Source organism: Daucus carota, chromosome 3, assembly GCF_001625215.2.
Source record: "Daucus carota subsp. sativus chromosome 3, DH1 v3.0, whole genome shotgun sequence".
Classification (NCBI taxonomy): domain Eukaryota; kingdom Viridiplantae; phylum Streptophyta; class Magnoliopsida; order Apiales; family Apiaceae; genus Daucus; species Daucus carota.
In genome coordinates, this window is record NC_030383.2 from 42,270,280 (window position 1) to 42,326,399 (window position 56,120).

Here is a 56,120-nt window from a genome sequence, read left to right on the forward strand (position 1 = left end):
TATGTCGAAAGAGAGATGTTTGAGACTATCTCAACAGAAAATATAATCAAGCAATTTCAGAAAATGAAGTCTAGGAGAATCTGCCTATAATTGTGTATATACCAGGCCAGGTTTTAATAAACATGTCTACTCTCTAGTATGTTTCAGTATATATGTGTATAGCTATATAATTTTTATTTAATTAATGCTAAGAGTGCTTATGTGTGTGATTTCAGGGGCAAGAGTTGTTGGCAGACACTCATTTTTGTCGCAAAATACTATACTTTTGGCTTTGCTGTGACTTGTGAGACTGTGGTTGCTGCCTTGCTGGTTCTTGACTATAGCATGCAGGTACATTTATTAATCTGTTATGACTTATGAGTTAAGAAAATATTTTGGTGTCCCCTCTAAGATTAGATCCTAGATCCGCCCCTGTTCACGATGTCAATAGATTGAATCGAAATTTAATACTCTGTTTGTCTTTTAGTATTAGGTTTTATTTTAATATGTCGAGATTGTTCTTAATATGGGACAAATTACTAACTTATGTTGAATCTATAAGATTATAAATACTAACTTTTAACCCGTGCAAAGCACGGGCGAATATATAATTCATAATTTATTATTTATAAATTTATATTTTAATATCATTTTATTATTATTTTAATATTAATGGATGGAATTTTAATTAAAATATATTATTCAACTGACTATATTTTCTCCCGATTACTTGAAAATACCCTTATATATATATATATATATATATATATATATATATATATATATATATATAGAGTTAAGTTCTATGGAGTACATAAAAACATTGGAGTATTGGAGTACAAATCATAATTTTTTAGTTTGATCCTATATAATATCTTTGATTATCCAAATTTTGATATAATCTATCATTTATAAGTTGTCTTGCACATAATTGTCAATTAATCATTAATATGTTTCAATTTTAACAAGTATTAAGATTATTTTCTGCTTATTAGTTATATTGCAGAACATAGAATCCTATGATTTATAAAAGTAATTATTCTACCATTCGATCACGATGTTTATGTTGCAGAACATAATATGCAGGTTGTCAAATATTTACAAATATTACTGGACAAAAAAAATTGAAATTTAGATGACTAGATTACATTTTATCAAACTTTGTACTCCAATACTCCAATTTTTTTTGTACTCCATAGAACTTAAGTATCATGATCAAATAGAAACCAATCTTAAAATAAAAACTAAAAACCAATATAAATTAGTGATATTCTCAGTACAATTTAGTGATATTCTCTTTAGGATTTAGTGATCTGTGTTGCACGAATTAGTGAAAACTTAATCTCCAGATATGTTCCAGCTTAGAATCTCCAGATCTATTCACGTTTTCGATTCAGATGGTGGTGATAGTGGTGGAAATGGTGGAGGTGAAGGTGGAGATGAAGGAAAGATGATTATAGCGGAGGTTTAGGCGGCTTGAAGTAGGGGGTTGGAGCGTTGCCGGAATAGTGGCGGCTCCGCATTTGAAGTTGAGTCGAGGTGGAGAAAGAAGTATGAACGGGGCTGAAGGAGGTTGAAACAACGATTAAGATGGGGCTGGTGAAGATGGAGGTGGAGGTTGTGTTGTTTGAGAAATAATGGAGGTGGAGGTGGAGATGGAGGTGGTGGTTATGGAGGGGGCGGGCGGCATAGAGGTGGTAGTGGTTATGAAGGAGGCGACGACGGAGGTGGTGGCGGTGGAGATGGGATTGGTGAAGATGGAGGTGGGTTTGGTGAAGATGAAGATGGAGATGGAGTTGTTTAAGAATTTAGTGGTATTTGTTTTAGGATTTAGTGATATTTCAGTTTGGTTTTTAGTTTCTAGGATAAAGAGGTTTCTATTGGAGTAAGACTCTATATATATATATATATATATATATATATATATATATATATATATATATATATATATATATATATATATATATATATATATCAGGATCTTAGTACATTTAATCCGCATTTAGTACACGTAGATTTAAAAATAAAAAAAATCAAAAAATTCAAATCTTTACCAAACATAGACGATCATGTAATACCTTTGAAAGATTCGATTCAGTATTCTAATCAATCGAATTTTAACGTAATTTTGTAATCTTGATTTTTTTGACAACAAAAACTTTCAAGATTAAAGTTAGAAAGGGTTATGTAATGATTCGTGTTTATATTGAAATAGAACACGTTATATTTAAAAAAAGTTATATAAAGGTTCTTGTTAAATAAAGATATTCAAATTATATATTTATAATTTTATTTATAATATCATTATAATTTTTTAAACTGTTTAACAATGCAAGACTAATAGATAGACTCCACATTTGTAGACTTGTAGTACCAAAAGGAGAGTACCAAACCAAAAAATATAACTAAAATTTTAGACTACAAATTATACCCATGTTGGCTTATTATAGTATAGTATAGATTGTCAGTGATCTTTTTGGATACGTATGCATGAGTACTTTACTATGAATTTTTTTCAAATTTAACAATAATATGAAATTAAAGATATTAACGAATAAAAATGTGTGTTTGACAAACATGATCCTAAGTTTTACTCTTTCATTTGTAATTTAGAAAAACAGAGGAAAAGACTGGCCAAATTATTGCTATTTTGAAAAACAAGCCAACAATTTGTGAAAATCTTAAAACTTTAGCCACCACCCTAAGTTTTACTCTTTCATTTGTAATTTAATTTTAGAGAAACATTTGAATCTAGTCTTTATTGGTCGATCTTTCTTTTCTGGAAAAAACATATTTGCAAAACCTTAATACATACCAGGGCCCTGCTTTGGAGCCTATCAATTATATAAGCAATTTGTGTTGCAGTCTTGCTTATGGGTCTAATATTTCTACAAGTAGTGATTTTAACCAATGTAGGAATGATTACTGCTTAGTGAAATATTTTAGTCTCAAGTCTTCCCCGTAAACTCTTACATTACTAATCCTCCTTGTCTTTTTCGTGATAATTGTTAATGTTGTGGTAGGCAGAACTGCAAAACGATGTGTGATCTTGGCAGCACCCAAGACAAGCTAGCATTAGAAAGTAGGCGTATGTAATATCTATCTAGCATGATCGATGAATTTGTAATCGGTACGAAAAGATAAACATACCAAAGAAAGAAGTGAACTCCAATTTTAATAGAAAGAGAGTGATCAAAGGAATCAGCCACCTCCTGGAGAGCAAAGCGTCTAAGCTGAGACGGAGGCGAAGAATACGTCAGATAGCCCTTAAACACCCCGCACTCAGCCAAATACTCAATTCTCTTCATCGTCATCACTCTCTGCTGCTCCTTGGATTGATTATAATCCGGGCCCACAAACACCTTCCCTCCTCTGTCTCTGGGATTAAACAAGTTGCTTTGAATGATGAGGCCGTAGAGCCAGTCTCGGTCCTCTAAATTGTGATCGTCCATCAGCTTCCGCATCGCTTTCGTGTCGAAAGCGATGCTTTCGTGTCCATCGCTTTCGTGTCGAAAGCGATGCTTTCGCTTCCGCATCGCTTTCGTGTCCATCGCTTTCGTGGATGGAGGGTATTCCAGACAGGCACGGGGTTCTAGAAGACATGGAGAAGAGGAGGAGGATGGAGATGGATGGAGATGTCTGGAGAGCACTTGGGCACGGAAAGCAACGCGCTCTGTTGAAGAAGTAGAAGAAGAAGACATGGTTGACTGACCGGTGAGTTAGAATTAGGTCGGTAGATTTGGGAAGAAGGAACAGAGGACTACAAGGAACAGGGAGATTGTATATACGCGCGTCTTCCGGCATTTATTATTACAACAATATAGCGGTGAAGAAATTGAAAACGTGACGGAACAGGGAGACTGCCAGACCATTAATCATCAGCATATCAACATGTCTGGGGGACTGTGCCACTGCTTTTATCCTCATTCGGTTTTATTTTATCTATATTATTTTGTTTTATTACGAAGAAAATTACATTCACGATGTAAATGGATAATCCAAGTTTGATACTCCCTCCATCCTCTTTTACATGTCCATATTCAAAATAAATTTTGTCTCTATTTACATATCTATTTATTCTTTCAAAACAAATTTAATGATAGTTTTTCAAATTTATCCTCATAATTTCTACTCCCAATGCTTGACTTATTTAAAATTTAGTTGAATTCACGTTTTCAAGACATTAATTAGGGGTATTCCATCATTTTCAAGACATTATTGAGAGATATTCAAGAACAAAGTTCATAGACTTAATTATTCCTTGGTATGTGTTTTTTTTTCTAAATGGACATGTAAAAGGGGACGGAGGGAGTACTCTGGTTCGTCTTTTATTACTCCCTCCGTATCACAATATAAGTCTCCTTCAAGAAATTTTTGTTGAATAATATTTGTCTACTTTTAATTTCCAATACAAATATATTATCAATATTTCAAAATTACCATTCTTGAAAGTTGTATAACAATTAATAACGGTTGAATTAGGTGAATGCTTTTTATAACCACTTTGCACAGAACATTGTCCGAAATGATCATGTGCAGGAACGATGCCCTAAATGACCACTCAAACACACATTTACTATCGACGTGTATGGAAAACAAAAAAAAAACAAAGAATACGCATTCCTCGTGTGCGTGTCCTGATGTCTGATATTCAATAAGCACATTCACGCATTCTCCACATGCGTATGCCACCACTCATGTCACCAACCTGTCATTCTACAGTACTTGCATGCCTTCTCATTCGGTCAACTGCTACATGTCTTTGCTTAAAATAATTATGGCAGCTAAGCAGTCAATGCACATTTTCTCTATGCGTCTTCTTTACATTTTCTAAAAAAAGTACATACGCATATATGAGATGGTGTTTGAGCGGGTAAAATGGACACTTTTTCCGCATATGATTATTTTGGGCACATGACCCCGGGAGAAGAATTATTTTTGGCATTTTCTCGGTTGAATAAGAGTTTACAATTTTTTTTGTCAGGATATAAGAGTCTACATTTATTAAAGGTACAAGTGAGAAAATGTTATCTAATTAATGCTTTCTTAATATGCGTGATTTTTTCAAAAGAGATATGTGTTGTGGGACGGAGGGAGTATTGTTTGATATGTCCGGATTGTCCACAATATGAGTCAAATTATTAATATCGATATGTTTAGCTCGGTTTGATTATAAGCGCGGTACGCGGTGCTTAAGCAACCGCTTAAACGGAATTGGTGTCTAAAACGCTTAATCTGCTTACTGACCCGCTTAAAATTAAGAAAAGTATAATATCACTAGATATTATTAATATCTTAATAATATAACTAAATATTTAAGTATATATTATTAATCTACATACTGACCCGCTTAAAATTTTACTTAAGCGGTAAAAGTTCATCTCCCAGCTTAAAATTGATTTGCGCTTTTTTATAACACTGACTAATCTTATATAGGATATTATATGTTTAAATTATAATATAATTTATTAAAAAAAATATTAATATACCCTCTTAGAATTGATTTTTCCAAGTAGTATTCGTAATATACTTTTGACCAACGGAGCTCAATGACAAAGGTATAATATGTAATGACCTAATAGTTGGAATGATATCAGTCGAAGGACAAAATTATTTTGGATATCATTTAGAAAAGTCGATCTTGAGAGGGGGTTACTGAGAATTTCTCAAAATTTTATGACCGAAAAGAGATAATTTTAGGAGATTGAAAAGCATAATAGCAAGAGGATTCATCATTTATTCGTTTAGTAACATTTTATTTTTCACTAATGTATCTCTGTTTCATACTCCTTGTATTTTAATTTAATGGATGGTTTAGAAAAATTTATTTGTATTTTTGTAACCGTCGTTCTCATTTTCGAATAGTAGTACATAACTTTACATAACTAGGAATCGGAAGGATGACACCTCAGGATATAATAGTAATATCGTAATTCCAAAAACATGAATTCACTCTATGACTTGCTATTTTGTCATTGTACTAATCAATTCGTCAATTACGGATGTTCAGTGTCTTTCTACGTACTACGTAGAGACGAACATAGAAATTATTTTAAATGGGGTCATTTTATTTAGAGGAATTGTATGAAAAACGACTTATGAACTCAAATTACGCAGTCATGCAATCATATTTCATTCAGTGATCTTCAAATATATGTTGTATTGATTAGTTGATTCCTCATTCTTTAATTTCTCAAATGATTGGATTGTTAATGTTAATGAAAACACATCCTGTTAGGTCCAATCAGACGTAGAAGGGGGGGGGGGGTTGAATACGTCGTACCAATTTCTTCGATTTAATTTAATTGCAGATAATCTTGTTTCAGTCCATGTTAAATCAATCGTAAATAACTAACTCCAGCAAGTCGGGGAATATTCTTATATTAGAAATAATCCTCGGGTGCTACAAATTCCAACACACGTGCCGGCTGCAGAGACTACAATCACTCTATTACAAACTCTCGATAAAAACAATATTCTAATTTTAACTCTCGAGAATGTGTATAGTGTGTGCACTTACAAAGTGTGTAGTTAGTTTCAAATGAAACTACAAAGCTCTATTTATAGGCTTTCCAACAACTAACCATGGTTAACGAGTTCGTCCTGGACGACTTGAGTTCGTCCTGGACGGATTCGATTGTTCAAAATAAATCTAACTCCAAAGATCATGAAGTGGCGCCAGTTCTGTATACACACATATATATATCACAAAGTTGCGCTTGGAGATATATATATATATATGTACATATAAGTAAACTGGTCAAAGGTGGCGCCAGTCAAAGGTTGTTCCTCTCCATTGCATTCTAGTGTATGTTACTTAGATGATTTCTAAGTTTGCAAAAGTTGCGCCAATGGATGTTGGTTTGAGGCGCAACATTTGACCAAGTCAAATGTTGCGCTTGACCAATGTTGCGCTAGCAGTGCTGTGGAGTTCTACTTAGAAAATTCTTCTAAGTAAAAAGTCAAGGATTGCGCCTTCGATGGTCAAACCTTGCGCTGGAAGAGGAGAATTGACCTTTGGTCAATTGTTGCGCCATATACATCTACTCTTCTTCACTGATGCTGTTGGATTCTAAGTTAGAAAATCTTCAAGTGCTTTTCTCCTTGAGGAGGTCAAAGGCGCCAACTTTGACTTAGTCAAAGATTGCGCTTTGACCTCCACTGTTCTTCAGTATGCAGGTTAGTACTTAGAAGAAAGTCTAAGTACTTGTGCTTCACTTGTTTAGAATGATACATATATATATATATATATATATATATATAATTAATTGTGTAAATAATTACTTGAATTTATTTGTATTCAAGTAATTCACAATTAATGATATACATATATATCTATATCAATTGATTTCTCCACAGATGACTTTTCCTGAATCATTTAATTGACTTGATCAATTAATTCGTTGATCGAATCCACTGAATAATTTCGTACGTCCTGACGTCCTGTGCACTGGTCTGGTTCACGAACGACTTGAACTGAAATAATCCCTTGAATTCTTTTGCTTGATAATATACTTGATCAGTCATTCCGGGTTAGATGTTGCTTCGATAAATTTGAATATAAATAATCAAATTAAATATACTGAAATCTTCCGGTCTTTGATACTTGATCTTCAGGCAATCTTGATAACAGACACTCACTGAACTTTATTCTTCACTGAGGCTTGAACATGTTAATGAACTTCTTCCAGTGGACTGATGCTCGTCTCAGATATCTTGATTGTCTTTGTCTGTTCGTATCGAATCTCCAACCTGTAGATTCCTGTATTATACTTACGTATTGTTTCCTGTCTTTTGTTGTGTTGAGTTATCGTAATTACATTTACGTTACATTATGCTTTACAATCTCCCCCTATTTGTATGTTAGAGTTCGACAAGCAAATCCTTTAAGAGGATAACTCAACTGACACAATGAAAAAGCATACTATTTTAAACAGGAAATAATACTAAGTACAGTCTGGATTATATCTTACAATTTCCAGAAATCAAAAGTAAATACAAGCAGCCATTGTTCCTCTAGCCTGAACTAATCTCTCCTTGGTTTCTTGGCTCTTGCATTAATCAGCTTTTGCTCAGCTCTTCTCTTTGCAGCTTCTTCCTCCTTCTTCTGAGTGAGCTTGTTTTCAATCTCTTCAATCCTTGCTATAATGGTACTCAGTGCCACTTGCTCCAGTGTGTTCTCAGGTGGAGGTTGCTCTAGATTCTTCTTCATCTTCTCTAATGTTTGGACATGAACCATTTTCTTCAACTTCTTAAAGGTGACATTCATCTCCATTCCTTCAATTTTCATGATGATTCTTGATGGATGAGCACGAACCCTAGAAGTGTTATGAACAGTCTCTACAGCTTTTCTTATCTCTAGAAGATCAATCAAATCTTTGAGCACACTCTTGTCTTCTTTCACAACTGATAACTTGACAGCAGCAACAGCACGAATGATTCTTTTGTAAGAGAATTTTCCAATCTCTGTGAGTGGTATAGCAGTGGCCTCAGAGTCTTTCTTCTTTTTGAATATCACAGAAGTAGGATTGTAAGTGACAACAGGTGCTTTTGGATTTTCAGGAATTTCAGGATTGAGTGGAGGCAGTGGATATGGTGGTTGACGATTGATTGTTGATAAGTCTAAGTCTCTCAGAGCAGCAAAGTTCAGACGATAGGCATATAGCAGTTCTGCAGTTAGTCTTCCCTTGCTAGTCCTTGAGCACTTCTCCCTGACTTGAGTTTCCAGATATTTCAGTATACGAGGATTGTATGTTGACAATGCTTCATCAGTGAGTCCAATACTCTGAATCATACCATCCTTGAAATACTTGATAACTGAAGGTTTGTCATGAATTTCAACTCCAATATCAGTGATCCATTCTTCCACCATATCTCTGAATACTTCATTATGCTTTCTGCCGGTTGAGATGATCTTATTTCTTACCACAAACAGCTCAGTTAAAGATAGATCTCTGAGAAACTGACTTGACACATGCTTGAGTCCATGGCCTTCTCTTTGTAGCTCAAATGACATGTTTACCATCCATCCTCTTCTGGGAAGCAAAACAACAGACACAGTAGAAATGATATCATTTAACACCTCGTGATAATCATGTAAATCCTTGTAATTGTTCCTGAAGGAGTCAAAGATATCTTTCACTTCGTCATCATTGTTTTCTTGAGTGACCTCTGGAAAATCAAACACAGATCTAGCAATGTCCCATTCAGCTCCATCTTTATGTAAGTTGGCAAGTCTCCTTTCCCTTCGAATTCGTCTTTGATTTTCTAACTTCTCCCTTGCTCTCCTTTGCTCAGCATAATCCTTAGAAACATCAGCAATGTCTTGTGGATTTGCAATTTCAAATTCTTGAGGAGGGAAGATGTCATTGTGATATGCAAGTTCATCGGCAAAGACTTCATTGTCTGGGATTTCTCCTTCTTCCAGATCATCATTCTCAGCACCAACCATCCTTATAATTCTATCATCCACAAACTCAGGGATGTATTCATCATGACTGTAACTGAATTGATGTTTAAGAGCAGAATCAATCAGTTCTTCAGACACCCCTGTGATCACCCTTTTTCCCTTTGCTTTTTCTGCTGCTCTCTCCCCCTCAGTTGAGTAATCCTCTCTGGAAGTTTGAGATGCCATCAATTTAGCTTCAAGGGCAGCCAACCTTTGTTCCATAGTTGATCTTATTTCCACTAACTCCTCCCGTAGAACAAGATTCTCAGCTTCTAGATGTTGAACTTTGAACTTCAGAGCTTCAAATTCTGTCACAGATACAGTTGGAATAGCAGATTCAATTGTAGGTGGGGCTGTTGGGTTCTCACTTGTTCGTTCTGTAGGTGTTTCTCTCGTTTCACTCATAGCTAGAACACTCAGTGGGTCAGAGGGTTTCTGTATATCAAATTCTGTTGGTGTTTCCCTCTCACACAAAGAAGATCCAGCAGCCTTAGATGTACCTGCAGAAGAAATCTTCTTAGCCTCTTCTAGAGAGGTCACAGAAGGTGCAATGAAGGTTCGTGAGCCTTCGTCCTCAGTTTCCTCGTCAGATGAATCTGAGTCATTAGAAACAAGTTGCCAACTACTTGAATGTAGTGAGTCCTTTGATGGATCCTGAGTTGGAATCTCAGGGTGGGTAGACACAGGGCTCGAAGGATGTGATCCTTGAATAGGCGAAGCACCCTGGTTTCCCACAACTGCCTTTGACGGCGAATGACTTTGTGACAAGTCCTCTATAACTGGCACACTTCCTGATATGAAGGGCTCAGAAACAGATTGCCGTTCACCTTCGAGAGGTGAAGAGTCCCTTAAGGGATCTGGGAATGTTCCTCCCAGGGGGGTAGACAAGGATGGAGAATTTGGCAATTCATCCAAGTTTCCCCCAGAAGCCTGTGAAGGCACTTGACCCTGAATAGGATCAGAAACAACAGTGTCTATCCCTGACATGGACGACAAAGTGTTAGCAACCGTCAATTCTTCAACTGTGTGTGCAACCTCACTGTGCATTGGAGTATCATTTGGTTGAGGTTGTGAAGAAATAGACATATCTGCAGTTGTCTCAGGTTCCATTCTCCTTTCCTGACTAGGAGACAGAGCTGCAGTTACAGAAACAGACTCCTTATGTGGTGCACTTAAGGCACTTTCTCCCTCTTTCTCAGAAATAATAATTGGTTGGTTGAGGGGTTGAGTAGTTTCTGCTACAGGTGTTTGTGAAGTGGTGCCTTGGTTATGAATTTGGGGGATTTCAAATTCATTGGCACTTGTGATAGGTGGTGAAAGCTGATTGGAATCCAAAAGATTCTGAACCCAATCAGGTGCACTGAAAGACAGGTTGTCAGAGTCAGAAGGGATACCTGACTGTAGCAGTGGATTGTAAGTGTTGGTGAAGAGTTCATCAATATCCATCATCACATCAGCTGCAGTGGTTTGAACATGAGTATTCACTTCATCCTCAGAATCAGTAGAATTATCCTGTAATGAATCCTCTCCTTCAGATTGAGCATTGTCATCTGAGGATGTCTGTGCATCTTCCACTATCACTTCCTCTTCTATTTGAGAAGTTTGAGTCTCAGGGATATTAGCTTGATGAGATGACTCAGTGACTTCTTCAGCTTGTGTTTCAGGGGCCTCCTCTTCCTAAACCACTGGATCAGCAACATTTTGAATGTGTGGTGGAGGCAAGTTCTGGTTGTTTAAGAATTCTTGCATTGCCTCCGGAAGAACCACATCCTCATTGTTGGTGTAGTTCTGATGGTTTTCCAGCATAGAAATGACCCTGGTAGTCATGAAAGAGCAGATAACATTGTCTATATTAGGATAGACAGCTCTTTCAGCAGGAGTCAGTAGCTGGTTCAGCACTATCTGGAAGAACCGAGGATAAAGAAGTACATTCCTGTTCTTCCTTAAGGAGTCCTGAAAAGCTCCCATTATCAGATGTCCCAGATTTATTCTTGTGTTCTGTGCTATTGCAATTCCAATTTCTTGATTGAAAGTAGTGATGCCATGGAACCCTCCAGTCTTTGGTGCAAATACATGAGAGATGGAATTAAAGAAGAAATTCCATTCTCGAGGTAAATGCTTGACGTACATTTTTCCTGGAAGATCACCATTCTCCCTCTGGCAATGAATAACAAAGAAGAAGTTTATCCTTTCAGCCCTGTCTGGAACAGCTTCAAAATTGTCAGTTGGCAGATGGAGTGCATTGTTCAGAGTTTGTTCAGTTATCATCAGTGTTCGTCCCTGAATAACACACTTGAGTCCAAATACCTGTCCTTCATTTACAACAGAAACAGAAGACAAGAAATCTCGTAGAAGAGATTTGTTAAGATAAACAGATTCGGTCATAGCAAATCTAGCATACGAGAATTCAGACATATAACGTACCCAGCGTCGATAATTCGCTTGCGTAATTAAATTATTATTTTCAACAATTGTGAAATTTGTTTTCGGAATCTCAAAATTTGCAGCCATTTTTAATTAGAATTAAAAATGATTATAAATTTCGTTTCACGAATAAACACGAACAAATATTCACTTATGTCACGAAAATAATTAATTAATAACGCTCCGTAAAACCCTAATTCCGAGAATTTCAGATTTCGATGAAATTAAAGTATGTTGTACTTCTTGAAATTCTAAGAATAATGGTATCGGTTTCGCAAATTATTGATGCTAAAATCACGAACAAAACTAGCCTAGAAGTCCAAGAGGTTCGAAAAACCCTTACGAAAAACGATCACGGATCGTAAAAAGGTTCGGATCAAATGAAAGCCCTCGTCTCAAGGAATCTAAAACAGGTCTTGAAATCAAAAATGGGCAAGGATTCAGGAGTGTTTTGTTCGATTAAGAACTCTCGACTCCGTGAAATTGAGAGAGGCAGTGGTGGTTTCTCGACTGTGTATATATGTGTATGTATTAGAATTAACGAGAAAAAGCCTAAGTGTTCCATATATATGGTCAGGAGAAGGGGAGGCGCAACTTGGTTATTTACCAAGTTGCCCTCCATACTGAATACAGGGAAACAGTCCTGGCGCACGTATGGAAAGGACGAGATTACCCTCCATACATGAATGTATGAGGCGCAAACTCACACTTAGAATAAATTCTGAGAACTATAAACACATATACATATCTACAGCGCATAGGCGCAACTTTTGACCGAGTCAAAAGTTGCGCCCCCCTCATTACAACTAGACTTAGAGAAATTTTAGAGAATTTCTCATACAGGCACAGCTATATGAATAGTGGCGCAACTTTTGACTAAGTCAAAGGTTGCGCTACAGTTCAATATAGACTCGAAAACAAATTGAGTTTGATAATTTGACATATTTGTTTCGATATAAAACAATTTTGTAAATTATCAAACGGAAATCACAATAACTTAAATAAAATTTAACCGAATAAGATTCAGTTAGACAAATTTAAGTAATTATGCTGCAAGTAATTTAATTAAAATTTAATTAATGGTCAACTTAAAATAATTTGAATTGCTTCAAATCCATTAATCAAATATAATTAAAATATGAATTAAATAAACACTGATATTCATTAATTGAATATAAGCACTTAAATAATTCAAGACAATTAATTCTAAATATCTACCATTTAGCAATTAATCACATAATCATATAAAGTCATGCAGATCATATAAGTCATGGCAAATAATTAAAACTAATTAACAAATAATTATGTGAGATACTGGATGCACTTTGTAAATTCACAAGTCCTGAAAATATGTACATTTTAAAACTTGTGAACTTACGAACAAATTGCAGTTAATTCTTGTCTAATTAATTAGACATATTTAACATCCCAAGTTCACCAACCAGTCTAGAGAAAGTGGATTCGTCTAGTGGTTTAGTGAAGATGTCTGCAATTTGTTGATCAGTAGGTACAAAGTGTAACTCTACTGTTCCATTCATGACATGCTCGCGAAGAAAATGATACCTGATATCAATATGCTTTGTCCTGGAGTGTTGAACAGGATTGTTGGCAATGGCAATGGCACTCGTGTTATCACACAGAATCGAAATTTAACCAACATGAGTCCATAATCTTGTAGTTGATTCCTCATCCACAAGATTTGAGCACAGCAACTCCCAGCAGCTATGTATTCAGCTTCAGCTGTAGACGTAGATACGGAGTGTTGCTTCTTGCTGTACCATGACACCAATCTTCGTCCAAGAAACTGACAGCTTCCTGAAGTACTTTTCCTATCAATCTTACATCCTGCAAAGTCAGAATCTGTATAGCCAATCAGATTAAAACCTGTATCTTTAGGGTACCAAATTCCCAGATTGGGAGTTCCCTTAAGATACCTAAAAATACGCTTAATAGCTATAAGATGTGACTCTTTAGGATCAGCCTGGAATCTAGCACATAAACAAGTTGAGAACATGATATCTGGTCTACTAGCAGTTAAGTATAAGAGTGAGCCAATCATACCTCGATACTTCGTGATGTCAACTGACTTACCAGATTTGTCCTGATCAAGTTTGACAGCAGTTGGCATAGGAGTTTTGGCAGGAGATGCTTCTTCCATTCCATATTTCTTCAGAAGATCCTTGATGTATTTAGATTGGCAGATAAAAATACCGTCAGGCTTCTGAATGACTTGAAGTCCTAGGAAGAAGGACAATTCTCCCATCATGCTCATCTCATACTTGCTCTGCATTAGCAAATCTCTCGCACAAAAGATCATTAGTAGAACCAAATATAATGTCATCGACATATACTTGTACAAGAATTATATCATCCTTATGCTTTTTATGGAAAAGAGTTTTATCGATGATACCTCTGGTGAAACCATTTTCAAGTAAGAACTTAGAAAGAGTGTCATACCAGGTTCGAGGGGCTTGCTTAAGGCCATAGAGTGCTTTGAAGAGAAAGTATACGAAGTCTTCAAATTCTTTGTCTTCAAACCCAGGGGGTTGTTCAACATAGACTTCCTCTTCCAGATCACCATTCAGGAATGCACTTTTCACATCCATCTAATATACTTTGAAGTTGGAGTGTGCAGCAAATGCTAAGAACATCCTGATTGCTTCAAGCCTAGCAACTGGAGCATAGGTTTCATCATAATCAATTCCTTCTTCTTGTGAATAACCCTTTGCAACCAGTCTTGCCTTATTCCTCGTAACAATACCATCTTCATCCAGTTTGTTTCTAAAAACCCATCTAGTGCCAACTATAGATTTTCCTTTAGGTCTTGGCACCAGCTTCCAAACTTTCTGCCTTTCGAATTGATTGAGTTCTTCCTGCATTGCAGATACCCAATCTGGATCACTTAGAGCCTCTTAAACTTTCTTTGGTTCTGTCTGAGACAGGAAACCAGCAAAGTTGCATTCATTCTGAGTTGCTCTTCTAGTCTGCACTCCTGTGTCTGGATCACCAATGATTTGTTCAACAAGATGGTCTCTACTCCATACCCTTTGTCTTGGCAGATTCAATCTTGATGATTCACCAAAATCATAGTTGTGTTGAGTGTGATGACTAGTAGATCCACTTTGACTTACTCCCCCTGAGCTGATGTAGATTCTATTTGATGATCCTCCACTTTGACCATTGTGACCATGATGATCATTTGTATTGTTGTCAATACTTCCTCCAGATGGTTCAGGATCAGCATTTCCTTCATTTGTATTAGGTTCCCTTATATCAGCTTCAGGTTTATCTTCTCCTAAATAGATGTCTTCTAAATTCTCAAACTCCAGAGAATCAGATTCATTTTCCTTTTGGAGACTTGGGAGTTTGGTATCATCAAATCTTACATTGATGCTTTCAATCAGCTTATCGTCATTGATCAGATAAACCCTGTAGGCCTTAGACTCCAAAGAATAACCCAGAAATATGCCTTCTTCAGCTTTGGCATCAAACTTTCCCAAATGCTCTTCTTTTAACACAAAGCATTTTGCACCAAACACATGAAAGTAACTCAGTGATGGTTTTCTGTTGGCCATTACTTCATAAGGAGTCTTATCCAAATCCTTGTTAATCAGGGTACGATTTTGAGTGTAGCAAGCAGTGCTTACAGCTTCAGCCCAGAAATAGATTGGAAGTCTTGATTGACTAATCATAGTCCTTGCTGCTTCAATCAAGGTTCTGTTCTTCCTTTCTACGACACCATTTTGTTGTGGAGTCCTTGGAGCTGAATACTGACGAGAGATGCCCTTATCAGTACAGAAGTCATTAAGAACAGCATTACGAAATTCTGTTCCATTATCTGATCTGATTGCCCTTACTGGCAGATTTGCTTCCTTTTCAATCTTCTTGATATGATCAATGATGACAAGTGCTGCTTCATCCTTTGAATGTAAGAATAATACCCATGTGTATTTTGAGTAGTCATCGACGATCACAAGAGCATATCTTTTCCTTGATATAGAAGGGATGTTGACTGGTCCAAACAGATCCATATGAATAAGTTGAAGGGGTGAACCAATGTCAGTCATGCCTTTGCTCCTGTGTGATGCTTTCTTTGACTTCCCTTTTTCACATGCATCACAGAGTCCTTCTTGACAGAATTCTTTCTGTGGCATTCCTCTCACAAGTTCTCTTTTGACTAAAGAGTTCATAGTCTTAAAGTTCAAGTGTGAGAGCTTCCGATGCCATAACCAACTATCATCAGCAGAGGCCTTGCTGTAGAAACACTTGACCTCCCCCTTACTTGCTGTGTCTATGTCGGCTATAAACAAACTTGATTTTCTTACACCACGGAGTGTAAGATCCTTGTTCTTCTGGTTCTGGATTAAGCAAACTTCCTTCTGAAAGATTACGTCGTATCCTTTGTCACAGAACTGACTGATACTCAGTAAGTTGTGCTTGAGTCCTTCTACCAGAGAGATATCTTCAATGATGACATTTCCAACTTTCAGCTTACCATATCCCGTTGTAAATCCTTTGCTGTCATCTCCAAAGATTACAATTGGGCCGGTTCTCATCACCACATCTGTGAGCAGGGACTTTTCTCCAGTCATGTGTCTTGAACAACCACTATCAAGAACCCACACAACTTTACTTTTCCTTCCTGTGCCCTGCATTCACAAATGGATTAAACTTTCTTTGGTACCCAGACGTTCTTGGGTCCAGGTGATTTAGTAGAAACATGATTATCAACAGAAACTGGTTTAACATGTGCTTGTTCAGGGGTGACTGGACTCTTCTCCTTTTTAGTCTTAGCAGAAGTGCTTTTAGACTTGGAGTTGGGAGTTTCCTTCTTCTTAGAAGGACTAGCAGTCTTTGCCACAGGGGCAACAGAAGGTGCAGGCATATTCATATTCATGGCAGATGGTGCAGAAAAAGATGCATTCAACATGGTAAAACATGCAGACATCATATTCATAGCACATAGCATGCAACCTACTCTACCACATGGCAAATGAACAGCATTCATGTTAACAGTATTAGGCATGCTAGAAACAGAATTGTCTACTTTAATCACTTTACATGCATGAGTAAGATGATTAGTAGAATTGCAGTTATTACAAACCTTTCTAGCATAAGAATTCCTAGAGTTGGTGTTCTTAGGATCTATCTTTCCATTCCTGTTGTTCTTCTTTTTGTTGGAACTAGTACTTCCTAATCCAGTTTTATCTGAGTCATCTCTGACTTGGGAATTAGAAGGTACATCATGTGATTCCTGTTTTACTTGAGGCTTAACAACTTCCTCATTTTTCAACTCTTCCTTGATGACAAGGTCTTCTTCTATCAGAGGTTCTGTTTGTGCCTTTCTAAAGATAGGGGTCTTGGTGTTCTTCAGAATTTTAGGTACATTTGTTCCTTCAGGAGCATTCTCAGTTCCTGCTGAAACAAATATGCCTTCATTCTCTTTTCTCTTCTTTCTTTTAGAACTTTCCAAAGAACTATAGTCAAGGCCAATAGCAATCTTCTTATCAACCCTTTGACTATCCAAGATCTCTTTCTGTAGAAAAGCAGAATTCTGATAGGCCCTAAGCTTAGTTTCCAGGTCAGCAATCTGAGACCTAAGGGACTCCTCAATTTCTGCACTACACTTCTCCTTATTCTCTAGATATTCAATTCTATCTTTAAGGTTAGTGTTCATGAGTTTCTCTAAAGCTATTTCATCTACTCTTTCTTCAAGTTTAGCTATCTTTAGAGAAAGACTACAGTTGTCTGATTCTGAAGCTAATAAACTAGTGTGCAAGTTATACATCTCTTGACCTAGTTCATTTATAGTCTTTTTATAATCAGCAGTAGTCATGTCATCAACAGAAATTTCAGGAGATACCTGAGATGGAGATTCCTCGACAGTGTCAGCCATTAATGCAAATGCATAATTGCTCTGAACAGGTTCATCATCAGAATCTGTGTCATCCCAGCTTTTTCCCTCAGCAATGTAAGCCCTTCCTTTGTGCTTGGCCACCATTGCTTCCAACTTAGCTTTTAGCTTCTCATTCTCTTTCTTCAGATCCTCATAAGAATTCTTCTTATCATATGAGTTGCTTCTGACAGGAGCCGCTTTGGGTTTCCTGCACTCTGTTGCAAAGTGCCCTAAGTCATTGCAGTTGTAGCATCTGACCTTGCTCTTGTCATACATGTTTGGTTTGAAACTGCCAGTACTCTTTGACCCTGACCCTGAGTATCCTCCTTTACCCTGAAACTTGTTCCCTGAAGCTTTCTTGTACCGGGGGTTCTTCCTGAACTTGATATGCTTGAACCTTGCAGCCATATAAGCCATTGACTTATCTTCCAGCTGCTCCAGCTCTTCCTGAGTGTAGAACTCATCCTCCGGTTCTCCAGAAACTTCATCAATTTTAGCTTCTACAATCTCAGTATTGGTAGAAGGATAGTCAGCTTTGATGGATGAACAATCACTCTGAGCAACAGTGTGATCATTGATACCATATTCAACTAATTGTTGATAACCAAAGTATGGTTGATCAGCAATAAGTGCAGTGGTCTTCTGTAAGGCTATACTCTTGGATTCTGTTGATCCACCACCATATATAATCTTTCTTTGTTCAAGTTCCATCTCAAACGTCTTCAGTTTTCCAAATAGCTTTTCCAAAGTCATAGTTCTGAAGTCGCTTCTTTCCCGGATGGTCTCTGTCTTTACAACTAGATGGGGTGTCATCACAAATGAGAACTTTCTGTTAATCTCTTTCTGTGGATAAGTCTTTCCATGCAGGGTGAGTTCATTCAACAACAGCATGAACCTTTCATAGATTTGAGAAATGTTCTCTCCAGGTATTGCCTGAAATGCTTCATATCTGGCAATTAGCATATCGTATCTATTTTCCCTGACTTCTTCAGATCCCTCCATCAATGCCTCAATAGTGTCCCACATCTGCTTTGAAGTTTTCAGACTTAGTATCAGATGTGTCATTGTCTTGGTCATTGATTCAACAATTATGAGTTGCAGATTATGGTCATGTGCAACATATTCCTTATCAGTGTCAGTGTATTCACTTTTCTCTTTGGGAACAGACTTCTGTGGAATACGAACACCATTTTCAACAGATTCAGGAATAATCTTCATAGGCACAAACGGACCATTTTCCAGAATCCCAATGAACATGGGATTAGCAACTCTGATGTACAGCAACATCTTCATCTTCCAGTTGTTGTAGTCATCCTTGTCAAATGGAGGTACTTTGATTCCTAACTTGTGTGTCGACATTGTTATCAGATAAAATTACGATTGTACGGACAGCTAGCTTTTCAGATTGGTTACGGATCTCAGATCTGTATATCGATCAGCTAAGCTCTGATACCAATTGTTAGGTCCAATCAGACGTAGAAGGGGGGGGGGGGGTTGAATACGTCGTACCAATTTCTTCGATTTAATTTAATTGCGGATAATCTTGTTTCAGTCCATGTTAAATCAATCGTAAATAACTAACTCCAGCAAGTCGGGGAATATTCTTATATTAGAAATAATCCTCGGGTGCTACAAATTCCAACACACGTGTCGGCTGCAGAGACTACAATCACTCTATTACAAACTCTCGATAAAAACAATATTCTAATTTTAACTCTCGAGAATGTGTATAGTGTGTGCACTTACAAAGTGTGTAGTTAGTTTCAAATGAAACTACAAAGCTCTATTTATAGGCTTTCCAACAACTAACCATGGTTAACGAGTTCGTCCTGGACGACTTGAGTTCGTCCTGGACGGATTCGATTGTTCAAAATAAATCTAACTCCAAAGATCATGAAGTGGCGCCAGTTCTGTATACACACATATATATATCACAAAGTTGCGCTTGAAGATATATATATATGTACATATAAGTAAACTGGTCAAAGGTGGCTCCAGTCAAAGGTTGTTCCTCTCCATTGCATTCTAGTGTATGTTACTTAGATGATTTCTAAGTTTGCAAAAGTTGCGCCAATGGATGTTGGTTTGAGGCGCAACATTTGACCAAGTCAAATGTTGCGCTTGACCAATGTTGCGCTAGCAGTGCTGTGGAGTTCTACTTAGAAAATTCTTCTAAGTAAAAAGTCAAGGATTGCGCCTTCGATGGTCAAACCTTGCGCTGGAAGAGGAGAATTGACCTTTGGTCAATTGTTGCGCCATATACATCTACTCTTCTTCACTGATGCTGTTGGATTCTAAGTTAGAAAATCTTCAAGTGCTTTTCTCCTTGAGGAGGTCAAAGGCGCCAACTTTGACTTAGTCAAAGATTGCGCTTTGACCTCCACTGTTCTTCAGTATGCAGGTTAGTACTTAGAAGAAAGTCTAAGTACTTGTGCTTCACTTGTTTAGAATGATACATATATATATATATATAATTAATTGTGTAAATAATTACTTGAATTTATTTGTATTCAAGTAATTCACAATTAATGATATACATATATATCTATATCAATTGATTTCTCCACAGATGACTTTTCCTGAATCATTTAATTGACTTGATCAATTAATTCGTTGATCGAATCCACTGAATAATTTCGTACGTCCTGACGTCCTGTGCACTGGTCTGGTTCACGAACGACTTGAACTGAAATAATCCCTTGAATTCTTTTGCTTGATAATATACTTGATCAGTCATTCCGGGTTAGATGTTGCTTCGATAAATTTGAATATAAATAATCAAATTAAATATACTGAAATCTTCTGGTCTTTGATACTTGATCTTCAGGCAATCTTGATAACAGACACTCACTGAACTTTATTCTTCACTGAGGCTTGAACATGTTAATGAACTTCTTCCAGTGGACTGATGCTCGTCTCAGATATCTTGATTGTCTTTGTCTGTTCGTATCGAATCTCCAACCGGTAGATTCCTGTATTATACTTACGTATTGTTTCCTGTCTTTTGTTGTGTTGAGTTATCGTAATTACATTTACGTTACATTATGCTTTACACATCCAAAAGGACTAAATTTACTAAATTATATTCACGATATATGATATACAAATCATTAAAATTATGAGGGGCATGTAAAAACACTTATGTAATCTTACTATACTACAGTAAAGTCGAAAATCGAGTGTGGCGCCTCCCCTAGTATTCAACACATAAGTCCGCCTATATTTCTATCTGACATCATAAAAAATTTTGTCACTTGTTCACTCGTTGGGTGGTCAGTAATTTAAAGGAGCCGTCTTGGCTCCTTCAAATTACTAACCACCTTCAACACAATCTTTACAAAACTAACCACCCAAATTTTCAATTCACAAAACTAACCCCCTAATTCATTTACACCTCGGGCGAACATAGCTAGCTGAAAAAGAATTTGGTAAGCCCCTAGCTCGGGCGAACATAACACAAAAACCCTTATATGTTCGGCCCCCCCTCGGGCGAACATATAATGAGTTTAATAAAAAAAAATTGTTGAAATAATTCGTAACATTGAATGTGAAGCCAATATTATCATTTAATTCATATAATGTGAAGCAAATGTTATAATATTTAAAAAATTCATTTATTTCATTTATAAAAAATTCAAAAAAACTAAAAATTGTGATTAATTTATTTATAAAAAATCAGAAACACTATAAATTAAATGTGTTGTTTCGTAAATATTGAATTGATATTATTTTATTGATTAAAAATGTCATGATTTGAAGTGTTTTTAAAATCCAAACACTTCGTTTATTTCATTTATAAAAAATTCGAAAAAAACTGAAAATTGTGATTAATTTATTTATAAAAAATCAGAAACACTATAAATTAAATGTGTTGTTTCGTAAATATTGAATTGATATTATTTTATTGATTAAAAATGTCATGATTTGAAGTGATAATTGAGTAATTTTTTTAGTTTAATAAAAGTCATGTATTATGTTATGTCATTTGTTATGTTATCATGTAAATGGGTCGTGCTAACATTATACAACAATATGAGAGAACATAGTACATAATACATGAGCATAATCAAAGTGCATAAACCGTTCTACTCGAATAAAAGTACATAAAGATAAACAAAATGCATAATCAAATGCATAATAAAAGTACATAAACATAAGGAAAGTACATATGAGGAAAAACCTACTTTTTCTTATGCCCGAAGAAGTGGCTTCCAGTATGGCATCTTCGACCCTTCCCCTTCACAGCTCTAGGTGGCTGCTGTCTCTGCTCATGCTCAGATGGATCCTCGGGCTCAGACACCTACTCAACCTCCGACGGCTGAGCGGCTGCTCTCGGTGGACGCATAGGTGCGTACGCTCAGGGGCTAGTATCCCCAGCATATGAAGCAAAAGCGGGTAAAGGTGTGGTAAAACCCTCGCCGGTGGTGGACATCATCGGAGTGAACGTGACAGCTGGACTCTCAAATCTGTATGTAGGGCTCCCAAAGGACGGCACCTGGGTGAATGGAGGAGGTGTGTGCTGCTGGTCCTCTAAGAACGACATGTCAGGACGATATACATATGACTTTGCCAAGTGATCCTGTGACGGACCCTCATCATCCTGTGCCTCGTCATACCCATGGCTACCCGTATAACCAGCCTCAGATGTACCCGCTGCTGCATATATAGGGACCTGAACCCACTGGGGCCATGCACCCCCCTCAGAAGTGAAAGGCACATGTTTAGCCTATTTGTATTTAAGAGGTATCAACTCAACTCTGATAAGAAAGCAAGTAAATAGCAAGTACTGTTAACCGGAATCCGTACGAATAACGTCAAATGATTTATTGAAGATTTTATGTCAAAAGAATTTCAGGATGCTGCTGCAAACCACTGGAAGAAGTTCATTAATATGATCAAGCCTCAGTGTACAAATAATCTTTTGTAGCACGTCCAGAAGATCAGAAGGTATAAAGTTTAAATACTTTATTTATTCAGAAGATTCCATATTGTGTCAACAAATGAAGAAGAACTTAAAGAATACGAAGAATCGACAAACAAGCCACCGCCTAATTTTTTATTTGACAAGGAATATTTGATTCAGCTAGTTACAGATGAACCAGACAGTACATATGTGTATCAGCTCATCAGATTAAATATTCTAAGTCAAAAGAAGGTGGTCGTTCAATCAAGTCGAAGATCGTAATTGTTTAAAGAAGACTGAAGACTTTGCTGAAGAAGAAAAAGGATAATTGATTATCTAATTAATTATTTCATTTCTCAAAATAATAATATTGGATGTGTAATTTATTTATTAAATTAATTCTATCTCGAATTAATTTAATTTATGAATTTATGCATTTAAAATACTTAAATGAATATTAATTGGTTAATTAATTAAAGGGAAATTGGATTGTCTACTTAAAAAACACAAGGAAAGACAATCTATTTGATTATCTAGTTGGAAAACAACAAGGAAAAACAATCTAATTGATTGTCTAAGTGTTAAACCACAAGGAAAGATAATCTAAGGCTTTGTCTTGTTAAAATCAACAAGGTAAGACAATCCAAAAGATTGTCTTGTTGATTTAAGCAAGGTAAGAATCTTACCGCTTCCTTCCCTTTCCCTCCACACGGCAAGACAATCTTTTAGATTGTCTTACCGATTGTGGCAATTGTCTTGCCTTGGTAGCTTGCAAGACAATCTTTGTGATTGTCTTGCCGATTGGAACATAGCAAGACAATGGCTCTGATTGTCTTACCTTACTTCCAGATTGTCTTACCTTCCCTCAGATTGTCTTGCCCACGGATTTGATTGTCTTACTAGTTGTAGACAATCTATTTTATTGTCTTACAAGGCCTAAAACAGCAAGACAAAGTGCTTAATTGTCTTAGCAAGCTAGGGATTGTCTTTGCCACCATTGTCTTACTAGTTCAAGGGTTTTGCCTATAAATATGGCTCTCCCTCATTCATTTGTTGTTGTTCAAAGTATTGTAAAGCTTTCAAGTAGTGCTAAACTTGCTATTCGTTAAATCCACAGTTTACTGTGCTTTGATCATTCGGTTGTTTTGTTCCGCTAAGTTAGAATACTTTCTGTCAAATTTATTCTACAAACTAGTGGACATTAAAACGAACCATATTAATTATATAACGATTTACACATTGTTATATTAATTAATTAATTAAAATCTGATTAGCAAGTTTATATCCAATCAGATTATTCCGCTGCGATTATTTTTAAGTGACGATTGTATTCAACCCCCCTTCTACAATCGTTCCAGGACGTAACAATTGGCATCAGAGCGAGGTTGATACCATTTTACCGTATCAGATCCTATACACACTCTGTAATGTCCAAATATTTTTTATTCGAATTAATTTTATTCCAAAAATTAATTTTAATTTAAAATATTTTTCTTTCAAAAATCCAAATCTCATCCAAACACTATTCACTTCAAATCCTTAAACATGAGTACACAAAAGAATGTGATGAACATCCTCGAGAGTGACAGTGGCCTCTCCGAACGGTAGGTGGAAGGTGTGCGTCTCTCCACGCCATCTCTCGATGAAGGCTGTAATCAACCCCCTGTCGTGCCTCAACTGTCCCAGCCTAAATATGCAATCAAAACCTAAGTCCCTAATGGCATCCATGATCCTCTGATGCGGTTTGTGGGTCCGAACTTTCTTCCAATACTCCCCATAGTTTATCCTCAGTCTTAAATCAGACGGTGCCTGAAATAATTGCAGTGCACCAAATATTAGTCCCTGTAGGCTCCTGTTGGCTACACAGCCGTACAAATGTAAAAAAATAGCACGAAAGGAGGAGATTACCTCTCTGTTGTCCCAGACATCTCGAGACCTGTGCACCGACTGTAATGTCAACAAACGCCTGTCTACAGGGCCGGGACCAGAACTACCAACATCCATCTGCGAAATTTAACTTACTATTAACATTGAAATTTATGAAATATTATTATGACAATTTTTAATATATTTCATATCCGACAATAATATAATATTGTAATAATAATATTTATTGTAATAATATAATATTGTAATATATTTATTATTTTCGATTGTTTTTAATTCTAAATTTGAAATATTGTTCTTTAACTATTAACATTGATTTTTTAATATATATTTGTAATATTAAATATTATTTTATTTGATATTGAACTTATTGTAATCATTTTATTACAACATTGTAATATTGAAATATTTCCCATCCGAATTTTATTTGATATGGTTTAAAAATATTTGAATAAATTATTAAATTTCAAATTCCAATTTTATTAAAATATTGTATTATTTTATTGTAATAATATAATATTTTAATAATTTTAATTTTTTTGTAATAATATAATTCCAAATATTGTACTATATTTAGTAATTTCTATTATATTTTAATTTTAAATGTGAAATATTGTGCTTCTACTATTTTTACAAAAATACGAAATTTTTTATCAATATTTTTTATGCAATTCAAAATAAACTTTCTCTAATTCAAAATATTTGTATTAAAAATAAATTTTCTACTTTTTTAATATTTGTATTAAAATAAACTTCATATCAGAATTTTATTAAAATATTGTATTAATTTTATTGTAATAATATAATATTGTCATAATTTTAATTTTAATTGTAATAATATAACATTGTAATAAATTTAATTTCTGATCTAATAACATAATATTTATTGTAATTCCAAATATTGTACTATATTTATTATTTTATATGATTTTTTAATTTTAAATTTGAAATAATTATCTTTAACTATTTTTACAAATCCGAATTTTTTTATTTATTGTAATAATATAACATTGTAATAATTTTAATTTTTATTCTAATAAAATAATATTTATTGTAATTCCAAATATTGTACTATATTTATTATTTTATATTATATTATAATTTTTAATTATTTTATATTCCAAATTTTTTATATTATATTTTTAATATGTATTTCATATCCGACAATAATATAATATTATAATAATATTATTTATTGTAATCATATAATATTGTAATATATTTATTACAATAAATTGTTTTTAATTTTAAATTCGATATATTGTTCTTTAACTATTTTTACAAATCCGAAAATTCTTATTTATGATTTTATATTATATTTTAATTTATTCGAAATATTGTGATTTCATTTTTTTACAAATATGAAAATATGCTAATATTGTAATATTTCATTTATTTTATATTATTTATTATATTCGAAATATTTCATGTATTGTACAAAATTTCTCAAAATTTATTTTTAAATTCGCATTAATTTAATTTAATTTAATTCAAAAAAACTAAAATTATGTTGATTATATTTATTCTACTCTTAACGTAAATAATACAAAACAATTTCTCTAAACCAATATTTTGAATTTTAAAAGTAGCTAACCTATTTTTCTAACTAATAATTTTCTACATTCAAACACAAATCTAAACTAAAATTACCACCACCACTGCTAATCAACAACAATCACCAAAAAATATTCAAACAACTCATATGCTTTAGATCTACTACCAACTAACAAGAATCAATTTAAATCATCACCAAAAAATAATCAAAAAATTCATATCATTTATACACATGCATGCATAATTTTCAACAAGATTGAGATTGATTTTTACCTTGAAAAGTGATTATATATGTGATGAAACTGCTGTTGTGCGACTGCTTGGGTTTTTGCTGGGGTTTGGAAGAGGGTTTGGAAGATATGCCGAGAAGAAGTAGAGAAGAGAAATGTGTGGTTTATATGCTGCTTTTCTTGTCCACGTGTCCGCTCTTGGTTGGGTAGAACACATCATTTTCTTCACACTATGTTCGCCCGAAGGGGAGGCGAATGTTCGCCCGAGGTGGAATGAATTAAGGTGGTTAATTTTGTGAATTGAAAATTTGGGTGGTTAGTTTTGTAAAAAATGTGTTCAGGGTGGTCAGTAATTTGAAGGAGCCGTCTTTGAATAGGTGTACTTTTAACATTAATAAATAATTTGCACTTGTCCTCGGTGATTGTGCCATCTTGAAATAATACGAGATTTATATGTGATTAGGGTCGTGCACTGGCACGAGCACTAATACTATTTTTATTTTAAAGGGAAATAGATTTTTTTGTCACTCAACTTATTCCGTATTTAGAAACTTGCCACCCAACAATAAGTTTTTTTTATTTCAACCACTTAGGTTAGGTTCGTTTTTTTTTGCCACTAAGTTAGGTTCGGATTTGATTATTAGCATTATATTAATTCTTTTTAGCATTATTAAATATAGTGGTAATTGGTAATATTTTGATGATTTTATATATGTCTCTATCTTTATATATAGTATCTTTTTATGTACCCAAGATCGTTTATCTTGGGTGATATTCAATTGGGATTTTAAATTATGCTACAAAATCTGGTGGTATTCAATTGAGATATTCAATTGGGATTTTAAATTATGCTACAAAATCTGGTGGTATTCAATTGAGATTTTAAATTATGCTTTAAAATCTGGTGGTATTCAATTGGGATTGTTTAAAATCCATTAAAATATGAGCGTATTCAAATGCTGATGGATTTTTTTAATTTTATAAAAATGATGAATTTTGTGGCATTATTCGGTGTATTTTAAGTTTTTTGAAATTCCACCAAAATCAATGAGATTTTAAAGCATTGTGCTTAAATTTTATAACTCTGCGACATTTTATCAAAGATCCGCATAAAATCAAAATCACATACAATTCATTCAAATCCATAAACTAAAAACAATCCATTAAAATCTGAATCAAATACACCCGTAAGCATTTGAAATCGGAGTTCAGAACACATTCTCGCAGTTTCCTTTACTTTTCCTAGGAAAAGGAATTTTTTTGCTGAAGTAAACAGGACCTAGATTAATAAAGAGTTATATGTAATTGGCACCCTTTACGTTTGGACATAATGCACATTGCACCTAATAGTTTTGGAAGATACACTTTGCAGCCCTATACTTTTAACCCGTAGACACTTTGCACCCTTTCCGTTAATTTCTGCCGTTACCGTTAATTTTTGCAGGAGCATTTTGGGAAATTCAATTATATTTAATTAAAATCAGACTTTTATTTAAATTTTCTGACCATCTAAACGATATTTTTCGAAAAAACTTAAAGAACGAAAGTTATAGAGAATAAAAAGATTTTTTTAGAACAATAAGGTTCAAAATTTAAATAATTATTTAAAAATGATTGTTCATTTTTACAAGATTTCTAATTTTTGAATTTTTTTAGAATAATTATAAAAATAATTACGAAAATTTTGAACCTTATAGTTTTAAGAAGATTTTTTTATTCTCTACAACTTTCGTTCTTTAAATTTTTTCGAAAAATATCGTTTAAATGGTCAGAAAATTTAAATAAAGATCTGATTTTAATTAAATATAATTAAATTTCCCAAAATGCCCCTGCAAAAGTTAACGGTAACGGCAGAAATGAACGGAAAAGGTGCAAAGTGTTTACGGGTTAAAAGTCTGGGGCTGCAAAGTGTATTTTCCAAAACAATTAGGTGCAATGTGCATTATGTCCAAATATAAAGGGTGCGAATTACATATAACTCATTAATAAAAGAACTTTAGTAATAGAATGGGATGAACTATGAGGGGGCAAGAGAGACAAGCAAGCAATGAGGCATCGCCGTGTTTTAGTTGTTGGGAACAATAACAACATAGTCATCCTCGTCGCATTAGTTCTATTAACTTCATTCTCCTACTCTTCTGCTGCTCCTCTATTGCCTTTGGGAATTCATCCTCTAGGTACCTCAGCTCAGCTTTGTGTGTATGTATATGTATGTATTGTAATTTAATTAACAGTTTGTTGTGCGCAGATGACAAGTACTTTGCTACAGATTTTATCAAATGTAAAGACGGGTCAATTTCCTTTAGTAGAGATCGAATTAACGACGATTTCTGTGACTGTCCCGATGGTTCCGATGAGCCTGGTACTCATTATTATTCCTTTTCTTGTTTTGTTTTACCATTTTTTTTAATTATTATTATTGATTTTGTGTCAGTTGCAACTTCAGTAGATATAGAATGTTTATTACACACTACATATTGGATCATTCTTTAATTTGTTGTTGATGGATTTCTAATTGCCCCTTTCTATTAATTGAATACTTCCCCATTTACATGTGCATTTTGGTTTCAAAAAGTCAAAATGACCAAACTTTGACCAAACATTACAAGTTATCTATTCATTATTTTTAAAATCTGAAGATTACATATTAAATAGACTAAATATACTTTCTAATGATATAATTTTTATTATTTTTATCAATTTTATGATATATGTAAATATGTAAATTCCGGTCAGATTATAATCAGTTTGACCGGTCAAAAGTCACAATGGACATGTAAAAGGGGACGGAGGGAGTAACTGCCTGCCCGATGTTAAAACGTGTAATCTATTCTAACTACCAGGATGGTTAACTTAGAATCATTAGGTTCAAACGGGGCCTTATATTGACTGTTAGACGGTTTGGATTGTTGATGCCTTGCTCAACAACTTAAAGCTCCCATGATATATCTTTGCAGGGAGTAATACATTGATTTGTATTCAACCTCTTTCGACAACTCATATTAGGAATAAAAAAGGTCCATAGCTTTTACTTATGAAGCATGTAGGTCAGTGTAGTGGGAGGCTACTCGCTCCTTTTACTATCAGATGAAATAACGCAACAACGTAAAGATATTTATTTGCAGGATTTGGTGGAGTGCTGCAGTAGAAAAAGATTAAGTTGCTGATTAGCAACGAACAAAACTTGGGACAGCTTTGAACTTAGATTCCTTTTTTCTTTGACTTGCACCTGCTGTACTCACGCGTAGAATACAATTCGCAAAATTCTTCTGGGCATTTGCAACACTTCTTACCAATCAATAGAGAAACTTATGTCATGTAATCAACCATGCATTAGCTGTGGAAAGGAAGTAATCTGTAATCAAGAACAATAATATTGCAAAGCTCACAAAGATCAGGTAATGATATTGTGCGTTGTAAAGAGGATATCTTTTTCATGCACAAAATTTAGCAGTATAGAATTACATAGCATTAGAACTCAAAAACACCACAGTACATGTAGAAGTATTATAATGCAAGCACAATTACATACATAAAGGTAGACAGTTCAAATACATGCATTTGATGACCATTGCAGACATCATGAGTTAAAATTAAGATATATAGTTGCAAATTTCTTTAGGCATGTGAAAAGACCTGGAACCAAAGTGATTAAGCACATTTTTTCAAGACTAACATGGTTGAGACATCCGAGAGGATTTATTAATGAAATTAGATGACAATCGAGCTATGAAATTTCAACTAGTTTTTATATCAAAGTGCTCACCGTTCTTGCTATAAAATTCGATGGAATCCTAATCATTAAATGATGTGTGAGTCACATGGATTACAAAGAAGAATTAGAACCAAAGATTACAGGAAATATAATAAAATTGTAGCAAACACATCATCTATTCGTTAATTTTTATTAATATTTTTTTAAGATTTAAGGGAGTGATATATATATATATATATATATATATATATATATATATATATATATATATATAGGCCAACATTCCAGAGAGTTACTCCTTATATGGAGTTACATAGTGCGCCATTATAAATCATCAATTTTTTTATAAATTCTATAATAGAATACATATAAAACGTGATTCTAATATAGAATATTATAAAATATATCTATTTTAAGTAATTTAACACTTGAAATTTGATGAAAAAAGTATATTTTCGAAACTGATTCCACAACAGAATAATTCTGGATGATTATTATTCTGTTATAGAATCATGTTGAGATATTGCATAATTTTAGATGATCTTTGGAATAAAAAAATTGTATAACTTCGTTTTCGGTATAATAATCAAAATTTGCAATTATATTCCATAAAAAATATAATAGAATATATATTATGTATATATTTATAATGGTGTGCTACGTACTCCATATAACAGGGTATGCTATGGAGTGCTACCCTATATATATATATATATATATATATATATATATATATATATATATGGCTCATGTTCCAGAGAGAACCATTAGGGAGAGAACCCTTAGAACCATTACCTTATTTCTAGTATTAGTTAGAGTTCTGCAGCAGAACTTCAAATGAAAAAAAGTATTAGTGCGGGTTCTGCAGCAGAACTTCACATGAAAAAAATGTCTTATTTATGTATTATATTTTAAAATTACTTTTGAACACATACAACGATGCAAAAAAACATGTATTTAGATATAGATCTTGAAAATTTATGAAAAATATAGGGTTCTGCAACAGAACCTTAGTGGTTCTATGGTTCTATTTTAAGCATTGGTTCTCTCTTGAGCGCGACCCATATATATATATATATATATATATATATATATATATATATATAGGGATAGGATCAAATAAAAACTTTTTTAAGTTACAAACTTACAAACTTTTTTTTATTCTCCCATCGTGTTAATCTTTAGTTATATAAGGTATTCATGTTGAAAATTCTTGAAAAACATCACAATTTTTAAAAATAACGCATAAATAAATCGCGTATTCAACACATTTGTTACTGAGGTTCAACATCGGGTGTAGAACACTAATTATCATTATGTTGAATATATCTATAAAGATACTTAAACTATACCTCTGGGGTTTGAGTGGGGTTTAGAAACATAAATATTAGTTATATAATACGTTTAACTTAGTTCTTACATTCAAAAATTAGTTTATGTACTTCTCCAACACGATTTTAATCGATGTTCAACAAAATATGTTAAAAAAATGTTGAACTCAAATTATATATGTGTTGAATGCAAAAAGTTTGTAAGTTTGTACTAGAACCCACCCCTATATATATATATATATATATATATATATATATAGAGTTAAGTTATATGGAGTACAAAAAAAATTGGAGTATTGGAGTACAAAGTTGGATAAAATGTAATCTAGTCATCTAAATTTTAATTTTTTTGTCCAATAATATTTGTAAATATTTGACAACTTGCACATTATGTTCTGCAACATAAACATCGTAATCAAATGATAGAATAATTACTTTTATAAATCGTAGAACTCTATGTTCTGCAATATAACTAATAAGCAGAACAATAATCTTAATACTTGTTAAAGTTGAAAGATATTAATGATTAATTGACAATAATGTGCAAGACAACTTATAAATGATAGATTATATCAAAATTTGGATAATCAAAGATATTATATAGGATCAAACTAAAAAATTATGATTTGTACTCCAATACTCCAATGTTTTTGTGTACTCCATAGAACTTAACTCTATATATATATATATATAGTTATTACAGTGGCTTAAATGAGTCTCCGTTGAAGATCTGGTAGTCACTTAATAGTTTTTGATGAGAATGGTGGGTACTTTGATATAATACCCAATTCCAAAACCATACGTGGAATTTAGTTAAGTGATCATCATACCTTTTCCGTGGTGTCTATATCACACAGGACCATCATATATGGTCACGAAAAGGAATTGATCGTAACAGAACGTGTTAATCCTCCATACCAATGGCTCAAGAGCAAACTTACAAGGTGGATTGAGGTTAGTCGAGTTAGCATTATATACCAAGTATGCCAACGAAGGCATGTAGATGGAGAGAATTTTCTCCTGGTTGAGCTAGAATTAGCAACTCTGAATACATATGAGAATTCGCCTTCATTTAATTTTATATTCCATCAGCTTCACGTGGACGACTTCAGATACTTTGGTCAAACTTTTTTTTTTCTTTCAACTGGACATATATAGGAGTAACATTTGGAAATCCACTGAGGTTGGTAACACTTGAAATATGTTGGGAATTTGAGAGGCAAACAAGTTTGTCGACATATTCTTAGATTTTCTACTGAGTGCCCACGTTTCCCCAATGTTTAAGGGTCAAATCTTTAAAAATATAAGCGGGAGAATGAAAGAATAACTTCGTTAGTCCTTCTAGCGCCAAATGCTGGAATCGAGGTCCTCTTTCATCATATCTAGGGTAGAGCGGATGCGGGTTCGCTGCGGTTTTTGAATAAAACCGCAACCGCAACCGCAACCGCATGCCCTCGGTTTTAGAAATCAAAAACCTCAACCGCAACCTCATCCTCGGTTTCGGTTTCGGTTCCAAAACCTCGGATTCGGTTTCTATCGGTTCGGTTTCGGTTATAAAACCACATGAAAGAAAAAAAAAGAATTCTACATAAATAATTAAACTTAAGTAAAAGTTATGCATCCATCCAAAGTTTAAACAAATAGAAAACATAAAAATCCATAAGTCTAGATATATACTAATACAAATTTAGATTAGTCATGCTATTGCCTGCTAGGTAGCCTATTACATTCTGTGAACCACCACTTCAAGCAAGTCACTGGTTAATCTTCATCAATATTTAGGTGTTGAATCGAAGCTCCAACACCAATCAGCGCATCTGCAAAAAAAAGAGATAAACAAAACAGAATATTAAAACAAAGTTAAAAACAAAATATTAAAACAGAGGAATATTGCACTGCTGTTCAGGAGCTGTCTAATTGGACGAAACCACAAGTGTAGCACGTTGACTAGCCATAGACAAATCCAGATGATACGAGATCTATACTGCAAAATCACAAGTCCCACGTCGGTGAACTCTTTTTAGCCTTCTCATCGCATATCTCCTCTCCTTTATCATCACTCTTTTCTTGGTTTTCCGAATCTAAATGTATCTGCAGCATAAAAATACAAGCAGCGAAAAACATAGTATTAATAGAGCAATTCTTATGAACATAAGTAATTAACTACATATTGAACTGAATAAGCAAACAGCCATACTAAATTGAAAAAACGATATTAGACAAGATTGAAAAATCGAATCTAACGTACCACATCCTTTCTCGATGAATCTTGAGGCGGTTCTTGCTGCACCATAGTCTCATTCTCATCCATGGTCGAGCTTCAAGATGCAGAGCAAAGACGTATATGAGTGTTTGTCGCGAGGGTTGTCGCCTGTCGGAGACTCGAAGTCGCTAGATTCTAATTTAGGTATGAGTCGCTAGATTCGAATTTAGGTATTTGTGTTATCAGTTGAGTTGTGTATCGAGCGTGTGCGTGTGTATTGGCAGGCTTCGAGCCCAATTTATCAAACTGCAGGCCTAAGTCCAAGTTTAATTTCATTAATTCTATATTTCTAATAAATATATATGTAAGTTTGTATTTTTAAAATATAAATTTTTATATAAATTATAAATATTATAAATATTATATATATATATATATATAATATTTTAAAAATCGGATCGGTTCGGTTTTTTTCCGGATCGGTTTCTAGTTATAACCGGAACTGCATATTCGGTTTCGGATTCGGTTTTAAAATTTTCGGTTTCGGTTTTATACGGTTCGGTTTTTAGCGGTTTCGGTTTCGGTTTCGGATTTATTCGGATTTTTGCTCAGCCCTAATTCATATCCATGTTTTTACACATATAACATGTGATCAGGGATTCTAGACAACTTCCTTGTAGTGTTTCCAAGTGAAATTCTCCCCTTCTTCTCTGTAGCTGATTTACTTTTATTTGTTTTTTATAGATACCCAAGTGGGCCTTTTCGTAAATATTTTCCTTTATAAGCCTGAAATATTGAGACCCAACAATATATATAGGGTAGTTATTTATAAAGCAGGACAGTGATTCTCACTTAATTAGATTTACTGTTTTGGGTGGAATATAATATCAAGAAAGTCAATTAGTAATGCAGGCCAACTGAGCGAGTAAATAATATATTGAAAATTTAGTGTACATGGTACTTATAATGCCTTATAATTTAATTTCGTAGTTGTATTGTCATATGCCGGATATTGGAACGAAGTTCATTTTGTGTTGCGGGGATTCAAAAGTATTAATTAAACTTACTTTTGCTATGGAAGTGAAAAAAGAACGGTAGATTTGGTGTTGCCTTGGGATGATTCACAATGCAAAGAGAGTAAAATTGCTTTCTGCATAAGTCAACAGTTTAGTGTGGTCAGTTACTTTTTAATGTTTTGACATTCTTTTAGTGGCATGTCTGAGAGTCGTGTACCCCAAGCAGATAATGATATTGTGTGGTTTAAGCTAATTAAGTTTATCCATAAAGTATGATTCTATTGCATTACCTAATTCCATCGCATTTCCTAATTCCATCAACATTAAATTGTGCTTGTTGCTTTTTCCTTCTTGTTATGTTCACCAGGAACTTCAGCCTGCCCAGCCGGAAAATTTTATTGCAAGAATGTTGGAAGTACTCCTCGGTTTTTGTTTTCCTCCCGTGTAAATGATCAAATATGTGGTATGTTTGCTCAATTCTAATTAAGGATTTACAAATATGCGGGCAAGGCTTGATATATGCTTTTGTCACTGTAGTGCACTAGTGCAGGACTGTGGAGAGTTTATGTGTATTATTAGTATTAGCCTTGATGGAATGGCTAAATTTTAAATGTATCTAATATTTGATTATTTCGCCTGGATATCATTTCCTAATAATGAAATCTCATGTAATTATTTACATATATTTAACTACTGTTAATCTAAATGGGCAAATTAAGTTCGAATTGTTTACTATTTCTTTTCTTTTCTTTTCTTCAAAATTTTTTCTGATATTAGTTTTACTAAAAATTCGTACCACCTAACTTAAACTTCTGGGTCCATCTGCTGTGTTCTTAAATCTGCCCAATCTTGATTTGTACATATAGAATAAATCCTTTCATTTGCTTCAGAATTGTTATTTGTTCATTGAAAAAATTTGTTGGGTCAGTAGTTTAGAGTTTCAATTAATTGTGTTTGTCCTAGATATTTTAATTCGTTATTTTCCTAGACTGCTGCGATGGAAGTGATGAATATGACGGACGTATGAATTGTCCCAACACATGCGTCATGGGCGGGAATCTTGAATACAAAAGGATTGATTATGGTGCAACAACCGGTAACCGTTTTGTTGACAGGAAAGTAGTTCAAAATAGGCTTGATGTTGGAGATTCAGTTCAAAAACTTACAGGTAGCTATGCTAATTTTTCAATCTTTCATAATCAATCAAATATTGCTAAACATTGACGTCTAAATTGATGCTTTCAGGTCTAAAGGTGGTGATAATCATACAAGTTTTTTTCATCATAGTTGTATTGAGTTTTCGGCTATTTCACCGGGGTGTCAGGTCTAGAAGGAGACAATCCCGCTGAGACAAAAATCTTGCTAGTTTTTAGTGGTTGCATTAATGCTGTACCAGTACTAAAGCTAACTGCTGGATGGACTAATATATGGAGGAGGGCACTTGCATCCCGGAGAGGATATATGTTGTTTTCAGTTGTGTATTTTGTGATATTCCTGTATACAAGTAGCCACAATTTGTGTTTATTAGGAACTTGACCCCTCCAAGTTCGTAAATTACAACTTAGATCTCATGAGATTAGATTAGAGTCATTTTTTATGTGTATTTGTTTCCAGGTCTGTTATTGTTATTGGACATAGTTTTCGCTTTCAGCTTTTCAAGAAATTTCCAGGTGATAATGTAGTGAACATTTGAAATTTTCTACTACATGATTTAAGCGTCTTTTTCCGGGTGATTAGTTACAACTGGTAAGCAGCTTACAACCTAAGAAGCTATTTGACGACGCCACAAAGAAAGCATGTGCTGATAAGTGACGCCCGCTTTCATCCCGAAAAAATCAAGGCTATAAAGCGGCGTCAAGAGGAAGAGAAAGCTCACAAGGTGGTTAACCCTACGGGAGGTGAACGAAGACGCGGCCCAAAAGGGATAGTGCTAACACGATAAGGAAAGCATGTGCTGATAAGTGACGCCCGCCTTCATCCCGAAAAAATCAAGGCTTATATATAAAGCGACGTCAAGAGGACGAGAAAGCTCACAAGGTGGTTAACCTGAAAGATGGACTCTAGGCCCAGGACACTAAAAGGCGCATGCTCGCCGCCAAGGTGCTGCAACAGAGGGAGATTGCATGCCTGGATGTGGAGATAGGGAACGCCTCACAAGAGTATCAAACTAACAATGACGAAAGATCTCATGGAGGTTGTCAGCTTTATCACTTATCACCTGATATGAACTCAACCACCCGCTTTATCCCGAGTTAGAAAAATATCAACCACTTTCAATTGACCAAGACCAAAACACTAAAAAATCTTTAACCTGTATTAAAAAAATATCAACCACTTTCAACTCTATCATATTGAGATTGAATAAAGAGGGGTGCCTGATTTCATTTTCGTTTAATTTACTTGTCCTTTCTCAATCTCATGTCATTTTTCATTTAATTTACTTGTGCTTCATTCACTTTTCTGCTGGAAATCACACATTTATGAGATTTTATAAATATTTAGACAACTCTTTCTCATGTCCACTTTTAAGTTGATGTTATGATTTTATCCTCAAATGTTATTATGTTATTGTATATCTTAATTTATCATGAAGAGATATTATGGCGGCTCATAAAAAATTGTATCTTATTGAGATCAACAGTGATAAGTGTTGTACCAGGCACTAGCCACCATAATATAACATTTTGGATGATGATAAATTGTAGTATCTATTTGTCAGCCACCATTGATCTCGCTATTGGATTATAAGTAATAAGTGAACTCGACTTATAAATTATCAAAAATGTTGAGGTAACTTAAAAGTCAATTGAGCGTTTGATAATTTAAAATTAATAATTAAAAAATTTCAAATTATTAAAATAAAGGAAACTTTATTAAGAAATAAAGTTTATTACATATTAAAAATTCAATAACTTCATAATAAAATCCAAAAAAAATGAATTAGTAGGCTTAATGCTTACAAAATTCAAAATAAGCACTTCTACTTTTTTTTGTCAAACACCAGATAAAAGTAGACGTAAAAGTAGAAGCAGGATAAAGTGCTAAAAGAAGTACATGAGTGCTTATTTTAAACTAATACAAACACCCACAATTAGTAGTTCATTGGAGTCCTGATATTTTCCTAAAATTGTAACACTCATCTGAGGCGTTTTCCACCTTTCTTACCTTCTGGTTGAAGTTAACTAGGAATGGAGCTTCTCTTGGCAGATGCATCTCCACCAGATTCTATATGTAAAACACATGATTATTTATATACAAGAAAAGAGCTTTGACTAAGATTTATGGGTGGAGAGCAAAGTGCTTAATGTGCCTCAAAAGAAATACTTTTAAATGTCCAATTAAGTACTCACTGAGAGGCCAAATCACTGTTCCGATGACCTTTCAGTACATGCCAAGAGAGATACAGCGAGTAAAGTTCCACTGGTAGTGTCAAAGGACACCTCCCTTGTGGCTTTTCGACGCCGCAAGCAGTACTCAAGGAATGCCAAATGCAATGAGTAGTGTACTCCTCCAAAAGCTAGGAGGGGAATCAAGTGATGCCATATCACAACTTGTATATTCATAAGATTCTGGGACCCTAGTCCCGAAAGACGATGAATCCTAGGTGAATTTCATACGTGTATCGTACTTGAAGATTCAATGACGCAAACAGCTCTTAAATGATCAGATATTGGCTACATTGCCAGACCACCATTATGTCAGCGGCCCAATTCTCCCAAGGCCACAAAGCGTTAGGAAGAGGGCTTACAAGGAAACATTACTTTTAACTCAAAAGTTCATGTTTAGGTCGATAGTGGATCACTGGCGCTCATATTTGGGACATAAATTTGTCTATCGTAGGGTCGCTTGAATTCTGATATCATGTTAAATGTTCAATTTTCCTAAAACCTCAAGGTTAAGAGAAGGGTCTACTACTCTGCCAGGATCATATTGTATTTTAACAAACAATTATCTGATTAATCTATGGAGATGCAATTGCTAGTTGAGTCCAACTTAGTTCCCGTTTAAATAATCAGTAACATTAATTAAACCGCAACACCAAGAGTATATAAATCCATGCACGGAGATATAGATGATATACTCCAGTCTCCAGCAGAAGTTGTGGAAGATAAGATAAGCACTCTAATATTCATGGCTTGCTGCAGTAAGGTTTTTATATGCATGTTTCTGATGCTGCACCTGCACTTGTTGGTACCAAGGTTAGAAGCTCGGCCACTAGAGCTTCACAGGCAGCAGAAAAACATAACTGAACCGTTTCTGAACTTATTCGCGAAAAGAAAACTCATTGCCTATGGTGAGACGCTGGCAGCAGAGCCTATGCGGATTAGTCCCGGAGGACCAGATCCAAAGCATCATTAGAATGACCAAGTCATTGCATGTCATTTGAGTTTGTTTGTTTTACTGTCATCTATGGGTCTGTGTTCTCCATGAAACGATATATGTCAGTGGCTTGGCCATTTGTGAGCCATTTTTATTTCGCAATGTCACGTAAGGCCTGGTATATTCTGTCATATTTTTCTGGTATATGTTGCGTCAAACTTGTCTACTTGCATTGTCCAATAATATATAGAATCCTGATCATTTTTTGGTTATACATGCAACTCTACATGTATAATACTATAATTACAGCAGCCCCGTTTGCAATAATATATACTCTTCTGTCCCCTCATTTCTTTACAGTTACTATTCTGGGATGTCCCTCTCATTTCTTTACATTACCATAAATAGTAAGTTTTTTCAATCATTACACCCACTATCTTCCCCCACTATCTCATATTTAACAATAAAAACTACTATTACACCCACTACTTTCCTCCACTATCTCAAATCTATTATTAAATATTGATGAGTCCCACCACTTTACCCACTTTTCATTGATGGAGGGAGTAGAATCTTTAAAGAGTTATCAGAAATTAACGTATTTAGGTCTAGGACTTTTACAAGTCGTAAAAATAAATTGGGTTCTTTTTACATTTAGACGACAATTTTCATAATCTCATCCATTTCAGCTTGATTTCATAAGGATACAAGAAGTATATAGAATATTTTTAAAATTTATCAAAATCCACTATCGTATATAAACAAAAAAATCCCTCATTTTTTTTTTTTGAAAATTATCAGATTTTCAATTCTTATTGTATACTCTGAAATTATATTGAATTTTAAAATTCAACTTGAATGCATTTGATATTTGACATTAAAGAAAAACAAAAAAAACCCTCCCGTACATGGAACTTTCAGATCATGTTAACCGTGCTCTGGGCTTAAAGCCTAGAGAAAAGGGCTCTTGTGAGCACTGAAATCTAACAGCTCATAATACAAATTATCCAATGCAAATATTGCAGCTCCAAAAACTAAGCCATTCAGTCATGCACATTGAAAAGTCTGATTATATTAAGTGAACATCTTCAGTGCACACAATTATACCTAAACTCACTTTTATTCCTAGCCAATATTAAAGGAAGCACTTCAGCACCATGAACATTAAACTCGACAGCATACGAATGTTATTCAGGTCAGCAAATATACAACCAGACAGTTGTAAGGTTCAGTTAAAAAAGACAGAATGAAAAATTCATATACACCATCCCATCCAAACACAACATAGCAACTTCAATCCTAAAAGTACAAACACACCAAGTTTTTTAACCTGCCGCTTGAAAATCACCAAAGTCATCATCCAGTACTTGTGAGCTTTCATTGTCTTGAGTAGTTGATTCTTTTGATTGTATCTCTAGTGAGACTGATGACTTGTCTTTGGAATCTTCCTCAAGACTGAAGCTTTTGGGCGAAAGTGAAGGAGAATTAGTAGAGCTTACAGAAGGTGAAAGCGGTGCTAATGGAGGTGGGGGTGGCTTGAGACAGATAATAGGCTCTTTTCCATTTCCCTTCTCTTCAATTGAGATCTTATTCAAGCCCTGATCAAAAAACTTGGATCGAACATTACCACCACCTTTCTGTCAACAAGACAATGAAAGCATATAAAGATGAGTGACCAAGGAACTCAATGCCACTCAAGATATTATGTAAATAGAATAAAGAGAACCAACATTCTTCAATTGAAGTACAATAGTCTCCCCGTCCTTTAAACTGTAATCAACTGTACTATTTTGGTACTGTTCTTCCATCTCCTCAGCAGTTTTCTTTTTGTTGAGGTACCTTCAACCAAATATGTAATAATTAGTTCAGTAGAAGAAGATACTGTAGCTAAGTAAAAGTGGGGTTATTTGCTCGATAGGTAGAGATGATTACTTCATATGATCATGAAGTGCAGCTTGGAAGTCGTAAGCCTGAGGTCTTTCTCGGAATCCAATGCCAAGAAAGGCATGCCGAAGGCGACCGTCTTCACAATACATGAAAGGGCCACTATTAAATTCAAAACTGAAATGGATTTCTAAATTCTAACAAGTCCTTGCTACTCTGCCAATAACTAATTTAAGAAACACAGATGGCATATACTAGGGGACCTGTGCCATGGCATCCGTATCATCTTTATTATAATATATAGTCATTTTGTTGCAGTTTTGAATTTAATTATACATTCTCCGGTTCTCCCTATATATAGAAGTGCTACATAATAAAAATATTAACTGTGAGCTACAATAAATTGTTATTGTTTTTAATTTAAATATAAGCACTAAGATCTGTACCATGAACTTAGTAAATCAAAGGAAAAGAAAAGAAATTAATAATCACTGTTCCTTATGATAAGAATATGAGTCACTCGGTACACTATAAACAATTTATGAGAGTGTTACAGGCTGTGTTACTATAGCATCAAAAAGTGTTTTTTGGTGCTAAAATAAAAGTGAACTCCAATGCTAATTTCATAAATGATTCCAGATTTCATGAACTCATTCAACCTTTACCCAATTCAATATGCTTTTGGTATTTATTTATGTACAATGCAATAATTGTTCAACTCTTCCCCTCCATTTGTAGTTATTGATGATGTAGTAAGGATGGATGGATCCCTCTTTGGATTCAAATATAGAACTAATGATGCATTTATGCATATTTGCATCCAAATATGAAACCCCTTTGGAGTTGAGCTTATTTGCATTTGGTGCACTATTGCAGCAATGGATTTAAGTATAGCGTCACAATGGACATGCTCTAACTATATGTTTCATACAGAATATGGCAATCGTATGATGATTTAACTGCACATTTGAAGGACGATTATAAAAAGACCGTTAACAAGTAAACTAACATGATTATTCAAGGACATGACTGTCAGACCGGAAAATATGAAGCAACATTTACATAAACCTTTAGCTCCTGAGGACAATAACTTGTCTGTAAGCCCAAATATGCATTTAGGAGCCTTTTGGTTCGAAAAATGTTACACTGGATGACTGGAGTCTATCGGGTTAATGGCTATTACATCACTGAAGTGAACGCCAACTTGCAAGTAGGTTATCAAATTAAAAATTAACAATCAACTACTTAACCAATATAAATTTCAATGAGGTTTTGTCTGTTGACAATGATATAAAGTTAAACGCAATATTGACATGGACGGTCTATGTGTGAACAACATAGAATTTATTTACTTTATTTCTCCTGGCCCTACTTGAATTACCCGACTCGACATTAGAACTGTTTCAGATTATTCCCCCCATTTCAAAACAACACCATAAAAGACTCTTAAGCTGATACACCTATTTGATTTAAGCCCTGGTACTAATTTCACACTCAAAATCGAAGATTTGTTTCAATTACTTCTTCCATAGAATCAGGTCAAGAAACAAGAGCTTTGTAGACTGGTGGGCCCGGAGCTTGGCATGCTTTTTAAGGCTCCTATGTAATGTAGTTTCACAAATTATTTTAAACTTTATTTTCTTCTGAATAAAAATTTAACGTTTAAATATTTGTAAAAAAAAAAAGAAAATTCTAAAATTAAGTTCCAAAACTATATTTTATATGCACCTTAAAACGTGCCAAGCAATTTAAAAACTGCAAGGAAATGAGAGGGAGAGAGGGAGAATGAAATATAACTCAAGAAATCAATTAGTAATTATTTTTTTAGTAAAAAAAATTAATACAGATATAAATTGCATTTTTCGTGTCATTGCATTTTTAATACCCCCTCCATTCCATTCATTTTGTTGTAATTCAATTTTGTTGGTCGATTGACCAAATTCTGACCTCAAATAACAATTTATCTTTTCATGTTTTTATATATTTGAAAAGTGAATCTTATAATAGGATAAGTATGCTTTGTGGTGGTAATTAATTTTTAATAACATTTAATATTTACCATATACTATAAGTAAATTTCGATATAAGATTGCTTAATTTGACAAAAAATTGGTCAAAGTGACACAATGAGTCGAGCATATGGTCAGCCGAGTCAGATATGTGACACCCAAATTGGCAAGTCTGTCCTTAATTTAAATGTGTTATGCTGGTTTTCACCTATAAGTAGGTTTATATAATCAATTAGTTGAAATAATCTATATTTTTAAGTACTAATATAAAATATCAATTTAGATTTTAAGTTTGAATTTGTAATATTGATAATTTGAATTTTGTTTCAATTTTGAGTTTAATACTGAAAAAATGCAAAACAATCTAAATGAGGTTGATTTTTATTTTTTTTTTTTGCCAGGAAAATGAGGTTGATTTTGATTACAAAGGATTTTACTTAACAGGATCAAGGTCGAGTGGACAACGTGTGGCCTCAGTTTATAAAAATGTAAACTTAGTTGTCAAATACTTAACGCCCACTTTAAAGGTCAAATGGATTCAACGAAAGTGATTTTTTTCAAAGCTCAGTCACGAGTCATGGGATTGTAAGTTTAGATTGCTTTAATTATCCAACTGCAAGAATGAGGCTACGTAGGGGCCAGAGGGGGTCATGGCCCCCCAGAGTTGTCATTATACTAGTATATTTATATTATAATTTTTAAAAAAAATATATTTTACTCTATATTTATATAAATATAACAGTTGGCCCCTGTGAATTATTTTTTATTTTTATAAAAAAAAACTGGCCCCTATAAACTAAATTTTTTTAATTTATTAAAATTTTCTATGATTAATTTAGTATATCAAATCTAAAATTAAGACCATATAAAAATACAATTATTATATGTTTAAACATACTTAAAAATACAAAAATGATGTTGTAAGTGTGACAAAGATGACGTGCCAGCTTTTGTAAAACAGAGTCTCTTAGTATTCTAAACCATCAGCTCTTCGGTACTTCTTTTGTATTACAAGGTCTTCTACTCAACTTTTCATTCTCTCGGCTGATTTTGGCACACTTAAATCCTTATTTGCATTTTATCATTCAGGATTTCAGGTATTATTTTCACTAGTTGTATAAATTTTTCTCTTCTTAAGAAGCAAATACTTGTTTTTGAGTTATTGTTGAAATGTTGCTGACTAATTTACTCATATTCAAAATACAACTTGATTTTTATTCACTGTATCTTATCCGTTTGATTAAATACTTGTTAGAGCTATTGTGTGTAATTGTGATTGACATGTATGGCTGAAGTTTTGTGACTTTGTTCTGTGACTTAGTTTGTTGTAGTTATCAATTTATTATTTGTTAATGTACTGTATTTGTTTACACTGCTGTAGATTATCTCTAATGGCTAAGCATGTCAGAATTGATTCTATATTCAAAAGAAGAATAAATGATAGTTTAGGAGAAAATGAGACTTCCTCGTAAGCCCAAAATGCTGAAATTTCAGGACTTGAAAATCGGCCAAAAAACAAAGCTTCGGAACAAGATGGATGGTGAGTTTCTCGATCATTGTATGCTTATTTATATTGAAAGAGAAATAGTAAAAAGTTTTAGCATGAACTCTATTATAGATGGGTTTCATGATTTGAAAGAACGTAGAGCTTTATTATAAATTTTATGCTAATATTTTTGTGTATTTGTTACATTAAATATTTAAAGGTGTTGACAAAAAAAAGTTTTGGCCCCCTCTATGCAGAGACGGAGCCACACTGGGGGCAATGGGGGTACTTGCCCCCAGTAGGTTGCTTAGAGTTTAGTAGTTTATAGTATACAAAATTTTTGAAGTAGAGGCTTGCCCCCATGATTCAAGGTGGAAACTCTCACTAGAATAGCCTGAGTTCGAGTCCTTTCAGCAGCAATTCTCGTTTTTTAAGTGGTAAATCGTTCCCGTCCTTCCGCTCCAGGCCTTTGTTTGTTGTCCACCTCAGTTTTTTAGCCTCTCCTGCTTCCCCTCTCTTTTAAAATATTGTCCCACCTCAGTTTTTTAGTCTCTCCTGTTTCCCCTCTCTTTTACTCCTATAATGTTTCGCTTTAATAGTATAGTATAGATATGTCTATTACTACTCATATTTATTATTATATTTATATTTTGGTTTGTATTATTTTAATAATTATTGTAGCTCTGAAATTAGAAATATCATATAAATTCATAATAAAAAAGAAATTAGTTATTATATTTTTAAATTTTAATATTAACTTCAACAAAAAATATTTATTCTTAAGCATATAATCCGCACAAACCGCACCGCACACCATTTTTTGTGGTGCGGTTTACACGGTTTTTAAGCTAGGAAGGTGCGGTTGCGGTTCGAGTTTTCCACTAAGTCGCATATGCGGTTTGGTTTGCAGTTTAGAAAAAACCCGCACCATTCGCACCGCAATCACCTCTACTCTGCCCCCATGAAGTTGAAATCCTGGATACGTCCCTGTCTCTATGTATATTTGCTGCCTTCGTCCCTACGGTTTAATGACTCACTTGCAAGTTGGCCTCTAGTCCAACGACTCAACACCTTTACGCCCCGAGTCTATCTACAAAAAAGTGAAAGCTAAGGCTCTATTCATCGAATAAGACTGCTAAGGCTCTTTTTAGGAGCACTGTTGAAGAAATCTGATAACTATTTGGTAATATTTTTTATATTTGCACGTTATGAGGTATAATATAAAAAATTAATGTTTTTGGTGAGGTTTGATAGTGAAACCTATGACAGCTTCTCGCAAAAGCTTAAAAATGGAGGGACATACTTTCTTTAAAACCTACCTAAAATTGTTATTCAAACAAGCTACGTTAAATTTACCAAACATTTGCTATCTGCAACTACAATACCAAACACGGCCTAAGTCTCTAAATGTCAATGTTGCTATATCCTAAAATAATGCTAACAAACTCTATGCATGCAATATGCAATTGCAATAGAAAGTTTATTCTTTGCTTGTGGTTTTTAATTATTAACTTGTATAAAACTCATGGAGAAGGATTTTTAACTTGTCAGCACAAATTAAGGAATTTGTTATTAGTTAATTGATGTATTATTATAAAATTTATATCGACTGTAACTTATAGTTGCTCAAGTATAATGAGCAAGAAAGAAAAAAAAAGGAGTTTATTTTATTTCTAGATAGTTTAATCCCGTTTAGTTCTTGTAAATTAGTGTATATATTTATTAAGTTTATGTGGGGCTAGCAAATTTTTGAATAAGTAGTTTATTTATAATAAAGCCCAATTATCATAGGTCTTAGTCCATTGGGTTATGTTATTAAGGTTAGGTTATTTTATTAGGGTTTATAATCATTATATATTGAAATTTTATTGAATATTAAATTGGGCCTCTCTCATCAGTGTTGCGATGCCTTGGGAACCCTAGTGTTTGCAGTTCATCCATCCAAGCTTGTCAATATCGTTTTCGTTCTATAATTAAATCTTTTTACAAACTGTAGTGCATCAGATGGTATCAAGAGCTCTGGTTTCTCAATCAATTTCATAATTGTTACAAGATCTTGGAATTTAAGGGGAAAAAAAATACATCAGAGGTACTATTAATCAAGGGTACAATTTATCAAATTTAATGTTAGTCTCAGGACCACTTTTCATCAGCGCAGTCACTGTTCGTCTGAGAAGGAAAAGTAAGGCAGATAAATATTTGAGAAAGAAAAAAAAAACATGAGGAAAAAGGCTGCTAGAGGGCTACTGTGCTAGAGGAAGTAACCCTAATATTTTCTGGTATACTACTACTAGTTGCTGAAGTTTGCAAAATATAAAAAACAATTCCTGGAAATTCATAATCTTTCCTACCCAGCGCCAGTAAGTTCTGATCCTTTAGTTTTGGTTGTTTTATGTTTTAAATCATGTCTAACATCATAAAATCAGTGACTGATAGAGTGGAAGATGATATCTACTTCCTTGAAAATTGTTTAAGGGGGTGAAATTACAACAAAAAATCGAGCATGTGAAATTACAAACAAAAATCGAGCATGTTGCACCTTAGCCATTCTGCAAGAGGAGCAGAACATTCATCTTGATTCCATCTCCGTCTTGCATTGTTCTTGCCTTTTACAGAACATATGATCGATTTTTCTGGAGAGAATGAGAGGAACAGGAAAGAAAATAAAAGATGTCTTTTATTTTTATTACCAAATAGCTTAATCCTGTTTAGTTCTTGAAATTTAGTGTATTTATTTAGTTTGTGGGGTTAGCAGATTATTAAATAAGTAATTTCTTTATATTAGAGCCTAAATGTTATGGGCCTCCATTAGGTTAATTTGTTAGGATTAATAGTCCCTATATAAGTATTGTCATCCCCGACATATCATAGTAGACTTGAATTTAAAGAAATTTATTGAATATTAAATCGGGTCTCTCTTATTTTGTTATGGTTATAATCCATGTACAAGCATTGTAATCTCCCAGGCCCCACATATCATCGTAGAGTTGAAACAAGATATTACGAGTATTTTATTGGGTTGCGAATCATGATTTCTCCCTTCTGCAATTAGGAAACCCTTGAGGTAGTGGGTGTTCAGCTGTTCATCTACCCAAAGTTATATCCACTATTTTATATCCATCAATCTACATCTTGTCCAAAGTATTTACTAAATATAAAGAAACAATTAGTTATTAGGTTTTAGGATCCTTATTTAAAATTGTAATCATCATTAATTATCGGAGTTTAATTATATGATTTGATCAAATATTTGATAATAAACTTTAGGATTTGTTATTGTTTCATTGATGATTTTCTGTAGAGAGAGGCTAATCCCTTGTTTCACTTATTCTTCTAACCTTGTACAGCATCAAATTAAAATGTTAATTGTCATCGAAAGCTCCATGTGCAATTTTTTTAAACCCTCTCGAGTGGCATCCAGTTTATAAAGAAGTGTGAGTCTCATTGTATATGTCGTATATGTACTTTACATAGAATATTGAACCAGCTATGAAGTCGTAGATGTTTGATTTTCTATATACAGATTACGGGACAAAAAGGGGGGAAGTTGGAATTTAGTGCTTTCTAAATGAGCAGAAAGTTTTTTCTCTTATAATAGATATAAAGACTTTTCAGGCAGGGAAAAGAATGAAAAAGACTCCTTTAAGGAAAAGCTCTACTCTATCATACTTTTAGGACTCTCTCTAACCGTATAACATGATGTGGGATACCTGGGACTATCACGTGATATCATTTTTTTACTACTATCACATGATTTCTTATTTTAAGCTAAATACTTTATTTGCGTTTATTTTCAATCAATGTATAATACTTGGGAGTTGGGACTATCATGTGATATCAGTGTTTTACTACTATCACATGCTATGTTACTCAGACTCTTCATTTTACCTCGAAGTACCCATGTCAGACACTCGACATTTCGACATGGACACTTGGACTAGGACACTTGTATTAGGCCAAAAACATGTAAATTTTTCAAAATATTACCAAGTCTGACACATGGACACGTATCCATGTCGGACACTTCTAGCCGACTCCGAGTAACATAGATCACATGATTTCTTACTCTTAGCTAAATACTTTATTTGTGTTTATTTTCAATCAATGTATAATACTTGCGAGTTGGGACTATCAAGTGATATCAGTTTTTAACTACTATCACATGATTTCTTATTTTTAGCTAAATACTTCTATTTGTATTTATTTCCAATCATAATATGCGAGCGAGGATAGATTAAGAAAAGTCAGTTATGCTAGATATATGTCCTACTCAATAAAGGAACATAACAGGCAGTCACACTGAAATAGAAGTACAGATTATACAGTTGTACAATAGTACAGTAATGTAAATTACCAATATTCTCTTCTATACGTAGAACAAAGTATCTGCAGAATAAAAAATTTAAACAAATCAGTCGAACCGTGAATCCCAGAAAAATAACTAATTGCAGGTTGAAGCAGTGAGACACTATATATTATATTTATAATTTCATACTTTGTCCCTAATTTGACTAGAGACAGTGATAGATTTACTAACCTGCTGCTATCAATTACTGGTTCAACTGGGTGCGGCTCCCCATCTCTTAAAAATGCCCGAGCATATAATTCACCTATATATGCAGCATATAATTGACTCTGGTGTCTCTGTTTCTTAGACAAAGAACGATACCACTGACAAATTCAACATTAAAAATATCTTACCTGTTGTCTTATCCTCTAGCTTGATAATACATTCTTCTCCCTTGCTAACAACCTTCAAAACACCCTCCCATGCCCATTTATTGATATCCCATTCATCAGCCCTATATAAACGAGGAACATATCATCAAAACACTTGCCTACATTTATCAAGGAAAACAAATTCATATTCAGAATGATCATAAGAGCATGTAATGCCTGCTGCAAACTATATGCAATATGGTATTGTTCATAATCTAGAAATTATTTTAATTAGCTTAGTTTTCTCAATTACATTCAGCAATAGATCCTACTTTTTTAAAACTATAATCAGAGAAGTTAACTTTTCTATTATTATACTTCTAATCAAACTTATTACTTTTGGGACATTGGACACTATCATCAAAGAAGACTTCCTCTACACATTTTCAAATTTAATTATTACAAAGACAATACTCAAAAGCTACTTGTAATCTCTAGTTTTTTGTCAAGTGCTAGTCTGTGAGGGCAGTGTGTTCTCAAATCTTGATATTTTTCCAGAAGTGCATATTCAAAAACATTTAAATGAATCTGCTTATAAATATACTACAAAAAAACTGGATGATAAATTTGGTTGGAGTACATAACATTTTTTTATGTGAGTACTGTTCATTGAGGAATTTATTATTCTTTAAGATAATACTTTTATGGCCAAAATACTCAAGATGTGTGTCAAAATGACAGCAACCACCATTAGCAATAATACTGAACTTAATAATATGATCCTTATGGCTGATGACTTGGTGGCCGGGGGAGGCTACAGAAAGTGCGGGCGGACCTATTAGACACCATGAGGAAGGTAAATCACATGGTGAGTAAGCTTTCATTGCTGAAGAAAATAAAATTGTTGAACTTCAAAAACATGTGTACCAATGCTAGAAAAAGAATGGGCATAATGAGGCTTCTAAAATTGAAGTTGTGAACCCGGAGATCTACATCACCATGATGGAGCATATTAATTATCTTGGTGAAGACAACATTTTAGGAACTCTACCACACCAAAATATCTTATTCTTCTTAAGCTGCTTCTAAATTACAGTTCATAGGGTTCAGATTTGGCGTCTTCTATTTTTGTGAGGAATCATCACTTTTGTTGTTAATCCTTAAATTTTATAGAACTGGTAAAGAATTTTCTTACTGGGGAGGTCAGTAATATTTGTAGAAAATTACAATTTTTAATTTTAATAATTAGTATTATGAAAGCATAGGGTTAGCTCTACTTTATCATTAAGTTGAAAAATGACAACTGCAGGCATAGTGAAAACTCTGAGACTGGATCCATAATTATTTATCCTTTCTTGAATCATAAATCCTTAGGGTACAAGTTCTTACGTGGCTAATCACTCAGGTTCTCTCTTTTATCGTTTTTATCTCGTAATACCAACTTTTCTAATTCTGCCCAAGATCAATCAAGAACATCAGTAAGTACTTTGTAGGGACTTTGAGATCCACTATAGGTCTTTAATTAGCAGCAATAGGTTAGAAATGCTACCTTTCGCAGAGACGGAGATGACTTAAACTCTTTCAGTCACAATCAGGTTATGTAAATTGCCTTCATAGTTGTTCTCTAATCTAAAACATTTCAAAGACGAAAAAAGTAGTTGATTTTACAATAAAGGGTGAGTGACCCCGAGTCTATTACTGCCTCTAAGCAGCCAAGAAGACACTTTGCATTAGGAAGTTATATTGACTATTCGTGGGGACATATTTATTCAAATATAAATATCTATCTAGCGCTTTTTATATTCTTCCGGTATATTAGACTATGTCTTATTCAGTAGTTTGGGTTAGTTAAATGGGTTGATGGATATGTTCAACTATTGTAGTAGCAGAGTTATGGAATGTATTCTCTTCATAATTCTTATAAAAGCTAGTGGCTTCAAATATAACGACCAAGTTTTACTTCTCTCATTCCAATATATATATTTATTTGTTAAATTTATGTTTTGTTCAATACTAAGATGAGAGAGATAAGTAGCACTAAATAACAATAATAAATAAATAGCTTCATCTGCTTAGGATACCCCCTAACAATCACTGATAAATAGCCACCCTGGGCTGCATTTTACATTTTACCTGTGACGAATTTATATTTACTAATGACCGCCCCGGATTCGCTTATATTTATACAAGCACAAGATCACTTGAATGAATATATCATCAACATAACGGGGAACTGTAATTTAATAGGCAATTACCAATAAAATCAGGACGAGCGAACATTTAATTACATAGGTGAGACCATGGATACTAATATCAAGCAACGAGTAGGATGGAATGTAGTAAAAAAAATGCGAAATTACCTGTAAGAAGCAGCAGTTTTTCTCGGCGGAATCTGCATAAACATATTAAGAAATGAGAAATACTAATACAAAGAAAAAAGAGCGAAATGATCCAGTGATTTGTAATTGAGTATGAATTGATGTAATATTATTATGTAAGTGAAAAGGGGAAGGTGAGATTACCAAATAAACATAACATTCAGAAACTTGATAAAGAACAAGCTCCGCTGCTTCTAAAGCATCGCTGTCGAAGTAATCATCAGGCTTCTCAGCTTTCGCCATCATCCTATTCCTGATCCTTGCTCTTCTCTCTGTATACAGAAGATGAAGATGAAGATGGTGATATTTGTGTTGTGATGAGTAATCACAATGACGAGAGAGAGAGTGTTTTGTGTGTGTGTTCGATCTACAAAACTCAGATCAACTTGTTAAATCACGGGACCTAACTGCGTTTTCTTTTATCGACGGGTGCTCGCTCATCCGACGGCTATTATCCTGCTTATCGACATCATCAATTTTTTTATATTCAATCCATAATTTATTTACAATATATGCTATGTTTTCTTAAATTTTTTACAATTACTATTTGTTAAAAATATTTGTACATATACCGATACAACAAAAAGCGATGTGATTCTATTTTTATATAATTTGTAACTCAAAACATTTAATTTTTTTTAAAAAAATTAGTTAATAACTTGCGATTTACAACGCATTAATATATTCTTAAAATTATACACAAACTAATTATTATCCTACTGTATTATGCTATATTAAATTAGTCAAAAATATATATCACAAATTTCATCTTATAAAAATATATTATGCTATTTTATATAACTCAAAACATTTATATATTTTTTAAGTACGATATATTTACTACACTACAGAGTGTGAAATGATATCCTTCAAGTACGCCTCCTTAATTTACAATCAAATCAAGATGGCCGAAGAAAATCAGAACGATCACAACCTTTATAACTCAAAGGGGCGTTTTTGTCTAAAAAATGATCTCGTTTGGGTTGCTAAATGTTGTTGCAACGTTTTAAAGGATCATGGACCCCATTTTTGCCCCAAAATTGGGTCGAAATATGCACATATACGTAGATGACATGATTATAACTTCAGTGATATCCCACGATCACACTACAGATCTGAAAAAAAAACCTTAGAGCGGATAAAGGCTCATTTGGTGCGCCTTAATCCCACCAAATGTTCTCTCAGACTATGAGGGGGCAAGTTCTTTGGTTTCCTAATCACCCAATGAGGCATCAAGACTGATCTTCTCCAAATTGCAATAATTAGGGACATGGCCTCTCCAAGGTCCTTAAAGTTGCTACAAATATTAACAGGGTGCATTGTCGCGCTTCGCCGCTCCATTCCCCCATCCTCCAAAAGAAGCCTACCGTTGTACGAGGCTATCAAGCAAGCATCCAGAAATAATAAATTCACATGGAGCCCAGAATGTTAAGAGTGTCCCTCCAATACCAAAATATTTTTGACAAACCCACATATTCTCGCCAAGGCAACTCTTTACGAACCTATAAAGGTGTAACTCTCTCTCCACTTCAAGCCTCACCATCATAGCAGTCCTAGTTAAGGAATAGGGAGGTGAACAAAGGGCGGAGATACGTTATGCACCAACCGAGAACTTGGTATTTGAACTAGTAGTAGCAATTAGAAAGTTATGTCAATTTCAGAGACGCCAAATTTCACTCATGACCAACCAGCCCATCAAGCGGGTATTACACCACCCTAACATGTTAGGAAAGATGGCTGCATGTAGGGCTGACTAGAACCGAATCAGAAAAATCAAACCCAACCGTACAAATCTGGTCGGGTTTAGTTTGAAATTTTCTAAAAATCCGGTTAGTTCGGTATTCGATTAAAACCGAATAAGAATTTTGGTTTGGTCTGGTTTTTAAAAACATAATTTCGGTTTAACTCAAATAACCGAAGTTATATATATATATATAAATATATATATGTGTGTGTGTGTGGGGTCATACTCCACTCCAAACCTCCTTATTCTACAAACTAAAAACCCAGCTGAAATATCACTAAATTCTAAGAAAAATATCACTAAATTCTTCCACAACCCCACCTTCTCCTCGAACCTAGCCTACCTCCACCTTCACTTCCAGAAACTTCATGCCGCCACCATCCATGTCTACCGCCTCCCAATGTCCAGCTCCACCATATCTACAACCAACAAATCCATCCCACCTCCACATTCTCCTTCTTCGTCTTCTCTTCCTCTACCACCTCCACCTGCGTCACCAACACCTCCGTCGTCCTCACCTCCTTCACCTTCCCCGCTTTACTGCCAATTTTAAAGACTAAATTCTGTCTATTTATCAACAACTACCAAACAGAGTACCCTGTTGAATCTATTGAAATTGTTGCTCCATTAACTCCTTCTATATCCACCACCTTCATCTTCACCCCACCTCCACCATCTCAACCACCGCCACCACCACCAGAATCAAGTACAAAAACAGATCTGCAAATTCTCCCCAATTTTTAGAAATTTTCACCAAGTTTTACAAACGCGGCACAAACAAAGTCAAATCCCAACACATAAATGGGAGAAATAGAGGTCGAATATCCAAAGCAACACAAAAGAAAGTAGACATAAGCCTATAGGGCATCCCCAGGCTATAAACTTATTTTTTTTATAATTCAAAATCAGAATTGATTACATTTGTTTCATGCAATAAACTGATTGTATACTATATTATTTGTATGTGTTGTTTGTGAGAAATTGAGTCAATTTTCTGTTTTGACCAGACAGCTTTACTCACTTTTGCATTGTTGATGATTCTTTTTCTTTAATGTTTTTACATCGTTTAATTTTATTTAGTGCTTGTACTTAAGAGTTTTTCCACCGATATATTTTTATACGATTTTACAAAAAATTTATGTGGTACATAAATATTGGGTTGTGAATATTTTACTGTATGCACCCAATTAAGGTGGATTTCAAATTCTGGTTCCGCCCCTGCTAACAATACGAGATACATGTATAAATATTAAAGTGGAAAGCAACCCAAAATTTTTACATAACCCGTATTTTTAGTTATTTTATAACCCGTAATTTTAATTATTTCATAACCCGTATTTTTAGTTATTTTATAAAGTTTTATATTTAATATGATTAAAAAATTATTTATCAAAATTGAACTATAATTTTTTATAAAATAAAATAATATATAAAAATAATTTTTTTAAGTTAGAACTATTAGAAAAAGTAATTTTACTTTTAGTTGTTGTTAAAGATTTGTCAACTTCTGTTAGCAACTGGGTTACGATATTTTTCATGTATTTTTTATAATTTTTTGTGATATGTATTTGTATACATGTGATGTCAACTTCTGTTAAATTGTTACATTATATTTATGAATCCGTTTCATATTAGAATTAGGATATGTATTATTTATTTTTCTATAGTCAAGCGCTTATAATTTAATTTTCGAATTTGATATGCTTTCTTTCAAACATTTTGATGAAAATAACTATGTGATGTTATATATGTATTTTGATATATTTACCTTTTTTTTCTCAACATGTTATTTTTAAATTTTTTTATTACACTAATTTTTTGACATGAACTATTTATTTTATTAGGACTCAGTTTAGCTTATTAAATTTAATATTATGTATAAATTTTTTTGTTTCGTATGTTGTTTAACAAAATATTATAAAATTAGTAGGTAGATTTTGTTTTAAATTAAGAAAATGAATCATAAACATGAAAGTATATATATCAATTGCCTTATAAGATAAAAGAAGATTTTATTTTTCAATCTCACGGATTTCATTTATCCTATATATAATTCAACTGACTATAAATATTTTGATAGTACTAAGGTCATACAACCAAATATTCTTCCTTATGAGTATTATATGTAAATATTCTGCAAATTGAATCCAATGTAAGGATCATTAAAAGAACGCTGACAATCACATAAGAATTAACAACACTGTATGTTATAAACAAGAGCAGCGTAAAAGAACACTAACAGGAATCCACGGATCTTGAACTATATGATCATCACAGATAAGTAGAATACATACCTGCTGACATGATGATGATTATCTGGATGCAACAAGATCTTGTGTGTTGGTGCTTCAATGGAGATGTATGAGTTTCTCTCTCTTTTCTATATACATTTATTATGTGTTACCTTTTACGATTCTCATAAGTCCCACACTTTTGATGGGAAAGGTGGATATATATATATATAGACAGAAAGAGCACCATCCATCTCACTTAATTTATTTACCTCTTGATTAATTGTCCATCAAAATTAATCAGGTAAGTTTTTCAACTCTTAAGTTTTCTATAGACCACTTTATGCGAAAAAAATTTAAAAGAATCAATAAAAGAATAAATGTAAATTCCTTACAATAATATAAAATTTTCTCACATCCAAAACCTCGAGCATAACCAGGATAGCTCCATCACATTAACTTGTGAAGCCAATTTGTTTTTTTCACTGTAGAAGAGTAAGTAAAGCTGATGCTGAAATGTCCTACAGTACTTTTGGAGTTTTGTACTATGAAATATTTGATTTGTCCTGAGGTAGATTCTAACATAATTCGACATATTATTCCCAAAAAAATAAAGTTTAGTTTACTGAACATTCTGGGTATCTTATTATTATAGGAATTATATTTTATATTGACCGATATATTATCCAACGCTTCACCACTAGTGTATGTCTACGTATGTTACTCACCCCCTTGGCATGTTGCGCATGAATTCGTATGCGTTGAACGTTTTGTCCGAAACAAGACAAATCTTCCTAGTGCCACTAGAAAAACAACGTTGGAT

At 33.9% G+C, this 56,120-nt stretch overlaps 3 protein-coding genes and 1 long non-coding RNA gene across 5 annotated transcripts in view; 2 read left to right on the plus strand and 2 right to left on the minus strand.

Moving 5' to 3' along the window:
• The window catches only part of LOC135151184 (uncharacterized), a 1,781-nt gene extending 1,368 nt beyond the window's left edge, over nt 1-413 (plus strand). Inside the window, exon 3 of the long non-coding RNA XR_010289750.1 lies at nt 216-413. This is a non-coding gene — a long non-coding RNA (uncharacterized LOC135151184). The remainder of the gene's footprint in view (nt 1-215) is intronic.
• LOC108214421 (acyl-coenzyme A oxidase 3, peroxisomal) overlaps nt 1-3,883 on the minus strand; it is a 14,988-nt gene extending 11,105 nt beyond the window's left edge. The window contains exon 1 of the mRNA XM_017386408.2: nt 3,130-3,883. Coding sequence (XP_017241897.1) covers nt 3,130-3,680 — 551 coding nt within the window. The 5' untranslated portion in view covers nt 3,681-3,883. The remainder of the gene's footprint in view (nt 1-3,129) is intronic.
• A 24,447-nt stretch (nt 3,884-28,330) lies between these two features.
• On the plus strand, nt 28,331-36,291 carry LOC108210941 (glucosidase 2 subunit beta). The gene is made up of 5 exons (XM_017382404.2): nt 28,331-28,498; nt 28,570-28,683; nt 34,954-35,049; nt 35,575-35,754; nt 35,832-36,291. The coding sequence occupies exons 1-5, from the start codon at nt 28,369-28,371 to the stop codon at nt 35,933-35,935; spliced, it is 624 nt and encodes a 207-aa protein (XP_017237893.1). The 5' UTR covers nt 28,331-28,368; the 3' UTR covers nt 35,936-36,291.
• A 3,773-nt stretch (nt 36,292-40,064) lies between these two features.
• On the minus strand, nt 40,065-51,816 carry LOC108214897 (uncharacterized protein At1g03900). Of its 2 annotated transcripts, none has more exons than XM_017387137.2 (9): nt 51,731-51,816; nt 51,467-51,594; nt 51,305-51,336; nt 48,987-49,087; nt 48,823-48,895; nt 48,640-48,671; nt 40,839-40,929; nt 40,637-40,745; nt 40,065-40,543 (listed from the first exon to the last, which is right to left on the minus strand). In XM_017387137.2, exons 2-9 carry the CDS (start codon nt 51,566-51,568, stop codon nt 40,232-40,234), a joined length of 852 nt encoding a protein of 283 aa, XP_017242626.1. In that variant the 5' UTR covers nt 51,569-51,594; nt 51,731-51,816; the 3' UTR covers nt 40,065-40,231. The 2 variants fall into 2 exon arrangements, with proteins under 2 accessions (XP_017242626.1, XP_017242625.1); XM_017387136.2 differs by having other exon boundaries at nt 51,726-51,815.
• Between the last annotated feature and the right edge of the window lie 4,304 nt (nt 51,817-56,120).

What these genes read in the sequence shown, in the direction of transcription:
- LOC108214897 (XM_017387137.2), bottom strand. Translation starts at nt 51,568, where the DNA reads ATGATGGCGAAAGCTGAGAAGCCTGATGATTACTTCGACAGCGATGCT. An exon ending in CTGAATGTTATGTTTATTTG is followed by an intron (nt 51,337 to 51,466) that starts GTAATCTCACCT and finishes ATGTTTATGCAG; the next exon opens with ATTCCGCCGAGAAAAACTGC. An exon ending in GCTAGAGGATAAGACAACAG is followed by an intron (nt 48,896 to 48,986) that starts GTAAGATATTTT and finishes CTGCATATATAG; the next exon opens with GTGAATTATATGCTCGGGCA.
- LOC108210941 (XM_017382404.2), top strand. Translation starts at nt 28,369, where the DNA reads ATGAGGCATCGCCGTGTTTTAGTTGTTGGGAACAATAACAACATAGTC. An exon ending in TTTGGGAATTCATCCTCTAG is followed by an intron (nt 28,499 to 28,569) that starts GTACCTCAGCTC and finishes TGTTGTGCGCAG; the next exon opens with ATGACAAGTACTTTGCTACA. An exon ending in TGTAAATGATCAAATATGTG is followed by an intron (nt 35,050 to 35,574) that starts GTATGTTTGCTC and finishes TTATTTTCCTAG; the next exon opens with ACTGCTGCGATGGAAGTGAT.